The 63,133-nt window shown below is 42.0% G+C and overlaps 3 protein-coding genes across 7 annotated transcripts in view; 1 reads left to right on the top strand and 2 right to left on the bottom strand.

The window, feature by feature from the left end:
- Window positions 1–1,209, bottom strand: part of SAT1 (spermidine/spermine N1-acetyltransferase 1) — a 2,701-nt gene extending 1,492 nt beyond the window's left edge. The window contains exons 1-3 of the mRNA XM_058045256.1: window positions 952–1,209; window positions 786–837; window positions 618–701 (exon numbers count right to left, since the gene is read on the bottom strand). Of these exons, the coding sequence (XP_057901239.1) occupies window positions 618–701; window positions 786–837; window positions 952–1,017 (202 nt within the window). The 5' untranslated portion in view covers window positions 1,018–1,209. The remainder of the gene's footprint in view (window positions 1–617; window positions 702–785; window positions 838–951) is intronic.
- A 5,228-nt stretch (window positions 1,210–6,437) lies between these two features.
- ACOT9 (acyl-CoA thioesterase 9) lies at window positions 6,438–29,726 on the top strand. Of its 5 annotated transcripts, none has more exons than XM_058045383.1 (16): window positions 6,438–6,878; window positions 8,247–8,338; window positions 9,886–9,912; window positions 12,781–12,826; window positions 16,414–16,584; window positions 16,677–16,714; window positions 18,756–18,839; window positions 19,415–19,518; window positions 20,307–20,380; window positions 22,405–22,472; window positions 23,424–23,535; window positions 24,583–24,673; window positions 25,449–25,534; window positions 26,309–26,396; window positions 26,584–26,734; window positions 26,992–29,726. In XM_058045383.1, the coding sequence occupies exons 1-16, from the start codon at window positions 6,865–6,867 to the stop codon at window positions 27,048–27,050; spliced, it is 1,305 nt and encodes a 434-aa protein (XP_057901366.1). In that variant the 5' UTR covers window positions 6,438–6,864; the 3' UTR covers window positions 27,051–29,726. The 5 variants fall into 5 exon arrangements, with proteins under 5 accessions (XP_057901366.1, XP_057901369.1, XP_057901367.1 ...); XM_058045384.1 differs by lacking the exon at window positions 6,438–6,878 and adding an exon at window positions 7,165–7,289; XM_058045385.1 differs by lacking the exon at window positions 6,438–6,878 and adding an exon at window positions 7,818–7,837.
- Window positions 29,727–33,335: 3,609 nt separating this feature from the next.
- Window positions 33,336–41,381, bottom strand: PRDX4 (peroxiredoxin 4). Its single transcript, XM_058018774.1, has 7 exons — window positions 41,090–41,381; window positions 39,222–39,339; window positions 38,148–38,264; window positions 37,481–37,603; window positions 36,739–36,869; window positions 35,007–35,041; window positions 33,336–33,459 (listed from the first exon to the last, which is right to left on the bottom strand). Exons 1-7 carry the CDS (start codon window positions 41,379–41,381, stop codon window positions 33,409–33,411), a joined length of 867 nt encoding a protein of 288 aa, XP_057874757.1. The 3' UTR covers window positions 33,336–33,408.
- Window positions 41,382–63,133: the final 21,752 nt, after the last annotated feature.

The following is a 63,133-nucleotide window of genomic DNA, read 5'->3' as shown; positions in this document are numbered from 1 at the left end:
TTCAATTGTAACCCTGTGGCTCAAGAGAGAAGAGAAACCAACTCTTCCAACAAGAGCTCACTTGAACATAAACCCTGAGTATTTTAACTAGATCTGCCAGAACACTCTGCACATACTCTAAGAGAAGCGTGCAAACAGGTTTCTGCCATCTACTGTGTCTTTGGTAAAGGTTTGGGAGTAGCACTTGTCCCTGTAGGCCTTACCTCATATTATGATCATCTACTTTATTGTGTAACGGATCTTTTAGTTACCTCCCCGCCCATCCATGTACACAGAAGGGCCATGTACATGGCGAAGCTAGAGACTGTAACCTGAAGATTGGGGACAAATTAAAGAAAAAAATGTGATTTAACAGAATTACATAAAGGTAAGTCAGGGTCAAACAAGAAAAGCCATTTAATAATTGGAGTCAAGCACATTATGTTATACCTGATCTCCCATGCTTCCAGGATTAGCAACCACTTCAGCAGAGTATCACTATACATTATTGAATTTTATCAGTTAACCTAGTCCTCCTACCCCAGTCCACTGGTGGAACCTCATCTACAATCATTAATATTAAGCAAATGATGCTTCTGTGTATTTAGCGTCCAAAAATAAGTATCAGGAAGCCTCACCTTCAGACGACCACTGGTCTTTAGGCACTTCTGCAACCAGACAGTGGTAGAAAGGGTGCTCGCCAAAACCATCCTCAAGCAGCTCTAGAAAAGCAGAATACACGCGCACCTGAGCCATAGGCACTGTCACTCGGCCGCCAGCCGGGTGAGCTCCTGCACTCTCCCTACCTTTCTCAGTTAGCACCACCTGGTCCTCCATGTCCTCATACTTCGCCAGTTCCTGGAAGAGAAGGACGATGTGAGCGGCCTCTCCCCACCCCCGTCCCTTGCGCAACAGCTTGTTTTGTTTTGCTGCGGCCCCGGGCAGCGCTGCCCCCCCGCATCCCGCCCGCACCTTGATCAGTCGCAGCAGCTCGGGACAGTCCTCGGGACGCGCGGCGCGGATGCTGAACGAGGCCATTTTCGGCGACGCTTCCCCCTGCGGCCCCCTCGGCTGACGAGTCCCCGGTGTGTGAACAGGAGGAGCAGCTGTTTCTTCATTCGTGTCCCGGGCGCGGCGGCCACCTGCGGTCAGTCAGGCTGCGAGCATGTCCCGGCGGCGTTCGGCTGCTGGCGGTCCCGGTTCGCTACCGCTGCTTCCCCGGCTCGGAGAGTGCGAGCCTGAGCTTCAGCCGCCGCATTTAAAGACGTCCTCGCCCCGCCTTCCCCGCCACCGCCAATAGGAGCGGCCGCGGTGCTCGCCCTCAGCCAATGGCCGCGCCCCTCCCCGGAATGCTGCCCGGGCGTGCCAGCAACAGCCGCGGCCGTCTCGTGACTCGCCCTCCCCCCTCCCTCCTCCGCGCGCGGCGCCCCCTGGCGGGGCTGGGCGGCGCTGCAGGGCGAGACCCCGGCGGCTCTGCCTGGGCGGCGGGAGCGGCTCTCGGGGACCCCCGGCACCGCCGGCCCTGCTTCTCCCGGCACCGGCTGCCGCGGGACCCCGAGAACCGAGCCCGACAGTGCCCTCAGCGCGGGGCTCGCCCTGCGCGGGCGCCGTGCAAGGGCCGTGGCGCCGCCCTGGCCGCAGAGCGTGGGGCGGGTTGGGGTCAGTTCGTGCGGCGCTGAGGGCAGAGAGGGAGAAGGGCCTCGGTGCTGGCGGGAGACGCGGGGCAGCGATCCGCATCCAGCCGGGGCGCGGGGGAGCGTGTCTAGCGCCCAGGTACGCCCCCGGGCATACGGAGCGGCCTTACGGAGAAAGGTTCAAAGCACTGAAGTTTAACCTTGGCACTGGGACCAAGGCTGGCACCGTGACCCGCCTGACGGGAGGGGAGGGTTGTGCTGGGAAAAGCACAAAGGAGTGGGTTTAAAGCAGGGGATCTGCCAGGAGTCTGCCGTAAGGGAGGCTCCTACGCCATCCCAATGGAGGTATGGATGTCACTGAGGAGAGAGGTGGGCGTGATGAGGAAAATTCCATCTGATAACATGACTTTGGAGTATGAAAGGATGGAGGAATTCTCCTCAGCCCTGTGCTACCTCTGGATATTACCTAGAGATACTGCTGGATGCTGAGGAATGAGCTGGGTCATGATCTCAATGACCGTGGGGTCCACGGACCTCCAGCTGCACCACCCAGAGAAGTGCAGCTCTTTGCCATATGTGTGGTTTTGTTTTCACCCTCTTCTATTAGCTGTGCCACTGTCATGTACATTCTTAGATATTGTAAAGGAGCTCTTTATCTTTAATTTAGCTAAATTTGACTGGTTTTAAGAGTGGTTTGGGATATGGGAAGACACTAAGTCATGCTGCTGGCTCTCACAACACACCCCCATTTTTTCATATATCCAACAAGCTACAAGGTTGGCCCTCACTTAGACAGAGGGACCAGCATGGAACATGATACTGCAAGAGGGTTTTATAAAGAAGTGTGTATAAAGTGTGTGTTTGGGTGGCTGCTGTTAGCACACAGTGGAAAGTGCCTGAAGGCCTGGGAGAGTAATTTAGCATTTATGCAAACACCCTAACTGGCTCACTTTACCCTCTACTGGAGCAAGAACAGAGATGCCCAAAGAACAGAAGTGTTTCCATATCACTAAGCAATCACCAGTGGCTAGTTAAAATTTATTTCATGGGTTAAAAGTTAAAATTTATTTCATGGTTTGTGAGTCTGGAAATCCCTCAAGACAGGGTGTTTAGTAGAGAGACTGAATCTGAATAAACTACCAAAGAACATACTCAGCCTAACAACATGCCTTTAATGAATACAGATATTTTCATTCCCTAGAAATGATTAAACTGGGATCAGAAATGGGAAATATTGTCTTTGTGAGAGACAACAGCCTTTGTGTTGTCTCAACTCTCTTTGTTTTGCATTTCACAATGAGGAAGTCACACTATCAGGAAACCTACTGCTGTGTAAGAAAACAAAGTGCCTGGTTTCTTTCTTCTCAAGTCAGAAAAGTCACATGATTTAGAAGTTAAAGTCTCAGCAAAAAAGACCCAAACATTTTCTCCCTTGGCTGTTTTTGAAAGTCCTGCTTTAATTTGCTCAGAAATATGCTGATATTGTGTTGCTCAAGATAATACAGTTCATTTGATTTAGCTTTCAAATCCACAAGGCAGAAGGAAAAAATATTTTAAAAAATTCATGATGTGTCAAAAAGTTTCATTAAACAATAGGAAATGCATAGAATTTAGTGAAAAAAAAAATAAAATAGCTAATTAAGATATCTAGATCTCAGAGACTATGGTACAATTATTTAGTTATGTATTATTAGGGGAATTTTCCCAGAATAAGTAAGTTTAATAAGAATGGTAAGAATATTTCACAAAAAGGTTCCAAAGGAACTCAGTTTGTGAATTAATCAGACTGATTGGGCATGTGTTTTACAACTTCTTCCTTTTGTCTCTAGTCTGTTTATCTTTGAGCAGGTTTCATGTCATCTTGACATAGCTGAGGCCAATGATGAAATCTTTACTGACCTGCACAGGGCTTGGATTTTATCCTTCAGGGATCACAGCCTGCTATCTGCCCTTCTCTCCAAGGAATAAGTAGTGGCAAGTCTCCTGAAAAGGATCAACATTTTTTAAAAATTGTGCAAATATGTGTGCTGGCAGGTGGCTAGCAAATGTGTTTAAGGTAAACCAATGTTGAAATAATCTGTTAAAATGAAATATGGTCTGAAATCTGGATTAGCTCTTCTGTACCAGGCAGCTGCTTCTTCCATGCAGAACCTGCTGACTGTGAATCCATCTGCATTTCCAAGAGGGTTGGACTTCGGTGTTTGAGATGATAAAATAGTTAGAACTATCTGAAATGTGCATAATTCCTATTATTCTTACTGTATCTTTTCCCTAAATATTGCTCATAAGAGAAACAGAAAAACTTGTGCAAAATAGCAAGCAGCACTTTCTTTTTTAGCATGCAACAGGAACTGTTATAAACAGCTGCTAATAAAAGCACATGGAGCATTGTGTGGTGACTGAGGCAAGTTCTCCCACATCCTGCCCAGAGATGGAGGCCTTCTCTAGTCTGAAGATACGGGAAACAGCCAAGCCAGTTCCCCCAGATCCTTTCACAGCAATGCAACTGAACAATTTATTCAGAGAGCTATGGGAGTCCATCTGCACTTGTATCAAAAGCATGTTTTTATTTGCATCTAAATTTTCTAATGTTCTCTTTCCTTGGAGGATGGACAGAAAGGCTCAAAGTGGCACCAGCTTTCTTTCTTTACTGCTCAACTAATCAAACTCTCTTCCCCTGTTTTAATTTTTGATTTCCTCCTTTGCTAGGAAGATTCCTTGCATTCCTGTATGGATGCCTCTCTCATGCCTCAGAGGTTCTCTGTTTGTAATAAATAAGAGGAGAAGGAGAAAAACTCCTTGTTCCACATTAAAATGTAGTGAGTTAATGATTTTTGATTGTGCTAATAAATATTTCCAAGTATTTCAATCCAAGTTGTATGTCCTGTCAAATCTCTGGAGCAACATACAGAAAATGCAATTAATATTCAGTATTGACCTGTATTTTTTCACAATTTTGGACATTTGGGATTCTCTTATAATTTTCCACTGGTTGTTTTTTTCCTAATCCTTAGACCTTGTGTTGATATTTATGAGTTCACAATTACTTCTGATGTTTTATTCAAGCCATTTAAAGTTTATCAGCACTAAGCTGTACATGGAAAAAAAAAATCTGTCAGAATAGTACAAATAATAAATACTGCATGAGCAATGCTCAGAATTCAGGGCAAATGCAAAATTAAAAGTTTCATGTGATAAAGCTACATGAATTTTCATATGCTGGCAAAAAAAGAGCCATAATTTTTCTTCATTATCTTTGAAAACATATTTTAGATCATTAGAACCCTATTCCTGTAGGCTAATACATTTTATCTGCCATTTGTAATTATGGAGTTGAATGAATTTGGGATTTAGACATAACTAATTATCTGCCTGAATCCAAAAATCATCTATGTTGTGTACAAATGATTTGGGGTATAAAAAGTTATAGAAATAAATGTTGGGAAAGAATCCAGCCAGGCCTCAGTTTTGGATAGAGTAGAAGTATTGTATCTGGATACAGCAGAAGTCCCTTTGGCTCTGATCCTGCAGTGTACTTAAATCGGGGGGAAATATCTCAGGCCTTAAAAAGAAACCTATGAAATCTATTTTTCCCCTAATAACTAAGAGGGGTTTGCACGATGAGGACGTGTTTTTATTATGTATCACAGTCACAGTTTTGTCTTTGGCACAGTCTTCTGCACTGCCTAGAGGTGATTCTTCCATGGCACCTTGATTTTTGACCTTTCAGCATGCATACATACCAGGCTTCCACATTTTTTTTTCCCACGACCAGAGGAGTGAGAAGCTTTGCAACAGCGCCCTCAGCTTTTTCACGGAATCACAGAATGGTTTCAGTCGGAAGGGACTTTAAAGACCATCTAGTTTTCAGGTGTTACCCTTACATGTAATGAATTAAAGTACTTTGTTAATGTACTTTTTTGTACATGTGTTTGCCAGAGCATGTTTTCTCATTTCCTCCTCCAATCTCGCTGCTCATTTGCTAAGTCTTCAGCAAGGTGTGCTTAGCAACTTCATTGCTAACTTGCACCTGCTGTAAACACTGTTCTGCTGGCAAGCTGAAATGGCCAGTGAGAGCCACAAATATTGTGGTTGGTGTGGAAGCCACAGGGCTGCAGGGACACGTGTATAGATCCCAGTCCTGGGGAGGTGCAGCCAGGATTGTGGAACTGCTCTGGTCCTTATGAGCTCTGGGGTGTCATGGGCTGCCCCTCTCACACACTCCAGTGCAGGCCCTGTGTCATCGCTGCTCTCAGTTTCTCCAGCTCCTAGAAATAAAAAAAAAAAAAAAAAAAAAAAATTCTGATTAATTGAACTTGTTCATTATTTGCCTATGCAAAGCACACAGCTTATTTAACACAGCTCTATTTTCACAAAATCAATTAGGTTGGAAAAGACCTGAGATTATCGAGTTCAACCTGTGACCGCACACAAACCTGTCAACCAGATCAGGGCACTGAGTGCCACACCCAGTTTTTTTCTTAGATATTTCTAGGGACGGTTACTCCAGCAACCTCCCTGGGCAGTCCATTCCAAAGTCTAAACACCCTTTCCGTGAAGAAATTGCTCTGCCTAATGTCCAACCTAAATCTCCCCTGGCGCAGCTGGGAGACTGTAAGTCATAGTCATAGTAAGACTGTGTCCTCTCGTCCTGTCGCTGGTTGCCTGGGAAAAGAGGCTGACCCCCACCTGGCTACTCCCTCCTTTCAGGAATTGTACAGGGTGATAATGTCACTCTTCAAGATTTTAAACCTCTCCCCGTTAGGAAATTCCGAGGTTCTCAGTTACCCTCCCTAGCAGTGCCACCAAGTGACGGGCCGGGGCAGGAGGCCGTGTTCCCCACGGCTGTGCGACGGCTCGGGGCGCGCCTCAGGCTCCGGGCACAGCGCCCAGCTCAGCGCCGCCAGCCCGCCTTCCTCACGGCACAGTGGAAAAACGGAGCATTAAAAACAAAAAATAACGATGTTTATTAAGAGCGAGTCCCGGCAGGGCCCGCCCGCTCTGCCGGGCCCGCCCGACGACTAACGGCGTCCTGCCCCAACCTCCGCCCCGGGGAGCGGCCGCGCTGCCACGGGGACACGGGGCAGGCCGGGGCCGGGCGGTGCCACCCGGGGATCCCGGCGGAGCGAGAGCTTCCAGCTGCGGGCGGCCCTCAGCCCGTTCCGTGCGCGGCGAGCCGCGAGTGGCCGGTGCGGCAGGACCGTGTGGCTGCGGAAGGCGCGGCCCCGCGGTGACAGCCCCGTGGAGCACCATGCTGCCCACCCAGTAAGGCGCGTCCTGCGGCGCGGGTGGGGAATGGCGGCCGGGAGAGATGGTGCTCCCGGAGGGCCCGGGCCGGGGCCTGGGCAGGGAGGCCGTGCCCGACCCTCGCTCCGCGGCCGGGCCACGCTCCGCCATGAGGGGCTCGGGGCGCGGCCAGGGCGGGGCACCCCGAAGCTTGAACAGCGCCGCGGGCAGCGCGGGCTCGGGTACGGCGCCTGGGCCGGGCTGGGGCAGCGGCCGTGAGGGGCCCTGCGGGCTGCGGCTGTGCCGGGAGGCGTTTGCCGGCCCTGCCGTGACACACCGAGCCCAGGGGCTGCACCACCACAGAGGCGTTTCACATCGCCATCCACGTCATTCCTGTGCATACGGGACTCCGCTGCCTTCAGAGTTTTTTTGTTTTCTTTTCTTTTTCTGGTGTGTGTGTATTTGTGTTCCTGTTTACTCTTTTAAGTCCTCCATGAGTATCTGCAGACAGTGAAGGTTGTGTGTACATGATGCACATGTGTAGATATGCATGAAGGGGAGAGAGAGAGGTGTGTGTAAATGGCCTTGCTTTTCTGTTGCTGCCTGAGGACCTGTTACTTTTCCTTTTTTGAGGTGGAACCTCAGTCCCAAAGGAAGAAAGTTAAAGGACCAGCAATCCATATTCCTTGTTAGGACGCTGCTGTGAACTATCACAACATCACAACGGGGTTTGCACACACCCGCTGTGTGTTTTTGTTAGCACAGTTATGCTTGCCTAGAGGAGTAGTGCTGGCTAGTTAGCTTGTAGAACACTTTGTGAATTGTGGGTGGATTACATTCTCTGAAGGGTTTCACGGTTGTTTCTTCTTCCTTAATTGCTAAGAGGTTTATATCCAGCGCTTTAGGCTTTTTTGAGTTGCTGCAGCACTAAGCCATGGAGAAGAAAACCAGGCTTAGCTGAATGGGACGGCTTGTGAGACCTTGTGAAATCCTTTTTGGTATGTTCCTCCTTCCACTGCTATGCACACCAGCCATGTGCAGGAGAAGTGTATGCTTGGGTTGTGGATGATTTCCTAGAGGCACAATGGACCTCATCTGCATTAAGATGCTACAGGGTAGAAGCTGGTGTTGAGTCTAAGCTGGTTGTCTTGGGCATCTGAATCATCAGTGAAGAGAACAATTACTGCCAGGGAAGCATTCTTCTTTCTTGTTTTTAGATAACAAAATATGTCAGTTGGAATTTCAACTGTCTTGGAACTGTTGCACCAATAGTATCTAGTTTTGAAAATCAAGCTGAAAATAAGGACTGCTGCTTCTGAAGTCACCAGAATAATTCCAAAATTAAATCCCAAATTATTTTCATGGGATTATTTTTAATGACACTAAATTCTTCTGCTCTGCCTATAGGCTGTGCATCATGAGGAAGCTTCCTTCTGTTCTGGCTAGGATGCTCACTTCTGGGACCAGTGCCTCCCCAGGGCTTCCTGACATGTCTGAAGGTAAGGCAGATGGCTGTGCTCTGGAAGATTTAATGATGTTACTGAGGAGTTTATTTTTCCAGGTGGTGTCCCTGCATGTGTTAGTATGGTTTGGTTAATGAATGTGCCCTTGTCTGTTAGCTCATGGTAGAGGTGTTCAGGAAGCAGCAGACAATCACTGGGTGTTTGGAGGTGGATGGCACAAATATCCATAATCATTGAAACTTCAGATTTACAGGCTCCTCTGGTTCTTCAGCCTTGGCAGAGCTTGGTTCTTTTCTGGCAGCATAACTGCAGCTCAGCTTGGGTCTTGTAGAGAGCCTGATAGTGCAGATAGGTACAATGACACTGGAAAGAATGGCCAAAAAATGGGGAATTGAGTGGAAATAATGCCTTAGAGAACTTTTAATCTGTCAATGCTGTCAATTTCACAAACTTGTAGAAATCTTTTAATCGGATCAGCAGCATTGCCTCGTGAAATTGCTCTTGTCAATAGAGCTTTGTGTTGAAAGGTTGTTTCTGTGCTCTAATAGTGATAAACCATAATGCTCCCATTTCAGAAGCTTTTAAAAAGGTTTTCTTGCATTCCAATCCCTTGTGCTTTGAAAAGGGCAGGAGGAAAAAGGCTGGAGCCACTTACAAGTAATTCCTTCATGGAGTTCTGCTTCTTTCTGAGATCTTTTTTCCTTTGTTTTCTAAACAGAAGACACCAACAGTTACTGGTTATCCAATAAAAGAGAAAATGAGGGTTATTTGTTGTTAGAGAACTTATTTTCATTGTTGGTAATAAATGTCAATTTAGGAGGTTAAAGGAGTGATGCAAGGGTACATGATGTTGCATACTTGCAGCTTGTCCTGAGTCTTTATTTGAAGATTTGGAAATGATGCCATCTAGAAGGCCAGTAAAAACAGTGAAACAGTGGTTTTTATCTGGTACTCCAAGGGGTGTTAATATTTTGTGGACTACAATAACTAAACATTTGAGATTCAGTTACAAAATTGTTCAGATTCAAAGTTTTGCTGATATGTAAGCTAGTCTACTGTTATGTAAACTATACCTTCAATTTGGTATCCATGCTTTCACAAAACACCAAATACTTTTTCTTACTAGTTTTTCACATGCTTCCTTTTCATAATTCTGGGTTCCCATTGTGAATGCCCTCACTTCTTCCATGGCTCTCCCAAAGGCTACACAAAGCAAGACTTTGGAATTTTCCTCTGAAAAAAGTCTAATCCCATGTCCTGAAAAATGCTACAGATAGTCTTTCCAAAGTTAACACTGTTTGTCAGCAGTACATGGTAGCCCTGAGTTTGAAGAACTCTTTGGGGTTACACTGCAAGCAGATGCCACACAGAGTCAGTGGACAGGGAACTGCAAGGCTGGCTTGAAAGGAAAGGACAAACTGACTGTAAATCAGGCAAGGATAGATTGCCTGCAGTTACTAAAGTTAAGGAACATCTGCCTAAACAGAACAGAAGCAGGTAGAATAATCAGGTAACTCCTTAGTAGATGTAAATTGCATTGTTTATTTTCATTGTTAATCTAACCTGTGTTTTGTGCTCCACAGGACAGTCACCCATTCATGTGAATAATGGTGTGTTGTGGTAATTTGTACAAATTAAACTATTTGCTATAACACTAAACTTACTCAGCTACTGTCTTTCCTTACTTTAGCATTGATGAAAAATGAGGTGCTGTTATTCTTCCCTGTTGCCTTGCTTAAAGCCCCTTTGCCTTTGGTGAATGGTCCTGGTCTTAATTGTGGCAGTGTTGCACTAAATCTCTGTCAGCACACTCTGTCTGCAGGGCTGGATAAAACATTTCTAAGAGGCTTGTGGGATACAAAATCTCTCACGGCAGCAGCCCCTGCAGTACTTGGCTTCATTTTAGACATTGGAATCTACATCCAGATTGAACCTCAGTGCAGAGCAAGCTCTGTACCAAAGCTGGTGTCCTTCCTGAACCTGGATGCAGCTGGGGAGGCATCAGCACAAGGGGCATGGATCTCCCTGCTAGAGATGAATGCAGTGTCTTGTCCAGCTGCCCTCCTCATGTCCTTTTCCACAGCACAGTGCAAATAAACCCAGGCCCTGCTGCTGTGGCATTGGTGACCCAGTGATACCAGTTTAGGAGGTACTGTGCAATATGCTATGTGGGCATGATGGAGAGGTCCCATTTGCTGTGACTGTTTTACACACTTGAGACATTTGCCAGATAAAAAAAGAAATAGCTTATATATTTTTGTACTTAATTTTTTTGCTTAAATTTCTAATATCTGGAAGAGCAGGATAATCTTCCCAGGAGGGAAAAAAGGAAAAAGTTGAAACCCGTGCACTTATGAACCATAAAATGGACTAGATTTGGCTTGACAACATTTAGAAATGCTTTACATTTTATGCTAAGATAAAAATTTTAATGTGTTCTCAGCTTGGAAAATATTTATTTTTATACCTAAACCTGAAATCAGATGTATTAAATGGGACTAACAGCTTATATTAATTTTTGCAGGTTTGGACCCGAGATTTTTTTTCAGAGGTTTTTGCCTCTTTAGAGATGAAAAAGAAGATGAATTTAGTTTAAACAAAGAGAAAGTGCTGTTTATTCCCTTTCCATCCCAGCACACTGTTGAAAAATTGAGGTTTTGTGTTCTAGAAGCTGTAGCAGTGTTTCTGCTAACACTGTATTGATCAAATGCATGCTATGGCAGCTTCACAGGTGGAGTATGAGTAACAAGAAAGTGATACCTATTCTGTAAGCAAGCCTGCTGCTGCTTAAGGAAAAAGGAATCAGACCTTCCCTATTTCCAAAAGAAATCAACTCTCAAGATTTTCAATCAGGTTCTTTCCTTGAAATTTTCTTTTGTTCTTAGAATTAGTAGTAGAAGTCTTCTGATTTCAAAATATGTTTTTAGCCTAATTTTCTAAAGAAATGAGGTCTAAGCTATCTATTTTTTTGTCTTTGTCTGCCTATCTTCTTGTCTTCCTCATCTTCCAGAACCTTTTGTTGATGTCAGCCAAAATAGATGAGCCAGCAGTCTCAAAGAGAAACATATTTCCCACAAATTTTGTTAAAATTAGCTTCCAAATGAGAGATTTGTTAGGGTGCCAGAGCCGGTGCTGGGGTCAGGCATGGATGCTGGTGTTTGCTGGCTGTTGGTGAGTCACTGCATCCATGTGCTGGCTGCAGGCATTGCCTTGCCTGCCTCTGGCTCAGGCTGGTGCTTCTGTGGCAGGCAGGCAGAGCAGAAACAGGCTGGGAGTGCAGGGCCTGGGGCTGAGGCTGCTGCAGGGAAGGGAGCTCGGGGGTACAGCAGTAGTGGTGGTGTGGGGGGACTTGGGCAGAAGCTGAAGTGACTGAGCAGGAGGGGAGCAGAGCTGAGTGGATCTGGCTGAGAGAGTGGAATGTGATTTAAATCCTAGGAATTCAGCTGGGCTCCTCCAGGGTTTGTAGGCCAGCTGGCTGATCACTGTGAATACTCTGATCAGGCATTTAGTTTGAAAAAATGCCAAGCCTGATAAAGAATCAGCTTGTGACTCACCAGCAGCCTCTTTCAATTTCACCATGAAATTCTGGATATTTTTTGGTTGCTCTTCCTTGGTGTGTCCCTAACATTTGAACCTCCTGGTATAAAAGATCTTTGTATATAAGCAAGGGATCTCTTCTATACAATTCTCATCTTCTCTTCTGAGCTTGGGAATTGTTGCTGCTTGTTTCCAGATGTTTTCAAATAGCCAACATTCACCAGCCATGGAGTAGTTTGGTAAATTTGATGGGACCTTAGCACACTTAATCTCATCAGAGAAAGAGTAGAGAAGATGTTTATGTACATTATTCTTGACATTTAGGAAAAACTTGTGCAGAACTACTGTTAATTCTGAGAGTGCAAACAGGGCCAGAATAAGTTGTACAGGCCTGTCTTCAGTGTTTTAACGCTGTGTTCTTTCAGACTGCTAAAAATTTGGGCTATGAAACCTTGCTGGCAAGAACCAGTCTGCTGATATTGTCTGCCTTCGTGGGTGGGATTTTTTAATTGGTATTCTCCTCATTCCATTTCCCAGCTGCACTGTTCCCTTTTATGTTCTTTTATGACTTTCTGATTTGTGTTATCTCCACAGTTTGTGTTTAGGCTTAATATTTTCACATCAAAATTCCCCAATCTAATCTTGATCCACGCTGTCTTTCAGCTGTTAATGAGCACTGGAGGTGACTGATTGCACTAACAAACACTCTTTGTTGCCTGTATGCAATAAGCTATGGCATCATGTTACTCAGCCCACTCCTGTGATATGCCTACTACCAGCAGCAGTGAATTTGGCCAAACTTTCATTTCTGGGCTGCTATTTGCATGAATTTGCTTAATTTTCCTCTTCTGGGATGAGGATTGTGCCTTTAACACCAGGCAACCTTATGTTTATCACTTGCAGCACTAAGCTTGATTTGCTTTGATTTCTTTTTTTTCCAGTGCGGAGCAAATTGAGGGATATAGTGGGAGCATCTACCAACTGGAGGTACAGTGTGCATTCCATGTATTTTACTTCATCTGTGGCACCAAGGTGGAGCTCAGGGTTGTGGTAGTGGAAGTTAGCCATAGTTAGCTTGTTGTCAGGGGAAGTAAAATGTAATTGAAACAAAGCTTCTGAATTGATACTTTGTGGATCACAAATTTCTAAGATTTCTCTGGTAGAAACAAAATATCTGATCTTGGTGCTTACAAGATTGTCCTACTAGCTTTGAGTCCAGTGGGAGTTAGGAGCTGTGGAGTCTGGCTGTCGATGCTGTGTTGCTGGCACCTCCTGAGTTATCTCTAGGTGGATTGCCTGCCTGGTGAATTTCTCCTGCACTGGATTCAGAGGTAGCTGAGCTTGTTCACTGTGTACCAGTACCAGGCTGCATTCTGAATGGCACCTGTGTCTCTTTGGAAAATTGTCAGCTTGGGATCTGGGTCTCTTTAATCAGGAGCATCTTGAGCATTTCCTTTGTCTGCTCTAATTTAATTTTTGATTAATTTACATATACTTTAAATAATTGCTGGTTTGGCTATATTCAAGTTACTTTCCTCCTCCTCCATTACATTGAAAAAGCCAGAATTGACAGAAACCCTCTGCTGTTACAGTCTGGAAAGGTCAGTTTAGCAGTCTGGAGGAATTACACATTGCAGTTTGGTTGGTCCCATGTGTTATGTTAATTTTGGCTGTGTTTGCTGAGCTCTTTTTTCCCACTTTGTGCAGTGACAGGGAAATGAAGAAAGGTGTGCCTGGGTGAAGTGTCTGATGTGTCCAGGCCTTCTGACTCAGTTTATCTAAACACAGCTTCAGTCATTCTAATAAAAATGCCTGAATCTGGGAACCTGATTTTTGCTTAGTAAGAGTAGTATCTAAGCATGAGGGGGCTTGAACTTTTCATCAAGTCAGCTAGAAAGGACCCTAGAAATTGTTTATGAAAAAGCCTTTCCCACATCCCTGAATGGCTGAGGAGGAATGATGCCATATGGAAATGCCATTTGAAAATCAAGATTTTAGAGGGTTCTGGTCAAGTCTGATCTTCCCTCTGTTTTTTTCCCCCACTGCTCCCATCCTGGAGGGAGAGCAGACTGAGGCCAGGATCACCACAGCAGTGTTTTTCTTAGACAGGTACTTCTCTCATACTGTACAAAATACAGCAGAAATGGTTTGCAGATTAATGAATCCTTTAGCTGCCATGAAGAAGTAAAGCCAGGGAGAGCACAGATGGGAGTGCTTGAGAGTGACAGGTTAAATACAGAGAGGTTTGGTGGACATGGATTGTGTAGCCTGAGAGAGCCCACTTTAAAAATAGAGTGACAAAGAGTTGATACATGTGGGGACTGAACAGCTGAGAATTTAACTGAGTTAGGCCACAGAATGACTAAAGGGGCAAATCTGAGGAACAGCTTGATAGGGATTCTGAAAAGGGAGCTGGGGAAGGACTGATGTACACGTATCTGGAATGCTGGGAGAGAGCATGTTGAAGGAACATATTTAACCATTGATTTTGCTAAAAGGAGACTTTGGTTTGTGATTTTTCTTGTAAACGCCAGTGGCATTATCTAGTTATTATGAAAAAGAAGCATCTTACTTATGTGTTTATTCTGTTTTTGTACTTGTAGTTAAAACTATTAGTCTGTCCATTGTTAAATGTAGTCTAGATGGAATTGTGGCTATTTCAGAAATATATAAACATTCCTCAGAATGTTTAGGGGAGGTGCTAGTTAATATTTAGATGAATTATTGTTACTGTATGAGTAGTACTGCAGTGTGTAACAGTATTTGTTGAAAAATGTTACTGCTTTGAGCCTAATACTTCTGCATATTGAAGAACACATTCTCAGGTGGAAATCAAGAATTCTGCTGCTGACCTCAGAGGACCCAGGATGGAGCTGGTGAAAACAGAATATAGTTAAATTTTAATTGTTAGGTTTCTTTATGTTTGTAGACAAATTTCTGATTTACTTTCTGATTAATTTTTTTAAGCCTTTCACTGAAAGAACTTGGAAAAAGCTTTCTGAAAAAGCATTAAGATGCATCATCTTGGACCTTGCATCTTTCTTTAGTCACCCACTAATATTCCATTTCTGTTTAGTGGCATAACTTTAAACATTAACCCTCTGCAGGAGGCTGTTATCTTTCTGTTTCCTGTAAACTGCATGGTAATCATGTTTCCCAGATGAAGTAAACCACATCTCATGTTTAAAACAAACAAACAAATGAAACTAACTGAAGTTTTCTGCTTGACTTTTACTCTCTTTGATCATGGATTATTTGCATTTCCCTGAAGCTTATTAATCAGAAAAGAGGTAATATGAATATGTTGAAGCTTGACTTTCTGAAGTAATACTCAGTCAAGTAACCCTTCACATTAAGTGGCTAATACCCAGAATTCATCCAAAGTCAAAACATAAGACAAAATTTCTTTTTGGTGAAAAGGTTTTCCGTTGTTTTCTTTATTTCTTCTTCTTCTTTTTTTTTTTTTTTCAAATTAGTTTTATTGAACACAATGTCACTGAAATCTCAGCAATGCAGCAAGCACAACTTGAAGGAATGGCACGCATCCAGAAATTTACTATTAAGTTTGGTTGCTTAGTGTTTTATGCATTCTCTTGCTCTATGAAATGGATCCATATTTTTGCTTACTGCTTGGCTTTATGCAACCAGAACTGTTGCATGTTTAACCCTTAGGTTTTTAATAGATGGGTATTGATTCTAGGGATGTTGTGAAATACTTGCTTTATTCAATCAGGTTGCACTTTTAAGGGAAGGGAGCTTTGGAACAGGTAAGAGAGCATGTTGGGCAAGACTGTTACATCTTGTGGATACCTGTGCAAGGAATCAGTGTGGTGGAAAGAAGTGACAGTAAGCTGGCCCCTTCTCCACTGGGAGAGTTGCAGCCCCTCTGACTTGGTGGTGCTGGAAAAGCAACTCTGAAGGAATTGTTCACCTTTTCCGTGTTGTTTTTTTCTGTAACTTTCTGTAATTTTAAATGTTTGTGTAGCAAGAGAGAAAGAAAAGTAGGTTAGTTTTCTTTGTCTTGTAGCTTGCTCTTAGAACTGATGCTGCAAAGGATCACTTTTTAGAACTGAATTCACCTATGAATGATGGCAAGTCTTAGCAGATTAGTTCACTTGTCATTAGTGCTAGCCAGCACTGTGCATCTACCTTACTTCTTGGGAGAGATTGTAAATTGATGGTCAGTCCTTTAAAATTGGCAGTGTGGAAGATGTGTGGTACTGTAGCTCTGGAACACATGAATATTCACAAAACCTCATAGGTTAAATTATGTGTGATCTGTTCTTTTCAAGGAGAATGATTTTGGTAGCATTCAGAATTAGATGCATTTTGTTCATCTCATTAGTGTGAAGTGTGCACTTGCCACTTGTACACAAACTATTTAAAAGATTTCTGTGGTAGTCTTGCTTAACATCTCTCATTTTGTGCATTTCACTTTCTTTTCAAGGCACGCTCACTGTGTCTTGCTATATCTACTATTGGGGTTTAACTTTGATCATCATTGATGTGACATCTTTTAGTTAAGGTTTCAGTTCTCTTGTTGTAATTCAGAGTAAAGGTTTTTTTCTTACCAGGGATCATGTGCAAGCCATGCAAGAAAGAAAAGCTCTCCATACTTTACTGGCAAAACGGCAGGAAGATCTCCCTCCTAGGAGAATGAAGGATAGCTACCTGGAAGTTATTCTGCCTCTAGGAAGTCAGCCTGAAATAAGAGAAAAATACCTGAATGTATACAACAGTGTAAGGTAACAAAGCAACCATGTTACACCTACAGGAAACTGTTAACTTATGTTTGCCATGTGTGTAATTATTTAATTGTCCACCTTCTATATTGCAGGTTTGGAAGGATACTTGAAGATCTTGACAGTTTAGGAGGTATGTACCTATGCCCTGGAAAAGGCTGCACAAAGTGAGTTTGATTACTGCTGAGCACGTTGGTGTGACACAGTAGGGCCTTGGAGGGAAACTCATAATTCTGCCATCTCAGAAGGAAGGAAAAAAAGAAGACACTGGTACTGAAAGAGAAGGAAGGATGATAAAAAATAGATGGATGCAAAAATTGTTTGGCTTCCTGCCTCTGTCAGATTTTTAAAGGACCAGCTACAAAAATAATTTACTGAAAAGTGGTCCTAAATGATGAATTTGCATTTTCAGTGTGAACTCAGAGAAAATCTGCAGAGTGCATATTGAAAATGAAAACTTATGATTTTTTTTTAATTCTAAAAAAATTTCTACCAAAATTGCCACAAACACCAACAATTAATGAGATGCAAATATCTTTATATTCCTTTTTAGAAGAAGAGAGTATAATCTGGAAAGCATGTAATGTATCCATTGAGAACAAATTAAAAAACAATTGGTGTATGTTCTGGGGTTCTGCAAATTGTTGTTAAGGGCAAAACCAACTCAGTTATTTAATGAGTTAGGAGAAAAAAAAAGAATGCTTTTTATTTATTTGTGGTCTTGAAAAGTTCACCATCTTTTTCTTTTGTGTAGTAAGTGTGGGGTTGTTAATAGAACTGGGAGATACTTTTTCTTAAAACATCACCATGTGACTTCCTCCTTCATCCTAGTTCCATAGCTGTTTGGGAACTTTTTGATGGAGGTTTTTGACAAATAATTAAGTACTTATTAAGGGGAAGTTTTGAATAGAACATCTTTTTTTCTGTTCCTTCTGAGAGTCCAGATGGACAAAATTGAGGAAGGCAGAGAAAGAAATGAATGAATAAATGCATGTATATTGAAGACAGACAAAATAGATGCATGACTGATATTTCTTTCTGGGAGGAGGTGGAAGATACTGTTTTAATATCTGCCCTGAGTTAGAAAAGGAGACTTCAAACTGTTGGTTACCTTGCATTGTTAGATGAGATGAGCCTGTTTTTCATTCTGTGCCTTGTTTAAATTCCCCAGAAATCTGTGAAGATCTAATTTTTTCCCTGGGACAGCACAGAATGTCTTTACTTTGTTTACAGTAATACTGGGCTTCAGTCAGTTCCACTGGGGATGTATTGTTTTGGGTTCATCAAGATTCTGTCCCAATTAAACAGTATTCAGGGTGGTCATATTGATACAATAAGTTGATAGGCTTAACAGGTTTTAGAATTGTGACTTCAGTAAACACAGGGAAAAAAATCTTAGATTACTGGGAAGGATGGAGACCTTCCAGATCACAGATCACAGAATATTCTGGTTGGAAGGGCCCCACAAGGATCATTAAGTCCAACCCTGAAGTGTATGGTCCATATGGGGATTCCTTCTCTCTTATCTCACTAAGTACACAACAGATACTTTTGATAATGAAGATCTGTATTGAGTGAAAATGACATAAACACTAGGAAAAAACCATATTTGCAGCCTTGAATTACTCCAAGGAGTCTGTTTACTTGGATGTGCTCTTATGAGCAAAGCTAATTAGTTTAAATAGTGGTTTGGCTAGTAGTAATTGCAGTGTGATAAATACCTCTGACTATGGTTTTGTGCCTGTAAGGCACAGTTTATTTAATCTCCACCTCTTTGAAGGAATCAGTATTTAAAAAGTCCTCAGATAGCATGTATCCTTGGACAGCCTTCATGAAATCAAAATAGAAGCTAAGAGAGTCTGAGACAGGGAGCTGCAGAGGTAGAGCAAAGAGATTGTGTGGGATTGGAAGTCAAGTGATGAGCTGGTTTAAAATGCTTAGTTAAATTTATCTTTGTAGTAAGTAAATATGCATAAAACTGAGATAGCTGCTGCTGTTTTCTTTATAGCAATCCCATCTGTTACATATATGAAGATGTGGAAGTTCTGCTCTCCTATAGTAGGATACTTTAGTTTGTGTTTTCCAGGTACCTCTTATGCTTTGCAAAGATGACTTTGGTCTGCTCCACTTAAGTTTTTGCTAAAGAGCTGGCTCCATTTTTGATCTCTTCACAGTTCTTATCTGCTACACTCACACCAAGCAGGAAATGCAGCAAAGGTCTCCTTTGTCCATAGTTACAGCTCTGGTGGATAAAATCAGTAAGTGGCAATTTAGTAAATACAATAGTTTCATCTGCTTGTCTTACTCTTTCATCAGCTACTGCCTTCTCATGGTTGTTATTGAGAATATCTTTTTCACTCCTGTTTAGTTCACTTCATCTTGTTTTAGCTTTGAAGTTTTCTGGCTTTTGTTGACAAGAGGTGGGAAGAGGATTCTGTAGATGCTTTTCAGCATTTCATGTCATTTCCCTTCAAAATGCAACTTACATGGTTCCTGAGGTTTTGTCTTTAGTTTTATTTTGGTGTGCAGATTCTTAGCTTCATTATTGAACAGTGTTTGTTCTGGTGAGCTGGACCTTGCTTGTGTTGCCTGTTCTGCTGAACACTCCCTTGGGTCTGCTGTCCACCTCTGCCTACTCCTGTTCTGGCTTCTAAAGTCTGCAGAGGCAGAAACTGCAGACAAGTAGTGTGGACCCTTGCAACAACTGTCTTTTCTGGGCTGTCTTTGTGTGTGCTGCCACTTTCAGATCACATAAAGGTCCTAGGAAACCTGGCCTGTCTAGTATTAATTGTGAGTGATCTGTCTCCAGTAACCCCTAATGTTTGTCTTGTAGATTTGTGCCAGAAGATTATACGTCCAGACTGTGACATCAAATTCACAGGCAATGTTTCTTGGGTTGGGAAGACCTCCATGGAAGTGAGGATGCACATGCTGCAGGTTGGTTCCTGTCACTTCTCTCCATCTTACAATGGGCATGAGGTGCTCCAGGGGGAATTTACAGGAGTATAAAGTGACAGGACAAGGGGGGATGGCTTCAGGCTGAGAGAATGGGTTTAGATGAGAGAGTGGGAAGAAATTATTTACTGTGAGGACAGTGAGGTACTGGAACATGTTGCCAAGAGAAGTAGAGATGCCCCACACTGTAAGTGTTCAAGGCTGGGTTGAATGGGACTTTGAGCCACCTGATCTTGGAAGGTGTCCCTGCCCATGGCAGGGGGATTGGAACAGGATGTCTTTAAGGTTCCTTCAAACCCAAATAATTCTGTGATTCTATGATAATTCTGGTAAACAGGTACATTTTTAAAATTCAGTTGTTGTCCTTAAGTCTCTGATGTAGAAGCTAATGTTACACCTTTTTGTTCTGAGCTCCTTACAGTGCTGGCATTAGTGGCAATTAGTGGTATATATAAAAAAAAGCTATGGCATTTCTCAGAGTAAAGGTTAAGTGGGTACTTTTACAATGGCTGAGTTGATTTCCTCCCCTCCCTGCTCAAAGTTTTTAATAAGCATTCCCTGGTAAATGTTTACATTGCAGAATTCCTGAAATTAAAGTTTTAATTTTTCCTTTTCTTTGAGCAATTGTGAGAGGTGTTGGAAGGAATGACAGAATGTGAAAGCAAGCAGAATTAACAGTATGATTGAATAGTTTATGTCAACTAAATAGCTTGCTAAGCACATTTCCAATTGTATACAGTTCAGTAATGTATTTTCCCTGTCTTTTTTAGCAACATGATGGGGATTACAGCCCTGTGTTAGATGCAACCTTTGTCATGGTGGCCCGGGACCCAGAGAACAAACGGTAACTTGTAGGATGGGAAAACTTTCCTGACTTGTGCTGAAAATGGCAAACATGGCTGCTTGCTCTGTATGTGTAGAAGCCTTATAATGTAGGTGGTAAATAAACCACACAGTTGATGCTTTCTGCTGGCAGGTGTTAACTTTCCTGTGACAAACTTCAGACTTTAGCAGTCATGATACCTGGAATTGCTGGTAGTCTTGGGATCTGACCCTTTTTTTTAAACCAGATTTTTCTGTGTTTAAGTGACTGGTCTGAATGAACACAGAGGTGAATGCTAGAAACCCACCTGCATTCTAGTAGTTGTTTGAATTAATGATTGAGTTTCAGTGGTTAAATAGTCTTTGAGTGATTAATACCATTAATTCCCCAATAGATACTTGATAGGTGACATCAGAACAATTCAGTTTAAAACTTGCTTGTGTAACTAAAATGAAACTGGTAAGTATTCCAACAAAACATTAAAAAACCTCAGACATTTATTTTGGTTTTTTTTCTGGTTTTACTTTATAATTCCTTAGCTATTAGAATAAAAGGCTTCTCAGTTGCCCTTTAGGTTTATGACTCCAGTATCAGAAAAATTGGCTGTAATTCTTACCTCTTTCTTATATAGTATGCCCAAGTAATAAACATTTCTCTTTTTCTAATTAGCTTAAATAATTGCTTGTATTTAACAAAGATGTCTTTAATGAAGGGGTTTTACTTGATATAATTATGTGGTCCTGATAACATTAGAAGTAGTTTCTAGGGGTTTTTCCTTCAGATTTGAAGAAAAAATATATATAGTGAATATACTATACATTAAGAAAACAAATGATATTGTGGTTCCCATTTTAAAGGCTAATTTTTCAAAATAATGACATCAAACCTGATGTAATTACGCAGTAGCAGATTGACTGAGGACAAGCCTACATGGACTTGTGCAGATAGATGCAAAGTTCCTTGGCAGTTGTACAAGCTAGCTGGCCACAGGCCAGCTGTGTTGTGGAAGCATTCTGTCCATATAAGGAGGGTGTTTATGTGAGGTCAAAACCCTTCAGAGAGGTACAGGATATGTCAGTTTGGCTGTAGCCCCACAGAAACAGTGTTGTGTGGCTTTGGGAAACTTTATCTCAGCAGCTTGGGGCTTGGCCAGGAGAGCTGATGTAGATGTGTGCTGAGCTGATGGGAAATGAGCTCTGTGATGGAGAAGGAGCTGGTGGATGTCCAAAATCCAGAGGTTTAGCAAACCAGGAAAGATCAGTTTGTTTTAAGAAAAAAGCACCTCTCTGCCTCTTGTTGCCAGCCTAAGTAAAGGCTGGGGGTAGAGGTGAATTGTTCAGCAGGTCTCTGTGTGTGTGTGTGCATTTGTATACATGTTGAAAGTTAAAATATAACAATTAGAAACTGTGGGGAAGAACAGTTCTTGAAAATAAGTGTTTGTCTCTACTTGTGCAAAAAATTAAATGTTATATAATTAGGTTAAAATGAACTTATTTTTGCAGTAGAATAAACATAGAAATGTTGTGCTCAAGGTATGCCATAACCTTTGATAAGTGATCCACGTGGTAAACAGCTTTTGGCTATTGATAAGGCTGTCAAGGGAGCATGTAGATTATAAAAACATTTGCTGGCTACAGCACTGGTCTTCTTCTATTCCAGGAGGATATACCAGTCATTGGTTTAGACTATGCTAAATCATCAGGTTTCATTTGCTGAGTTTCTGAACAGCTTTATACTTGAACAATTTTCATTATAATTTATAATGAATTTATAATGAGTACAATATTAGCTTCTTAAGAAGCATAGATGTGTCACTTTCTCTTTCCTGATTGCACTAGGTAGTGGTTGGATCATTTAATTGCCTCTTCAGAGTTAAAGCTAATGGCATATTGTGTTGGCAGCCATATTTATTTTTGTCATATAACCTGAAGTATGTAATTACATCTTGTACTGTGTACGTAAGCAGAAATGGAAGACTGTTACAATGTATTTATGGGACAAATTCTTGTAAAATTTGTAACTTAAAAAAAACTTCCTGTCCATAGGCCAGCATTTGTTAATCCACTCATTCCTGAGAGCCCTGAGGAGGAAGAAATCTTCAAGCAAGGGGAATGTATGTCATATTTCCTGGTAGTATGCACATCTGCCTCAGTTTCAACTTAATAGCTGGGAGGAAGCAAAGTTCAGGAGTTCTGCTACTTAGAAATATTCCCAATTTGTTTAAAATCAGATTTTGGTTCTGTCTCATTTTGTCAGTAGAGTAAGAGAGTTGAAAAGCCTGCTACCACATGCTTGGAAACTCTTTGGCTAAACTGACAGACACTCCTGATGTGCTCTGCACACCCTCTTGTACTTCTCCCTTGGCAAGATGCTCCCCCTGCTTTGGATCTGAGTGCAGCACAGGGGCTCCTAATACTCTGGCCAGCTGATTATCCCATGGTGGGACTGCAGGACATCACAGCTCCTCACCTGTCTGAGTCCTCATGTTCCTTTTGGAAAGAAACTCAGGGAAAAAAAAAGGGAGAGCAGGGGAAGGAGCATGTAGCTCCATCCTCATTTGTTTCAAGGTGGGGTTTTAAGTGGAGAATTAGAAAAACACTGAAGACTGAATAAACTGGACAGAAAATCTTTTAAGCTGAAATTTCAATCACTGCAGCCTATGGTAATGAATTCTGTCATAAACTTTCATTTTGTACCATTGGCAAAACCTGAAGCTGATTGTTCTGTAGGGTTTCTTGAGAAATATGTTCTGTACTTTGAGGGCAGTACTCAAGTTACCTGTTGGAACAGTGTGTGGGTGTCATAAAATATGTGTAGAAGTTCTTCATCACATTGGTGGGTACTAGTGAACTTCTGCTTTATTTTTATTTCACTGCAGTCAAAATTCTCTTTGGAGCCAAATTTCTCTTTGGATCTATGGCACCATGAAGTTACAGCTTTTAACTTATGGGGGAAAAGGAAAAATAAATGGAAAGATGGTTGATTTCAGGTTAAAATCTTCAGAGCCATTATTTGTTTTTCTCTTTGACCTTTAATACTATGGTTTTTGTTTTTAAATATTCAGTGAACAAGTTGAAGAGGATTGAATTCAGCACTGCTTCCTTACTGAAAATGGCTCCCACTGCAGAAGAAAGAAACATTGTGCATGAAATATTCCTTAACACACTGGACACAAGGCAAGAAGGGGAGGGTGAAAGAGAACTGACATCTTGTGAAAGACAAAATTGCCTTTTGAGTGGGCATTCATAACAGAGTAGAGTGGGATAAATGCACATTTAAATTCTGTGGCAGTTTATTTGAAATGCAGGTACAAACTTTAATATGACATCTACAGCTCTAAGACCAGTCTTCTGTTGTTCTAAACAAGCTGTTAGGAATAATTTTGAGGAAAAATGTTAATAATGTTTAAGCAGATAAGAGAATTGAATGGTTTTGCACTCATGATTTGCACAATCAATTCTCTGCCATGATATCTAATTAAAAAAACTGTGAGGGCAGGAACTGGTCACCTTTTAACCAAATAACCTTGTAATGTGTTTTAACAGTGCCTGACAACATTATTTGAGGGAGCTGTTAGCATGCTTTTCTTATACTTGAGATTGGTATGAAGTCATCTGATGCCAACAGTGAGAGAACAATGTTTATTACATTAGTGCAGTGTTGTATTTACAATAATTTATCATTTCTTTAACTTACTAGCCTATAGAATGGTTATTTTAGAGCTGTTTACCAAAGGCAGACCTGCTTTCTCTTAAAATTAGTGGTTGTACTTCTGTCTGGGTTTAAAAACTTCAATTACTGTCTGTGTGTTTGATGTTGAATTATTCCATTAGCTCACTGTGTGCTTTTATTTCCTATTATGACTTAAAAAACAGAGCAAGGCTTTTCTGACAAAGAGTGCACTTTGTGGTTGTGATTCATCTTTTCTTTCATGTACCTTTCTCAAGCCTCTTCATTCACATAAACTTGCACAGTAGCAGAAGTTTTTGAAAGATCAGGAGCATAAGTTTGTTACAGTAACAAATCAAAGGACAGCTTTCAATAAGGCTTCAAGGTCAGCTGGAGCAGTGTTTAATGATACCATTCCTGTTTTGGGTTTATTTAGGTGTTCTATATTTTTGTGGTTTTTTTTTAGTATGTGTCTGCATTTGCTGTTTCTGCTTTTTTGGCATGCTGAATTCTGCTAATTCTGTGGGCTGTAAAGTTTATTGTCTCTTCCAAAGGACAGTGAGTTTCCAGAGTCGTAAACTACCACCCAGTTCAGTGTGGATGGAAGATGCAAAGCTAAAAGGCCTGGAGATTTGCCATCCTGAGGTATTTTGGAAAGTATTAATGCATTACAGAAAGTTACTTAAGAAGTAACTTTGAGAGAGAATTTTTACAGGGACACAGTGAAAGAACAAGGAGCAATGGCTTTAAACTGAAAGAGAGAGGTTCAGAATAGGTACTAGGAAGAAATTTTTACTGTGATTGTGGTAAGGCTCTGGAACAGGTTGCCCAGAGAATTTGTGGATGCCCCATCTCTGGAAATGTTCAGAGCCAGACTGGGTGAGGCTCTGAGCAACCTGGTCTAGTGCAAGGTGTCCCTGCTTATGGCAAGGAGGTTGGAACTAGATGTCTTTAAGGTCCCTTCCAACCCAAACCATTCTACGACTATGAATTTTTGCCTAAAATTAATAAAACCATTATTTTGTTTGGTTTCTGTGGTCCTTGGAATTTAGAGCCTAGTTTCTTGGTCCAGTTTTTTGTTGTTTGTTTGGATTACCACTGCAAAATGGACGATTTTTAAATGACATTGTTTTCTTACCAGACTGTTCATTCTGTGTAAAGAAATTCCTTTGCAAAGTGTTTGCAAAAAGTTTGGGCTTTGGTTGCTGGTACAATTTTGAATTGTTATCCTATGCTGCCACATTAGTCAGATGAGCTCCTAATAAGTAAAGTTTCCTTGGGCATTTTGAATTTTGCATACATATTTCAGCAGTGCTTTTTATATATTCAGGTGTTGGGACTTCTGTTAAATAGTGTGAACTGAAGTGCAGACCTCAACACAAGGCTTTGAAAAGCATTTGGTATTTGTTGCTTTGTGCAGGAACGGAACATCTTCAATAGGATCTTTGGGGGTTTTCTCATGAGAAAAGCATATGAACTGGGATGGGCAACTGCTTGCAGCTATGGGTGAGTTGTGGACCTGCAATATTTATATAATCCAGAGCATTTTGCTCATACACAGAGGTTGGGAACCCAAGCTAACCAACCTAATGACAGTCTGAGCTGGAAAAACTTAGGTGTCTGGTGGAATCGTGCACTATTAGTGTGCAGTGCTGCTTTACTTGGAGCATCTATCATATTTACAAAGAGATTGGCATCTTTCTTCTTGGAGCTTGGGTTTTAAGCATTACTTATCAAGATAAAAAATACATCAATTTTCTGTTTTCTTTTATCTTACCAAGCTATTGAGATAGACTTTATAACCATATAACATATTTATTCTATTAAATAAATATTACATCTTTGCATTCAGTAGACAAGAGGAGTGGGTTCTAAACTTCTTCTGTTAACTGCTTGAGCTTAGGAAGTGTGACTGAAGTCATCACCCAGCAAAGGTCTATATAAGTTTAATGGGGTATGCAAAGCCTGATATCAATTTAAGTGGTTTGTGTCAGGGCTTGAAAAACTTAAGCCTGAGCAATGATGGCTTGAAGATTGTCCAGCAAGTGTAAGTCATAAGATACAATAATGGTGCAATAATGTATCTTTAGAAAGTGTGGACTTCATTGGTGTGAGAGATTTCCTCCAGTGATGACATAACTCCTTACACTTCCTGTAACCTCTCCTAAGAAGAGATTTATTCTCCAGTAACCTTCATTAAAATGCTGACAAGTAGATACTTTAAATTTTTGCAAACATCCCTTTTATTCTAGAGAAGAAATTTCTCTTTTGTTTCCTCAGGGGTTCCAGACCCTTTATTGTATCTGTTGATGATATCATGTTTCAGAAGCCAGTAGAAGTTGGATCCTTATTACTGCTTTCTGGACAGGTAGGAGTTTATTTCCTTTTGAAAAGGAGCAGACCTTGTCTTTGCTGTCACCAGTGTTACTCACTGATAATACACAATGTGTTATGAGAGTGTGTGACTTTTCTTGTTAAATGATGTAATGAAATCTGTTACAGTTTTCAGCACTGGTGATAAATTACAATCTCTAACTCTTGTTTTAACTGTGTAGGTCTGTTACACAGAAAAAAACTACATCCAAATTCGAGTACACAGTGAAGTTTACAATGCAAATACCAAGGAGCACCATACTACCAATACTTTCCATTTTACATTTATATCAGAAAATGAGGTCCCACAAGTTGTACCTAAGACATATGGAGGCAAGTATCCCATTAATATGTTGTCATCATAATGTTGTAGAAAAATGACTTTGTTTCTCTTGGAACACTGGTTATTTTAATAGATGAACTAGTGGCATTTAAATAATTCAACAGGATTTCATGGCAAACCACATAGGTTTTATGCTTTGATGACAGTGTGGATTACTTCTTCCTTTTGCCAGTCTGTTTAGTTGTAGTTGCCCAGTATTGATACTAATGTACTAATGTGCTTCTCTCTGTTCTCCCCTTTATTTCAGAGTCCATGTTGTATTTAGATGGGAAGCGCCACTTCACTGCAGTCATGAAAGAAATCTGACAGGCACTGGGTGCTGCAGCAGCAGCCTGCTGCCTTGGCAAGAGCTGACACTAGAGGTGCCTAATGGACAGGTGCTTGTAATACTCAAAGAAAAACCCAGCAACCACCCAAAACCAAACCAACCAAACCCCAACTCCACACCAAAACCTGCTTTTTCAGTAGTCTTCATGTATTTGCATATATTTGGACTTTTTATTCTTTACTACTAGAATTTGTTGAAATATTTTACATGCAAATGCTAGGAAAAGAGGCTGAAAAGATGCAGTCTTAGGCTTTGGATAGACTCTCTTTGTTTACTTTGAGAGATCTCATTGCAATCTTGGCTGTCTTGTCACCATCTGCTGCCTTTCCCTTAGTAGCTCTCCTTTGTGTTTCCCTGATTAAGGATAGGAGTTCTGTCAGAAAAAGGTGTGCAATAAGTAGATACATACAGGTGAAGCAATTTGACCTCCATTCTTGTGTAAATTAGGTTAAGGGTCATAATTCCTTTTTGAGCAAGGACACATGCATCCAAGCAGCAACAGAGGGGCAGAAATCAGTAGTGTGTGCACAATGGAAGGCAGGTGTTTCCCATCACTGGGGATTTTACAAGTTATTGCAGCTTCTGTTTGGATGGTTTTCATGTTCCCTTGGGAGGAAACTGATTTTTGCAATGAAATGAGGTGGCTAGATGGTATTTTTGGCACTCTGTTTGTGTTCTTGCCAGCCTCTTCTAATTTTTTGTTTGTTTGTTTGTTCTAATATATAACTGTGAGTTCCTTAGTGAATTATTTCTCATGGCTTGGAGACTAGAGGTCTGACTGGTGGGACTGGGAAATGGCATTGTAGAACAGAACATTTTTGTTTGTTAAGGACCGGGAACAAAAAAGATAAAATGCTGCCCAAATGGTAATGGTGATGTTTGGTGCTGCAGTTAGGGCTCCTGAGAGCCTGTGTTGAGCAGCTCCCAGGTCAGCTGCTGAATGATGAGATCTTTATCCCACTGGAGGGTGGGATAGAGGACAGTCTCCTCCTCAGCTGGATTATTTATCTGTTCCCTTGGACTGAAGTGCAGTATGAATATTGCACAGCTCTAAAAGTTGTTCAGTTTACCTGTGAAGGACAGAGAACTTCCCCAATACAGAGGGGACACCATGGTGGTCATAACTATGGCAAATACATACCAGGAACAGAGTACTTGGTACTGAAGTGTTTCTGATGTAATGGAGAAAGTTTTAATAACATTTAATATTTTCTGGCAAATAAAGCCCATGTTCTTGAAATAAGGAAGCTGAGTGGATGGGAGATGTCAGCTTTTAGCAATGAGTATGTCACAAGCATGAAACTGGTTTTCTGTACTTTCTCATCAAGATTGATATCCTAACTGATCAGGACACCCAAAGAGGAGTTGGGCTCAGGGGTTAAACAGAAATGTGATGTCTTACAGTACACAAGAATGGATTCTGGCTTCCCTGTGAGGTTTAAAATCTTTTGAAGAGGATGCAGCAAAGAGTAATTATGTCAGTCAGCCCAGATGCATGAACCACATTGATAAAATTAACTATCACGTTGAGCTTTTCTTTCTGAGTAAGAAAGCCTGAGACAGTCACAATTAGGAGCATTTCCTTTGGTGCTAGGATGGCATGAAGTTCATGACCCCTAGCAGCTCTTTGCTATTCCTGTGAGGAATTGTAATTGAACATTGTAATAATCAGCATGTTACACATCAGCCTTTCCTTCTTAAGATTCAGCTGCTGCATTGGGTGAGTTAGATGGTTTTCCAGAGTAGGTATAGGGGTGTGGCCTGATCCAAAACAGATTCCTGCATTGCTCTGATGGTAAACTCTTGCTTCCTTCCATAGAGTTTCTCTCTTCAGCCACACTTCAGTGCTGACTCAGCTCTATGACATTAAAATCTTTCATGGTTATGATGCTGTCAGATAAATTGTATTTGCTGGGTTTTTCCTTTTTAAAACTGACTCTATTAGACTGACCGCATAAATGAAGAACTGAAATTGTATCTCACGTTCTTCCCCCTTGTTGCAGGGATCAATGTCTACTGTTAAAAAATAGATCCTTTCATTTCCTGCCTTCCTATTTATTTCAGAACTATGTTCTACTTCTGAGTACCTGCAGGTTTTTATCACTGACCCAGTGATCCTACCTGGATCACTTTTTTATAACACACATAAGTTAAGGGGATACCAAATTCATCCTCCACTGACTTTTCAGCTGCATTTAAAGATAAATTTATCATAATTTCTAAATTCAGCCTTTGGGAAGGGGTTGGAGAGAAGGAGAGGTAATAGAGTGTGGAAGAAGGTGTGACATCAGAACCTCTGGATGCAGTGAAGAAAATGAATGCCACAAATGAAGATGTGTAGAAGAGTTGATGTGTTCTCAAAGTTCATGATAACTTAATCACATACCACAATGACAGTAGTTTCAGAATGTATATGAAGCCATGCAGAAAATGTGTGTGTGTGTGTATATGCACATATGTAAAAGAGAAATGCTTTCTGTTTATTGCTATATATATGTACTCATGTATTTTTTACCTTGAGATGGTGACTCCAAGCTGTCACCCTCTCTGGTATCTTTGTTCAAGGGTATGCTTGCTGCTTTGTGCCTTTGTGTGTATGGGAGAAAAATGTTCTCTGATCTCACATTTGGAATTAAAATATTTCAACATAGTAATTCATGTTGGGTTTATGTTGCAACTTTTATCCAGCCTGTAGGTGACTAACCATTACCACAGAATCCTAAAGGAATTGCTAGAAAATATTTTTATTTATAGTAAGCTTAACTATATAATTAATTGACTATGGCTCTGTAGCAGGAAGCAAATGTCTGTGCCCATTGTTTCTTGGAATACAGTGAGGAGGAGCAGGATTGCCTCCCCTTACCCTTTCACTTAGTAGTGATATAAAAGGAGATTTCTGTGGGATTGGCTGAATTCAGGGCCCGAAGGAATGCCTTGTTTCAAATGTTTTTATTTTTCTGTAGTTAAAAAAGTACTAAAATCACTCAAACTTCATGTAACAGCTGCTGGTAGCCCTTTTTCAAATAGGGACCATTCCTGTCAGATTTTGTAGCCATTGTACAGCACTCTGGAAAAAGTTTGCAGGAGCTGGTGCAATGTGGGCCACAGAGCAACAGTTTTAGTTCAGAAACCTGCTCTAAACTCACTGCAGGCTCAATTAGTTTTACTTCATGTCCAGTCCAGCCTTTGGTGACACTGGTTTGGTCGCTGATCCTGCTCTGAATACATTCCTAACTAGGCATGGGAGAGATCATTTCCACACGGGCTAGGCACAAGCCAACAGGAAAGTAAAAGGGCAAATGCTCTGCTTTCATGAAAGAGAAACTGGGGACTCCTTTTGTGGAAGATGTAGTTGGATGACCAGAGCTGCTCAGAAGATACACTGGAGCACTTCTCTGCCAGCAGAGATCCTCAGCCCTGCAGGGCTCCTGTCCATGAGGCTGGAGGCACTGCTGGGCATTGGCAGGTTGGAAAATACCTGTAAGATAAACACTGAGTCCCACTGTAAACCTAATACCAGTACAGGCTCCCCGCAATGTGGAGGTTATTTTTTGGATATACTTGAGTTTGCAGAGGGAGAGGTTTCTGTGGGCAAGGGATGGGCATAACCCAGGAAAGTTGCAGAGGGCTACATCAGCAAATAACATCAAAAATCTGTACCGTTATTATTATCTGAATTGATGCTTCTTCAATACTTCTGGAAGTGATATCCAGGTCTAACTAGATCCACCCTGCTTGGAGAGGTGGCTTTCATCTGCAGACCTCACCACCATACATAGCTTAACAGCTGAGGGGGCAGTAGAAGGGTGTGGGATGTTTGCCCAAAATAGGCAGAGGAAGTTGAAGACTGTCTCTCATTATTAGTCATTACTTGCCTTGCAGGAACATTTTTGCTTTTTCTGTAAAAGACAAGCTCACAATGGCATCTGCATTTTATGCACTTCCAAGAGAGGCCCCTGAATATATCCTGGGGTTTGGGAAAGCAGAGATGTATGAAATTTCAGTTTTGCACTGTTTGAAACATCACTTGGAGTACTGGAAGTACAAATGACAGAGTGCTCTGTCATTTGTTAATTTCAAATATGTACAGTCATATGGCAACTCAAATCTTTGCTTAAGGACTACTTCCCTATTTCCCTAATACGTTTTATCCCCATTGAACTGCATTAAAAAAACCAAAAAACAACCCTATGCCATCCCTTACCACATGTTTTAACTGTAAATGTGCATTTATAAAAACCTTGAAAGTTTACTCAGCTACACTGCTGTGACTTAAACTTGCAATGGTCAAAGCATGCAGATGGCCCCAGTTTTCTTCAGTCACTAAGTGTTCTCAGCACAACTTTCTGTTCTTGACTCAGGCTGTGTACAGCTTTTGACATGTGCTGGTGCTGACTGCTGCAGAGATACACCCTGTGGCTGTGTTGCTGTAACTCTGCTCACTGGGCTCTGCAAGGAGCCATGAGCTGGGTGGAGCATGTTCAACTCGTGGCTGATAACTCATCTCTGTCTTTATCAGTGTCACTGGCTGGCTCAGTGCCAGAGGTTCCTGCAGCTGGGACAGCATTAGGTGTGACTGAGCCAGCTGGCTGGAGAGGGGCAAGGCCTCTCAGCACCAGGGCACCAGCTCTAAAGGGGGCACAAGCACTGTGTTCATTTTGTGCCTTGGGCTGCTGCTGAATATTCATGGGATAGGTGGGCCTGCATTTCTCATGCTGCAGTGGCTTGGAGTTATTTGAACATTCTGTATGGTGTTCTTGGTGCTTCAGGGTTGACGTAAACAGAATCCAGAGTAAAATTCAATGTGATTTACATCCTAACATCCTAGTCATGTGAGAAAGCACCTCTCTCTACATGCTGCCCTCTGGTCTTTGCTGTCACAGGATGAAGCAGCACAGCAGGAGCCTTTGGGGTTTGGCATGGATCCCTTTCTGCCTCTGTTACCCTCTGGATGGGAGGGACTCCCTTCCCCAGACCTCACAGGAACAGGGAGGCTGAGGCTCAGGGAAGCTCTGCTTGCCCTGGCTGTGGGTTCCCTCTGCCCATGGCATTGCATGGCTGTTATTTGTATCAGAGCTGAAGTGAAGCAGCTGCTCCTGCTCTGTGTCTGCAGTGACCAACTGAGAGAGCTGCTCAGTACTCACCCAAGTCCACAAAATCCTGTAACTTCACAGGGCAAATGCAAACCTGGCCTGGTTCTGCAGAACTGCAGTGAAGAGTCTGTGTATAGGGCAGGAATTGTATGGTCTGGTGAGGGAAGGGAAGTGAGTTCTCAGGCAGGTGGGATCCAACCAAGAGTAATAAAGTAGTGGTGCAGATTGGAGATGGAAGGTGCCTGTTGACTTTTCAAGGATGACCCTGGTGCAAAGGGTCACACATTTCTGTTGCTGTTTTTCCAGTTGCACAGAATTTAGAATACTGTGTCAAAAACAGGAAGAAGTGGGAAGAAGCAAGATGACATCCTCAGGAAAGGGTTCTCAAGTGCACACAAGTATGTCTTACATGGAGATGTTCTTTTCACTTGAAAGAAGAAATTCTTGTTCATCAGCCACAAGAGTTTCTGATGATCACACATCAGTACTTATCTCAGGGAAGACTACAACTGTGTCCTTAAAACTAGGAGCCACTCACTTCCCCTTGGCACAGGACACTATCCCCCACATCCATCTGTTAACAGTACAGGGACAGGGCCAAAACTCAGAAAATGTGAAACAGAATCAATCTTATCAGCAAATACACTACAAAATTTAAGCATAGAAAAATTTACTGGTTCAGCCCTTGAATCACATGAACTGGTAGAGGTGTGGTTTTTTCAGTGCAGATGTACTGATTTATATAGTGTAGGGTATGTTCTTAGTAGCTGAAAAATGTTTTCAAGCTTTACATAGACTGGAAATTTAATTCAGCAACTGTAACTTATTCCTGGCTTTTAAGTTAGCAGCTATTGCCACTGGACTACAGACTAATGTACCATAACCAAGTGGCTCTTTTCTAGCTGTAGAATGTGACCAAACACACAAGATTTTTGCAGAAATTAAATAATCCATTAATAGCAAAAGTAATAAATCTAAGCCCAAGATGCAAAGTGGATTTGGGCAAGACTGAGAATTTAAATAAAACCTAAAGAGAAAACATGTATTTCATAAAAGAATATTCTCTGATAACTAATGAGATACCTGTGCTTCACACAGGTTAGACTTCTGTTTAAACAATGAGCCCTTTAATGTTTTACTGCTGTTACATATTCATCAAACTCACAAAAGTACCAAAATTAATGAAATTTTATTGGCAAAAATCAAGTTGAATATGACCTATTGAATTCAACAGAAGTGAGCCTCAGTTTAGTTTATCAAAATACTTCAGTTTTCCAGCTGGATCTGGAATTATCTGTGCAAGAAAGAAAATGAAAATGTTAGTCAAAAACCAAAGCCATGAAAACATAGCAAACTGTAAAGCCAGAAAAGCACAGTATTTCACAGTAAGGTGCTACTGCCAACTCACTTGCAACACTGAAGAGTAATTTTTCAGTTGATTTGGTACTAGATTACTTTTCATCTCTAAAGGTACCTAGCAGCATTAGCAGAGAGATTCAACCAACTGAGGCATGAGAGAGTGCAGCCTACCAAAGGAAGAATTTTGACAGCTTGCCCCAAAAGCAAGATATTTTGGTAAATTAGTATCTGTAATCTAGAGGCTCAGAATTTACTTACAGTTCTTCCCTTGGCCACCACACTCTCATGGCTTCCTCTGGTTTGATCTAATTAAATCAAACACATTTAGAAGGCATGACTACATCTTTGAGAAAGGCTTTTTCAACTACTCTGCTATTGTCTGCATCTTTTGCACAGAGGAGGTGGAGAATGCTTAAATACTGCTTTACATTACTAAATTGGCAGTGTTGGAGCTGTTAGCATCAGCATTGTCAGACTGTTTGTTAGAAAATATATCCATGTCATGTTATGTGGGTGATCCTAGTTATGGAGGGTAGAACTTTTCTGTGCCAAAATACAAATGCTGGGCCAGCCCACCCTCTTTCATTTTACAGTCTTAAATATCCAGCTTCCCTCATGATACTCCTTTGCTAGCTTGAAAAAATTGACTCCCAGCCTCAAGTCATCCTAGGAAACTTTCCTATCCAGCAAAGAAACATGTTTTAACATCAAGTAATCAAGTACAACGCTCACTAACTCTGCTTAGAGGCTGCTGGGACCTGGTTTTTGTTGAGCCAGCTCTTTAACAACAGTGCTCTGTCATCACCAGATGGTTCAGAAGGAAGCCACATGCTCAAGTAAGCGCCAGTGATCTCATCTGAGTGAGGCAGCTCAGACCTCTGATGAAAGTTTCATTATTCTGCTGAGGCTTGCTCTGGGCCAGGAAACACAAACAAGTTCAGTGAGTGTTTATGTGAACTCTGGCTCCTCTGCCTCCAGTCCCATGGAGCCCAGGAGTAGCAAAGAAGGGAGGGGAATTGCACAGCAAAGCACTGCTCCCTGCTGGAGTGCTGACAGTGGCACTGGCTCTGGCACACACCACAGCAGCCTGGGAACTTCTTTTTTTAGGTAGTGTCCAGGATGTGCAGTAAGAACCACCAAGAATTTATATGGACAAATAACCAAGAAGATACAACAAACTCAAGAGTTTTGAACTTTCCCTCATCAGGTGTTAAGAGGAAAAAGTTCTTGATCACAAACTCACTGCTGGTCCAGTGAATTTTGTTCACACACCAGGAGTTTGAAACAACTGGGAGATGTCTAGTGTGAGGGAAACAATCCCCTAATGAAATCAATAGTAATCCAAATGGTGTAAGTTTAATAATGTGATATTACTCATACCTTCTCACTGGAAGTTGCTGAGATTTTGGATTTGGCTCTAGTAGAAATGATAACTGAGTGCTTGTTAGTACTACATGCATGTTAATATAAACAGTGACTTACTGTTTCACTGCCAGGTTTCCAACCAGCAGGGCAAACTGAAAAAAAAAAAAGACAAAGTTAGCTCAAGAATTTTTACACACACAGACTTTTGTGTCCTTAATATTCTCTTTCTGACCTTAAAGTAAAACACCATGAAGTGTCACATGTCAATATCTGAAACTATTAAATGTGCAGTTTTCTTTACACATGGGATGGTGACTGAGCAGTTTACACCTGACACCACCCACCACTCAGTTACCTGAAAACTGCAGATCTCTGGATGGATGCCTGTGCCTTAGTTTAATTCTTGTGTCCTTCTACACAAGTACAGGCAATGCAGTATCTGAGAATGAACACCTATTCTAGTAAAACAGAAGTTTTGCAACAAAATTCAGGTGACTACATAGAGACCTACATTTCTTTCTTTAAAATCAAAACTAGGAGCATTTTTTAGCAAAGAGATGAGTTCAGAGATTTCACAAGACACAATTTTATTTCTAACCTTGCTTAGGAGCAAAGGGATTGCAGCATGTGCTTACCAGTGTGGCTGGGAGCCCTAGGATCACCTGAACAGCTGCATATTCTGGAGTAAAGCTCTCATCTATTCAGAGCTCTCTCTCTGAGGCTTCAGCCCAAGCAGTTATGTCATATTACACTGCTTTAAGACAGGCTGGCAGATAAAATGCCCCACATGCTAGTAGGAATTGTGGAGAACTGTTATGCTGTGCAAAGAAACCAATGAGGTGTCTACAGAGGCTGTCCTCAACTCCTCAATACATGTAAAAGCTGGGAAAAAAAGTGGTATTTTGGAAACACTGCAAACCAACATTCTGTAAGCTGGCTTTGCACTAAATGTGGGGAAATTTTCTTAGTCAGATGTGCATAGCCTAAGTATCAACATCTATTTTTTCAAGTCTGTACAGCACAGCAGAATAATGACTTGTACTTTCATAAAAAAGTACTTTCAAATGCTTGGAGACATTGAGTTGAACTGGAAGTTAAATTGCTAAATGTGTATTCATATCTAAACAAATCTTCAAATAAGTTATGTCAAGAAATGTCAAAAAGTTCACCCTGTGCTTGAACTGGAGGAATAAGAATTCTTGATACAAAGTAATCACAGAATCACAGAATTTCTAGGTTGGAAGAGACCTTTAAGATCATCGAGTCCAACCCATGTTCTAACACCTCAACTAGATCATGGCACCAAGTGCCTCATGATGATCTGGAGATAGTAAAATTTCTTTGTTGGGGAAAGATGATCACACAGCACTTACACACAAAGTAATGGTGCTATAATTTCCACAGTATCACCATGTATCTTGACATGAAACACTCTCAATTAGTTATCACATTCTCAATTAGTTGTTGGTATCTGAACGGCACAGGAAAAGGATGGCCTGCATCTCCATTATTTTAGTATGCAAAAATGTACTGAAATATTTGGCCTCATTCTTCACAGCCTCATATTTTGTACAAATTTATGCTTGTGACACATGGTGCCTCATGCCAAAATTCAGAGTAGAGGAATGCTTTATGCTCTCATTCTCATGGATGTGAAGCAAAATGTAAATTACTATTCTAGAAACAACCTAAGGACTTGGGACCACAGAATCCAGCAGGGCAATCAAACCACTTCAGTGTCTGTATGAGGCCAGTCCTTAATGCTACTGAGCATCTTTCCTCCAAAAAGCTAATACAGCTTCCAGGCTGAGTAAAGCAATCTTCAATATGGCAATAGTTAAAAGAGCACCTTCTCCATGTTTGTCTGTGTACTGGAATGCTTGCACTAAACGAAGTGTTTCATCCACTGATCTCCCAACAGGAAGGTCATTCATTGTGATCTGTCGAAGGATTCTCTTATTGTCAATAATGAAAAGGCCTCTGTGGGTAAAAACATTGTGTGTTAGGAAACAGAATTAATAATAGTGGTGTTTTCATGCAGTGTTTTATGTCTGCTGGATGGAAGGGGAATTTGATCTTTGCAAACACCATGTAATACCACCAGTAACCTACTATTCTTTACCTGAGTATCAGAGGACTTAAGCTGAGCTCCAGTTAAAACAAAAAAAAAACCAAACTTCTTTGCAGAACTGACACAGAACTAAGCTCTGACAGGCCCTGCCAGGGCGTACTGCAGATGCTAGGGCATCTCAAAAGGAACTATTCAGTTTTGGGCAAATGTATCTCTTCAGGTAACCTTAGTCTTGACTCCACCTGCACTTGGGAGGTCCCTGAGCAACTGCAGTTCTGGGGAATCCTGCACATTTCCCCTGCCCTAGGTAGATACTGATGCCTGCTGTTAAACAGGATATTAACCTTGACCCCTCTTCTGACTCATGGCTACATTTTTTGTGTTCTTCAATATTTGTTACTCGCCATGGATCCCCAAGTAAAAGCTGCTCTAAAAGAAAAATTTCAAATGCTTCTTTAAATATAAAGCAGGAAGTATTACCCCAGCAAAAACCCAACCAAACTGCAACCCAGTGAAATACCTGAGTGTATGTCCTTGATCTTCCAGATACACTCCATAATCCTTTGAAATCTGGTGTGTCAGGTCAGAAAGAAGGGGAATCTTCATTGGTCCAAGTCCTCCTTGTTTACGAGGAGTATTAATCCTTTGAAGGAAAGGAAATAGAGATGTATTTCTCATATTTATATTCCCTACACAATCAGGAATCACAAACTACATCAGTATGGACAGAAGGATTTAGTGCAAGTGACATTTTTTCTGTTCTGCACACAAAGGGGAAGAACAGTATTTGTGGGTTGAACAAAATGTTCAGTACATCTTCTGCAGTTTTGGCCACATCTGTTAATGATGACCTTTTTCTTATCAGTTGCATTTGCTTTATGCCAACATGCTCATGAACTGGGACAAATGAAGCATTTACTGACAGTTTCCTTAATACTTTCTTTTTGTATTAGTAGTATTTTTTGGACTGAGACACAACATATTGCAATACACATTAAACAAGCTTGAAAAATAAAGGTACTTTCACACACTAGGATTAAAACTTACTTCAAATATTTGTGTCAACAGCATCTCACTTTCACACATTATGATTTACCTCCACAGGCTAAAAATCTGAGGAGTACTGTTCTTTTGCTAAGTTGGAACTATGAATAATGTTTAGTGAAAGGCAAGGGAAAGATACATACCAGGCTAAGTGAGTGAATTTTGAGTCCACAGAACATGCTACTACTTCAGTATTTATTGCTCTGAATTCTTCAATTCGGTCACTGAAGGCAATTATCTCAGTTGGACAGACAAATGTACTAGAAGATTGAAGACAAGATAAAGTTAGAATTTTATGAGAAAGCCAGTAAATTCTCAGCCTAACTTAAAATTGTGTATTTATCATAAATTATTTCAGCTTTTGCTTATGTTTATTGCTCTTTCGAGTATTTAACCAAATTGCTGCCTGACAAATCCTCTACCCTCAGACTCCAGCTTTGTTACAAATGGATTATTTCTGAAGACTATAAATCTATGGTTGTTTTACAATCTGGATTCAGAGCTTGTACAGTTACTTTCTTTTAGACTTTACAAATGTGGCTGAATTTAAGCACTATAAGCCAATTTTTTCAGAGGATCATACTGTAATTAGTTGTTACTGTGCAAATCTACAACTTTTAACCAATTTGTCTTCAACTTTTTCTATTACAGAAGAACTAAAGTAGCAAAGCTAATGATGATATACTATTAAAAGTAGTCATGCATCTCTGTCCTTTTATCTTCATTTTGTGGAAAAGAATGGGACTGTCCTTTAAAAAGCAGAGATGTTTTCACTCAGTCAGTGAAGTTACTGCATTCTAAATAAAGGAGGTTAATGCCAAGTGCTCATAGGAAGTTATGGGATGAGCTTAAAGGGAAAGTGCCACCTCTTGGATACATTATGTACACTCTAGAAAGGATGCTCTCTTCTACTTGCAGCTCTGATTTACAGCATGAAACAGAACATAGACTCTGCCTAACTGGGTAACTACAAAGTTGTTTGTTTTATGTGGATACACAAATTAGTGGACACAGTTACTAGGACAAAGACTGTTGCATTTTTACCAATGAAATGAGAAAACAAATGCAAAGAATATATCTTCTTCTGTCACTCCTTTCTTCTCTCCTAAATTCTTACCAAACAAAAAATACAAGACCTCAAAAAAAAGAGAAGAATTAATGAATTATGAATCTAGTGTAGCTGCACTCAGTGGTATGCTTGTAGTGCTCTTACTTACAAGTCAAGAGGATAGAAGAAGAAGACAAGATATTTTCCTTCATAATCTGTTAGCTTCAGCTCTTTAAACTCTCCATTAATGACTGCTGTTCCCTCCCAGTAAGGTGCTGGCTTGGAGACTGAAATGCAAAGAATGTTGAATTAGAAGTCAGAATATAACACCTGTGTTCAAACCAAGCTGCCCAAGGACAGCTGTTCTTCCTTTTGCTTGAAAAACAACCTGCAGCACAGTTCCAAGATGAAACTGCTTTCTAAACAGGGGGGTACAGAATGATGAAGAAATGAAGGCTTTAGTACACACACAAAGTAAATAATTTGACCAACTTGTGCTCACACATGAGCCCTGTTGATCACTGATAATCAAGGCCACACAAACCTTATCTGGGCTGACTGAACAAACCCTGTGTGCACTGCCAGCTCAGGGCACCTGCTAGACTGAAGGGGAAAGCTCTTTAATACTGCAGGTACTCTCATTGTTCTGCTAAAAATACATGTTGGGAACCACAAGCACAAGATAGTTCAAACTCACCACTTTGCTACTTTTTAACCATGGAAACCTGTCTGGAATTCTGGCCCACAAAAAATACATGCCATAACATGGTTAAAGACAAATGCCTAAAAATGTAGCATATGTTTATTAAATTACAAACTCCTAAGCAAATTTTAACTTGAAGATAGCTGTGTCTAAAAAAAAATCCAGTTGAAAAGCATGAAATATATTTACTATTCCTATCAGATGGGAGTAACCTTGAATTTAAAATATTAAAAATTAATCTGCCAGGTTCTATTTTCATTTCACATTTTCACTGTGAATTCTGAGACAAAGGATAGGGTATGCTGGATTACAAGGTGGTCTGAATACACTTGCCATGTCAAGGACATTGACATACAGCTCCAGCAAATTAGGGAAAAGCTTCAGAGAAAAATATATGGAATCCTAAATATTGTCTGGATGATGCCTGAATTGTTTGGTGGTTCTCCTTTCTTAGGCTGACCCCCAGCTGCAGAATATGGTTAGCAAGGATGTATAACAACGACCTTCAGATTAGGAGGGAGAAGGAAAAGATATTAAACAAAATATTGCATATCTTGACCCCTTTCTAAATTAGGGTAGCTGTTTTTGCAGTTATAAACATCAGTCTGTAATAACTTACATTGCAAAGGGAGAACAACCCAAACAGTATCGGTTACAAATATCTTGGCTGCTTTTCCTTTTTTTTTTTTTTTTGGGAGCATCTGCTTGCAAATGTTTAAAACAGAACATATGCCCTAGTTCAGTAATGGGAAAGGATTTCAAATTGCAGATAATATCTGTGTGGTCTCTCTGTACTCTGTGTCCTGCAGGACGGGACTTTGAGCAGTGTCCCTGAACATCTCCCAGCGATGCCATTTGCGGTGTTTGTCCCCACGCCTGTCACCAAAAGCACGGAAAGCGCATCAGAGCACAGGCACAAAGGCAGCGCCGAAGGCAGCGCGTTACGAGGGGCGCCCGTTCATTGTTTCAGATCGCAGTGTGAGCACAGAACATTCCTGTGGATCCCCCGAAGCGCTCCCCTCAACTCGTTCGCCATTTCTGGAACCGCGGACTTCGCTGGACGCCCCTGAGACGGCGGCGCTGACCACGATGGGGATGCAGCTCTGGAAGGAGCCGCTCCGCGCTCCCCGTTCTCCATTCTCCCCTCTCCCCTGCCCGCCGAGGCCGCCCGGAGGCCGCAGCCAGGGCGGGCTGGGGACGGGAAGGGCCCGGGAGCCCCCGCGCTCCGCCTGACGTGGCGCTGCCGCCGCCGCCCCGCAGCCCCGAGCGCACTGCGGGCACATCCCCGCCCCAGCCCCGGCGCTCCCCGCAGCCCCGCCGCGCCCGGCACCTACTCTTGGCCTGGCTGAGGTGCAGCGAGTGGTCGGAGACGGGCAGCCGGGCCGCCTCCCCCGGGTACACCTGCCCGCCCGCGTAGTAATGGCACTGCTCGTCCCCGCGCTGCCGCGCCGGCCGCGGCTCCTCCGCCTCCGCCTCGCCTCCCAGCGCCGCCGCCAGCAGGAGCAGCAGCAGCGCGGGGCACCGGGCCCCGGCCCCGCCGCCCGCCTCCATGGCCCGCCGAGCCACTGCACGTCCCCGCGGCGCGGCGAGGGGCGGCGGCGGCGGGGAGGAGCTTGGCCCGCACATGGCCACACTCCCGCCGCATGGCCGGGCCGGGGCTCAGGGAGGGGGCCCGCGGGGCTGGGGCTGTGCCGGCCCGGAGCTCTGCACAGCTACCCGGGGCACAGCACCGCCACCCCGGGGCAGATCACGGCCACCCCGGGTTCGGCACGGGAACTCCATCCCGGCACAGGAACCCCATCCTGCCACGGGAGCCCCATCCCAGCAGAGCCGCCCCGGGCCCTGCCCAGCCCTGGGGCGGGCGCTGAGCGCGGGCAGATCCGGCGGGGCTGCGGGCTCATCCTCCCGCCGCGGGGGAAACGGGGAACGATGTACGTGTGTAGAGAAACGGGAAAGAACGCGTGTGTGTGCTGAGAGAACGGGCACGTATCCGAGTGATTGCAGAAGGAAACTGATTGTGAGAGGTTCCCCATCTGCTATCATCGCTTATCTGTGGCAGCGCGGGTTCTGTGGGCAAGGCACCACTCGCGGTCATAGCCATCTGTGCCGAATGCAGATTGTGCATTCTGGCCGCATGAATTCAGGAAATGCAGAAAAGGGTACTGCCTCAGGCCCAAACCCTTGAATTGGTGCCAGCTGGGCAGCAACTCGTGAATGGGCACCGTGTAGTGCACGTGGTGACTGTGTAAGAGTGTGGCTAGGCAGAAATGAAATAATAAGTGCCTTAATTCACGGAAGAGACCTTTAAAGATAATCTATTCTAATGCCCCTCCAATGGCAGGGTCATTTTCAGCTAGATCAGGTTGCTCAGAGTCCTGTCCAGCCTGACCTTGAATGTTTCCAGGGTTGGGACATCCACCTCTGGTCAACCTGTGCCAGTGTTTTTTAATTCGAAACCATTATTCCTTATCCTATCACAACAGGCCCTGCTAAAAAGTCTGTCCCCGTTTTTCTTATAAGCCTGCTTTAGGTACTGGAAGGCTGCTCTGAGGTCTCCCTGGAGCCTTCTCCAGGCTGAGCAACCTCAAGGTTTGCAGAAGAGATGCTCCAGCACTGTGATCATCTCTGTGACCCAGATGCCTTGGTTAAAGTTTGCCTTGTGAGAGGTCATTTTTCCCAGTGCTGAGTGAACTGTGGTTCATATCACAAAACAATTACATATGTCACAGATAAGCATAGATAGACTGTAATTCCACAGTGCGTTTAATAACAAGGTTTTGAAAACAGTAAGTAGTCTTTGACAAGCAGTTGGTAAGACTTAGAGCTGGAGTTGTCCCTTATTGAAAGTGTTGACCTTTTGTGCTTGGAGCAGTGTGGATGCCATCCATCCTCTGGGACAACTGGTGGTCCAGGATCAGCTCTCCAGACTGACAATGTCAGGAATGTCTGCATTGCAGCCTGTCTCTGCAGAGCATTTGTGAGAAATGCTTCGGGATGCTGTGGTACCTGTGCCACAATGGACAGTACAATTTCTCTTTACTTGTTTTTTCCCCTCAAATGATACAGAACAGGCTTGTAAAGAGCAGAGGCAAAAGAATATGCTGAGGGCCATTTTCAAAGAATAGAGGCTCTGTAAAAGAAGAAAAGAATTAGCAAGGCACCTGTGATTATACATTGTGTCTTGAAAATATCCTAATATTTTTCTGGTTTCCTGTAACAGATTTCACTCTTTAGAAAGAATCTTCACAAAATTAAATTCACAGGTTGGTAGAAACAAGATCTTGCAGTCATGCTTGGACTTCTTAACCTATGATGTTAGTGTTCCTTTCTCCCAAAGCTTGGACTTCTCTCCAGAAAGGTCTCCTTTTCTTCCCATCTCTTCTGGTATTTGCCTTTAAGTTCCAGTCTAGGTTCTACAAGTTAGGGTCATGCCACTCATATCCTTACTGCCAGAGTAATAATCTTCCTTGGGCCCACCAGAATGAAGGGATTGAAGATTACTGAGGGTCAGCAGTGTAAGGCTCTGGGACAGCCCTCTTATGAGTACAGGAGCAAAACACCTCCATATTTACCAGGCTTGATCAGCATGTATGGAATTATAAGAAAATTGTATTAAATGTCTGCCTAAAGGGGAAATGGACTTGTTGGCACACGAGATCCCCTTGTCCTGTTTCTTTCACAGGGAGTTGGTGGTGGCCATTCTCTGTTTATTCCTCCCCAAGTGTTGAAAGCAGGATAAAACCTGTTATTTTCAGTGCTGCTGTTTGAGTTTGACACCCTCCCCTATCAAGGTCATGTCATTAAAAAGAGCATGAAGAAAATCTGTTTGCTCATGTTAAGCACTCTGGCTGTGGTGGAAAAAAGCACTTAAACAATCTTTGTATTCCCACTGATCTCAGAATCACACAAGCTTTACATTTAAGCTTGCTAAAATGTGTTGATAGATTACTGTCTTACATGGTCTAACTCTAGTAGCACTGAATTTAATATCAAGAGTTCACAGAGAAAGTTATTTTGGTTGGCCCTGCTCTTTTCTTTGTGCTGGTGTTTTGAGCTGTAGGAAATGGCACTGATTTGAAAGGTAGAGACACTCAGGTTGAAAAAAAAAAAAGCATTTGCAAGGTATGCACTTTGCATAGTGTTAACATCCTTCAGTTGAAAGATATTCCCATGTATCTGTAAATGAGAGAGAAAATCAGTAAAATCAATGCAGTAAAAATAGAAAAAAAGCAGGCCTCTGATGAATTGAGAAAATGCTGAAGGAAAAAAAAGGGTTTTATCTGCAGAATGTGATGTTAGTTTAATAGCACTAATTTGAGTTTCATATGTGATTAAGTGTATATAGGCATGGAATGGAGTTCAAAAGAGCAATAAGAAAGACTTTATGGCTGATGATGTACTCTCAAGACTTCTGCAAGTGATTAAAAAATGAAAAAATTCATAAATGGAATCCATGATGAAATCCAAATCCATATCACTCTTCAGAGTCTAAATGAAGAAGATGGGCAGCATTCTTTCTTTTCCCAGTGATTAAATACTTGACTGAATTCTGATTGTTGTGTTTGAATTGGTGATATTAAGTGATGCTGTTAAAATGTGATAAGAGAAACACTGCTACCTTCGCCCTGTTACACAGCTCTGCTGAAGCTGGGAGGGCTCAGCAGGTGTAAAGGGAAATCTCCTCAATCCTTCCTTTCCCCCACTGCACTCAGGCACTGTTCCTCCTGTCATGCCCTGTCCAGGCCCATGAGGAAGGTTCAGCTTTGGCAAAGAGCAGGATGGTGGCAGGATGTCATTGCCATGGTGGCACTGAAGCTATGTAAGCAGGGAGTGATTTAGGGTACTGAAGCAGTTTAGAAGTGGTTGTGGAGGTTTTGTGTGGTAATAAAATACCTCACTGCAATTTAAATGACCAAACATAAAATATCTTGGAAAAATTAGTGTAATATATTGTAGCAAGATACCCATCACCATTTCCTGGAACAGATGGAGCAGATGTTCAATATTGTGCTGGTGAAACTAGCAGTTGGTTTTATCCTCCTCATGGTTTACAGGGACATGTTAACAAATATATGGCATTGCTCATCATGCATGACAAAAAATCTATAGCATAGGAAACTTTGGAGAGAGGAGGGTAGAAAACATCTGTTTTGTAAGAGGTATTGGAACAGAGTGATCATAATTAAAATGAACAATTAGAGATGACTTCTTCTCTTTGGCTCTTGCTAAGGCCTGACTGCTGGGGTCAGCTGTGTGTGCTGGCTGCAAAGGGGCCTTGAAGAAAATGTGTATCAAGCTGAGAAGTGTTGGGTGATGCCATTTACTTTAACAGGAGCTGCATCCTGCTGGCTTCTGACTGCTGTTTGTGTTGTCAGCTACTAGAAGCAGAATAACTGAGTAAACATAAACATATACTTTGTAAAATCTGCCTCTTTGTACTATAGAAGCATCATGGATGTGTTTATTCCTGCAGCCTACCTTGGGGGAATGCATTAGTGTTTAGAGATCAATTTATGTTTTTTTCCTCTGCAAACACACCTGCCATAGAAAAGTTCTGCTTCATTTCTTTCTCCTCCAGTCAGCTCTGCTTCCCGTGTCAAAACCCTGCAGGGCTGTGGGATAGGAGCAGGGCAGAGCAGGTTACTGATGTGTTTGACTGAGCCTGGTGACAAAGGGTGGTTGGTGCTGCTGGTCCCTGGGTGAGGGGGGAGTATGGTTCCTAAAGCACTTCTGTTCCAAGCTTCCTTCTGCCTCTCTAAGTGCTGACAGAATCTGCAAGTTTGTGAATAAAAACAAACATTGTGAAACCACCTTCTTGAGTTGACAAATCATGTAGTCCCTGTGGGACCCTCGTCAGTTTTCCTTTGGCTGTCACCTGGGGGTGGGCTGCAAGTGTGTTTATGCTCTATCTCATTTCTTCTTCCTTTAACAAGTCTGTGTTCGAAGAAATGCCCAAAACATCTCTGTGCACTAGCACAATTTTTGGCCAGCTGTACTGATGAGGACAGGGAAAGTCAGTGCTGACAGCACCTGTTAGACATCTGCTGTGCTCTGCAAGTCAGTGAGCTGTGAAGGACACTTGAGGAATTGCTCTGGAAAGCCAGTGCTGGATGTCTGGAGCTGCTGCTGTGCCCTGAGGCCATCACAGCCAGGAGCTTGCTAGCCAGAGTCACCTGCTGGATTTGTTTGTGGTGCCTTCACCCTCAGAGCAGTGGCCCCACTGTGTCAAGGGCAGTGATCTCCACCAGAGACATTCACAGGCTCCTGCCCTCGGGGTCCCAGCCTTGGTTCTGCCTTCTCACATTTGAACTGAGCCTAGAGCACTCTGCTCCAAGCCTTGAGCTCAGTCAGCCTTTGGGAAAAGGTGGAAAATTTGTCACCCTTCTGTTCAGACAAAGCAAAGCTGTGTGTTGTCCTCACAAGTGTCTGAACCACAGCCTCATGGATGGAGAGAAGCCCTGTGGCAACCTGATTTCCTGTTCTCTTAAACCAGAATGGGGACACATGTTGCTGATGTTTATTGGTGGCACCTGGGGGATGCCTCTTCCGTGGGTAGCCACTAAAGCCTTGTTCAAGCTGGTAGGTGTGCTACATGCCTTGCATTTGGGCAGTGAAGGAAAACTGAATATTTAGCTATTGTCAAAAAGTTGACCCTACTGTCTGAAGCACGGGTGATCCCTTGATCTGTGTAGGAGAGAGGGCTGCATTCCCAGCATGGTGGGATAACATGGACATCAAGAACTCCCAACTCCTCTTGTTGTGCTGGCCTGCCTGTGCCTTTTCACTTTTATCTTGCAAAGCTTTTTCCATTAGCTATTTTACAGCAGTGTTCCATACCTAAATTTGCTATTCTCTTCTATTTGTTACTTATGAAAGAGAAAAATGGCTTGCAATGAGAGATGTTTATGCACTTTGGTGTGTCAGTTGCTTTTACATTGCTCACTAGATGGCAGTACAATGCTTGCTATACCGATGGAAGGAACTGAAGTCATCTATTCTCCAAGAGTCCGAAATTCCCTAAAATCTGGGATCTGGTATTTTCTTCTTTAAGATACAAGGTCCACAGGTGTAGGAAATGCAAATTGAAATCTATACTCAGTCCTCACAAACAACCCTAGTTCCTGTGAACTTTTTACAATTTACATAATTTTTCAGTAAAAAGTTTTATGTTTTTTTTCAGTAAAAACCTTATATAATTTTTCAGTAAAAAGTTTATGAAATAAACTCTGAGAGTGAAGATGCTGGTGATGCTACTGAAATCTCTTAAATAGGAAGAAAAAATAAAAAAAACCCCATAAAAGTTCTGATGAAAGAGGTGAAGATGTGTAAGAGAAAGTGAGTTTTAAACTGCTCACTATGGAATACTGAAATCAATACTTGATTTTTGTTTCTGTTTTCTTTTTTGCTAGCTATGCACAGTTTATGGGAGATTGGGAAGCGGTCCAAGAAACTATCATCTCTACTTTAATTGAAGTGGAGTGCACAGGCCCTGGTTCTTCTCTGCTCTTTCAGAAATCTCTGTGCTCCATTTAGAATTGCTGTAAATAAATGAAGGCTTTACCTTTTTTTATGGTAACATCCTCACCTATCACAGTTCAATTCTGCAAATATTTCAGAGGTTCAGCTATTTCAGCTTGCCTACTTGGTCTAATGCAAGGACCTAAAGATTTCCTTACAAAGCAAAATGTCTTGGTAATTGGAAGTGAAATGGACCCAATATTTGTGTTCCTTGGACCATAGGTATATGACTTAAGTCTCCTTCAGATAAATCCAATAGTCTAATTTAGCATATAAGCTGTGTAGTAAACTGTAAATTACTTTGCATCAATACTAAAATAACTCCTGTTAGACTCAAAGCTCTTTCTCTGCTTTGATTTGCCAACTTTCCAAGTAGCCTTGTCAAGCCATGCCTCTGTGCAAGAGTAAATATTTGATCAACCACAACTAAACTTGAAATGTAGTGCTGTTGTTTTCCCAGGATTATAGGAAAAAAAGCCGGTGGTACATAGATATGAGGTTTATTTATTATTGCATGTTTACTTATTTTTAAGAAATGCATCATTCTTAGAAGCTTGGAGAAGTTTGTAAATTTACAAATTCTTAAGTGCAAGCATAGGGATTTCAAGATGTTATAGGTACTATAGGTAGTACACTTGAAGTATATTATATATTTGTATGTTTATATCCTACAACCACATTCACCATTACAGAATCAAAATAGAGACAAAAATGTGTGACAGTGTTCACAGGGGTCCCAGGATGAGGGAAGACACAAGGATCTGACTCCATGTTTCAGAAGGCTTGATTTATTATTTTATGATATATATTACATCAAAACTATACTAAAAGAATAGAAGAAAGGATTTCATCAGAAGGCTAGCTAAGAATAGAAAAAGAAATAATTATAACAGAGGCTTGTGGCTCGGACTCTCTGTCCGAGCCAGCTGACTGTGATTGGCCATTAATTAGAAACAACCACATGAGACCAATCACAGATGCACTTCTTGCATTCCACAGCAGCAGATAACCATTGTTTACATTTTGTTCCTGAGGCCTCTCAGCTTCTCAGGAGGAAAGATCCTAAGGAAAGGATTTTTCATAAAAGATGTCTGTGACAAAAATATTTAGAAAATACTGATACTTGCTACATTTGGGTGCAGCTGCTTTTCTTTTTTCGGATGCTCTTGAAGCCTAAAATAAAGCACAGTGTGCAACTTGCACACTTAAATCATAAAAGGAGAATGAGAACCAGTACATTCTGACTGTTTTCCTCAGTATGGAGTCTAAAGTGATGAAAAGGGGAATGGGTGTAATCTGAAAATAAAATAACACTTCTGCATGAGCACAATTAATGCTCCCTGTGCCGCTCCAGGCATGACCCAAAGCCTGGCCCTGGACACAGGGATGGGTTTATCTGAACCACTCTACAACTGCTGCTGTCTTGTCAAAATTTGTGTCATTCACTGTGTGGGAGGTGCTGCCAAATAATTCCCCCTATTTTAAAAAAGATTTAAAAACTTTTTAAGATTTTGAAGTGGTAAATGTTGCTGAGATACATAAAATGATGTGTTGACCGTCTGCACAAATAGCTGCTGCAAGCAGCAAATAGCTGTTGCAAGGGATTATTCCTCAAGCCTACGCTTTGAAATAGTTGCTGTGAGCAACTATTGAGTGAATAAAGCTGCCAGTTAAGAAAGCTGATAACACAGAATAGTTCATGGAGCAGAGTTCCTCTCTTGGACCTGGGTGTTGATTTCTGAGATAAGTTTTCTGCCAGATAGTATTTTTAATGGAAATGAAACAAGCAGCATTAAAAGAAAAAACCAACCAAAGAAGTCAGATTCTGTATCTCCTGATCATCCTGTAGGAAAGCACTCTTCAAGGCTGTTTGCAACATTTGCTGCCATTTCTTAGAGGCCTGACATGATGCTTTTTGTCCTGGTGAGGAGCCACATTACCAACAGACTGAAGCCTCCTAGTGTTTAGCAAGAAATAATTCATTTAAAAAATGCCTCATTAAAAATACCTGACATAATCTCTTTGTTAATTTGATTTTTGTTATCCATTTGTTCAGTTTGCTTACTAGAAAGCCATCTAGAAGCTGTTGTGGCAAGTTGGCATTGATATAGAAAGGCTTGGCTGGGCCATGAGCTGTGTCCTCTGCCCTTCCCCAGGCAGCAGCAGCACACCGTGAGAGTCACCTCTTGCTGTGCCTGCTGCCTGGAGGTACTTGAGTCACACAGCATCCACTGTTTGTATTTACCCAATTGTTTGTTAAGGGTCAGGAGTTCATTATTATCCCACTGAAGCCACTTTGTGCTTTGGTGCATTCCCATCTCGCTGCTCCTGGGTGCTCCTGATAAAGGAGGAGAGCTGCTGCAGGGCTGTTGTTGTGGAGGGAGGGACAGACTGTCACCAGTATGTCCTGCCTCCCAGAGGGCTTTCTTTGAAAAATTGCAAATAAAGAGCAGGCAGAAGGCTCCAGTTGACAGAATGTATGGCCTGGTCAGTAAATGTACTAAATCCTTTTGCACCCACTCAAAGAAAACAGAAGTCTTTTTGGAGCTACAGGGGCTGTCTGTTTTTCAGAAGCTGTGAAGGTTTTGCTTTTTGCCTGAACATTTGTGGTGTGAAGCCTGCTGTTGGTGGCAGCAGTGCTTCCACAATGGAAGAGCATGAGCTCTGCTGGGCAGCAGTGATTCTCCCCAGCACACCAGCCAAAATGTTCCCTCTTTCCTCACTCCCCACAGTGAGCCAGATAACAGCCCCAAGCCTGGAAGGAAGAAATGGGGAGTCCTATGCCTTGAGCTTTTGTGCAGTGTTGCTAAACCCAGATGCTGAGAGGTTGGAAGATGGAAAGCAGTAGCAGTAAGAGGCTTGGAGATCTTTGGACCTGTCTGGTTCCTGGTGTGCATGTGGGATTCACATGTCTGGGTTTCCATGGAGGCCTTGTTTTAAATGAAAGATGAGCTTGCCTGTACTTGTGAGACATTTAAAGAAAAGATTTTGGGGAAACTAGCAAATACTGTGGTGTTCCTGAACAACTGTGCCCAGCCTTTGGGTGGCTGAAAGCAGAGTGAGGAGGAGCCTTTTGCCATGGGTCAGGTTTGGTTGTGGTTCTTACATGAGGTTTGTGTAAGGGCAGAGTGTGGGGTCTGAACAGCTGCCCTGCTGTTCCTGCAGGCTTCTCCTGGCTGAGGGACAGGGCAGCAGCTCCTTCCAGCCTGCCCTCCCCAGCAGAAAACCTGCTGAGAGAGGCAGCAGGGTCAGGGCTGTTTTCAGAGCCTGGTTGGTTACAGGCATCACCAGGAGGAGTCTGGCATTACCCTGCTCCCACTCAGCCCAGAGGATGCTGCTGCCCTCATTAAATATCCCAAAACTGCTGGACCAGGCTTGGATTTGGGGGAACATCATCTCTGAAAGTTTGACTCAGGCACCTGAGGAAATTAGCGTGGAATAAAGACTTGGGAAAGCTGAACTGAATCTGAGCATCAGCAATGCATCAAGAGACACAAATATTGCTAAAATATATGAAATGAAAGTTAGTGGAAAAAATTAAACGTTCAGTGAAGCAAGCAGAGCTGGAAGCATTGCTATGGTTGTTAGGTTTTAATTAGTTGGAAACTGTTCATTCCGGCTCAGTTTCTGTGCAGTGAATGTCCCAATGTGGTTGGGTTTGGGACCTATGGTTTCTGAATTTTCCTTTCTTTATGAGTCCTGAAATATTCATTGTGCATGTGTCCTTCTGGCTTCTGGGGTGCTGTGGAGAGAGATATTTTGTACACAAATGTTGCAGTAAATTATACCATTTACTGCCTAGTGGTGCTTACTGTAGCCCCAGGGTTTAAGTGGTCCAGCTCAAAAGACATTTCCTGTGAAAGGAAACATTTGAAGGTGTTTCACAGCAGGAAAGTAGTGCCACCTTGGCTGTTTCACCTTTCAGTGTTAAAAAGACTGAGAAACTCAGGGCCTGTGTTTTTAAAATGGTCCATGAGCTCACATGGCCTCTGTATGCACACAGACACCTAAGTGTGTCAGTGAAAAAACTCAAGTATTTTTCTTCCACTGAAAACCCTCACCTCCTCAGTTGAGAATACTCCATTGCTATTAACATACTTCATAATATCTGTTTTCAGGGACAGGAACATTTTTAATCCCTGGCCTCGCTTCACGTAAGTGAATACAGATCTACCTGATAACTAGAGCATTGGTACCTGGAATTTAAAAGGCATATTTTGGGCATCACTGTGTGTGTCTGTTTTCCAATTCCTTATTTGGAAATCTTTATCTTTGCTATCTTAGCTGATGCCTTCTGGAAACAATTTTCCCTTAACACCACTTCATAAATTTCAGCATACACTAGACTGAAGGTCCTGGGCCATTTCTCACATTTTGTAATGAATTTTCTGATTGAATTCTTTTAGAGATAGCACCTCATACATGCAAAGCAGTGCTTAAGATCCTGGTGGATTTTTTACTGATTTTACATATACATCTCTAAGAACTTGTGATATATTCTGAAAAGCTAAGTTGCCACTGAAATGTGCACGCTTATATTTTCCAAGGCATTAAATGAAAAATGTGAAAAGGGATAAGAATAGGATAAGAATAAGCCTATTAACATAAAACCAGGTAAAATTAGAAACCAAGTGTGTTTGCATAGTTAAATTTTATTTGGAATAACCACAACAATTTGAAATAACTACCAGATATGTTGTCAAATAGCTGAATGCTATTAGGGAAACTCTGTCACTTACATTAATTTAATTAATGCCTTAGGCTTTACATGAGTAGCCATAACATTAAGATGATTAATCTCTGATTGTAAAAGGAAGCACCAGCATAGTTCTGTGGCTTCAAAATTTTCCTCACTGGGCAACCCACATGAATTTTAATTTGGAGTTTGGTTAAACCTTCTTAAAAAATAACTCTGTCATGTCATGTTCTTCAGGGATGGCTGAACGTGGAGAGAAAGGCAGGGGCCTCTCCCTGTGACAGCAGATCCCAGATCACAGATTCTGTGAGCTCCAGAAGGGCTCAGTTCACAAGGAAGGTGCAGCCTGGCTGCAGGAGAGGTCTGGCTGCTGAGGGAAGGGTTCTTGTGTGGGGGTGTTCTGGGCACTAAAGGTGTGGAGTTAATTCACAGAACTGAGCAGCTGCAGGAAAAAGCAGGAATGTGAGTGCAGAAAGAGTCACAGTGAGAGGGTTCTGCTGCTGTGAAGCAGCACGAGTGGCTGTGTTGAGGGCACTAAAGGGGAATCCCTGGAGAAGAAGCAGTGCTTGGCATCCTTCAGAAGGGCAGGCAGGGCCTTGTTTGCATGGTTAGGGCTGGAGATGACCAGAAGTCATTGCAACCGCTGCACACTCAGACTCAGCCAACTTTCAGCAGCAGAGCAGGAACCCCTGCACCTCTGCCCCACACATCTACTGCACCACAGAAAGGGAAAATAGCAATTTGTCACCTCTGTTTAAAAAGGACTTTGGAAACATGTCAACGTGGCTTTTGTCAAGAGAAATCGTGTCTGAGAGAAATCCACTGCTCTTTGTCTGAAGCACTGACATGAGTGTGGATTAGGGTGATTTGCTTGGTACAGCGTGCTCAGATTTTCCTAAAGCTTTTGATAAGCTCCTCAGTTGAAAGATCCTAAAGAAGCAAAACAGTAGCAAGATGAAAGGAAAGTTCCCTGCTGGAAATGATGTGAGGAGTAGGAATAAACAGGCAGGTATTTCAGTGGGAGATAACAAGTGGAATACCACAGGGATCTGCACTGAGTTCTGTGATGTCTGGTATATTCATAAGTGGTCTGGAAAATGTCCTAAATAGTGCTGGATGCTTCTTTGATGGAGTTATTCAGGGTAGGAGAAATAAAAATCTACTTTAAAAAACCTGGTGAGTGGCATTGCAGTAAAATGGCAGCCTGCATTTGGTGCCAGTAACCACAAGATAACACACATGGGAAAAAATAAACCTGACTGTACAGTGCTGAAATGGGCTTTAAACTACCTATTGTGACTCAGGGAACAGAGCTCAAATTAGCTGTCAGTAATTCTAAGAAACGTTGGCTGAGGGCAGAGCAAGGCTCAAAAGCAAATGGATTGTCAGAAATTGCTAGGGAAGACACAGCAAACAAAATAATTATTTTGCTGTCTATTCACCTCTTGATTACTGTGTGCTGTTCTGGTCTCCACGTCTAAGAAAAGGCATGCCCATGTTGAAAGGGGACAGAGAAACCTGACAAGTGTTTTCACAAAGAAAGAGCAGCTCCTGAATTGAGATTGATTAGATAGACTCTTTAGCTGGGGAAAGGGAAGGTGGAAAGGCATGCGATAGCGGCGTTTAAAATCATGAGTGGCACCGAGAAAATAAGCAGCAAATGATTGTTTGCGTTTCTCCCAGAACAAGAACAAGGGACATCAGATGGAATTACTGGGTAGTGGCTTAAGCAAACAACAGCAAACCTGGTCCTTGTGGTGTGTGATTAAACTGGACCCAGTCTTACAGTATCTGCTGGGTGTCAGGAGGTTAGATGGGCTCAAAACCAATGAGGCAAACTAACAGGGAAAGAAAGTCAGGGACTAATAGGCAAGGAGATGAAGTCTGTGGCTGAGGAGCTGCCTGTGTGGCAGGCTCTGCATGTGGGGAGGAAAGAGTGGAGAAAATGACTGCATGGTTACCCCTTCTAAAATGGTTTGCCTTGGTATCTGCTGCTGGTTCCTGTTAGAGGTGGAATACTGGGCTAAGTGGACCTTTGATCTGATCCAGTAGAATTCTTCTGCATAATGTCTCTGTTTAATGGTTTTTTTTTTTTTGTTTTACACATAAAATAGCTCAGAGACCTACATCACCCCAAGCTTTGATCCCTGCTTAAATAATTTAGACCCAGCCTGGATGTCCACTTGGAGTCTTGAAAGAAAATGTGTTTGGAAGGTGTCATGGATGCAGCCACCTGAGAAGGTGAGAGCCCTGGGGACTACAGTAATGAACCAGAGGCACCTGTGCTCTGGTATGGAATTTGGTTCCTTGTGGGATAAGTAAATAAAATGAATACCAGTTCTGCACTGGGTTTTCCTTCATCCTCTTATTCAATGATTTCTAGTTGTCTGAAGAGTACCTTTTGCATTGTACAGTGTATTGTTCTGCCTTCTGAGCTTGCGCATAACATGAATGTGCAGGAGAAGCCAACATATTGTCCTTAGTTACATTAAAGAATGCCCCTTTAAATCAGTGACAAAATTACTCTGTAGCAAGAAGTGTGACCATGAGAACTGCATTTTGATACCAGGAGAATGTCGAACTAGAGTTAAATTGAATGTCTGTTTCTTCAAGGAGGGTAAATTTAATCAGCTGCTCAAAATCAAATTAAGGGGGAAATCAGTTTGGAAAAACACAAGAATTACAATATAGCTAATGACCTGAGGTAATACTGGCAAGAAATTTGCTTTCACATTATAAAATGAAAAATTGTTTCTCTAGGAGGGAAGTGCTTGTAGCTGGTGATTGCCTGCGGTGGTTCAGAGCCCGGTGTTTCCTTGCGAGAACAATTAAACTGTGCCGCCCTTCCACCATTCACTTCCCCTCCATTATGGCAGGAACACCAGCAGTTATTATACTGTGATCAAGCCTGTCAGGGTTTCTATCATTGCATTATTTTCTAACTTGGATGTGAAGCTGGAAATGTTTTCCCAGCCCAGCCTGAAGCAGCCTCCTGCAGCTGGTGGTCTATGAGGGATCCTCAAGTGTCACATCTCTTTCAGGAACACAGGCTCTCCTACAGGATCAGTCCTTGCAGGAGCCATCTCTACAGCTGGGAATAGAAAGTGAATTCTGCATTTGACTGCATCTTGCTGCAGAGAGGGATTTGGATTTTAATGTACAGATTATTTTGATTAACATGGGTGAGTAGAGGGGCTTTATTCAGTGTGGTTGAAAGGGGCAATGCCTTCCCCTGCTGATTTATTTCCAATATAAAGGGAAGACACTGAAGGAGCTGTGGCTCAAAGGTACTGCTGCTGTTCTCATCCCTGAAGGTGATCCCTTCTGGCATAAATTTGTCTCTCTTATTGAGAGAGAATTTGGAGATGGTGGCCAGAAGCTGCAGCCATGACTCAGTAAGAAGGGGAAAAGTGCTGCTCTGATATTGCCCAGAATTGCATTTAACTTGAACCAGCACAGTGCCTTGTTCTTCTGTGACCTTTAGCCATCAGGAGTTATTAGCTAATTGAATTCAGAAGGTAACTCCCTAACTGTTTTCAAACTAAATTAACTTGCTTCAAGGGACCAAGTTGTGTTTGTATTTCCACAGAGATAATGAGTTTAGGCTTCAACTGAAACCTTGCCAGATAATGAGGGAAAAATAAATCAATGACCTCACTCTTATCTGGTCTTAACAGGCAGGCTTTCCTTTGCTAAAAGTGACCCTGAAATGGTCTGGATTGATTCACACAAATACTGAACCCTGCATCCTGCTAAGCAGAGCTGTCCTGGGGAACACTTTGCTCCACGAGGAGATCTAATCTGAGCATCAGCAAAGCTGCAAGGATTTGAATCACAGCTTTTCTTAGAGTCAAAATGAACGCTTCTGAGAAATTCAAATGAGCAGTAAGGTGAAGAGCTAAGAAAGAATTTAGCTTCAATGCTAATTAGAAGAAAAAAACCACATTCTCACACTTGTGCCTGGGACTGAACAGTCTTCATAGGCATATACTTCTCTGATTCTCCATAGACACGTGCTTCTCTGATTATTTAATTAGCTGGTATTATTAAATAAGAAATGCTTTACAGATGTTAAAGGGAGATTGTTGCCTGCTGAGAACTGGTGCAGCTGTATTGGTGGAGATCCTTCCTTTGGTGCCTTGATTAATGGAAGAAGTACACAGCTCAGAAATGTTCTTCTCCAAAAGTACCTCCTTACTCTCTATATGGACCGCTCAAGTGAAGGCTTAAATCTTCAGGTAATAAATGTGATTAATAATAGTTTTAGAGAATATATGAGGCAATCTGTTCAAATATGCAGAGGTAAGAGACAGGAGATTTTAATTACTTGTGAAAAATCTGTAAAACCTACTCTTAAAGTCCAAAAAAGAAAATTGAAATTTTATGGTAGCACTAGCAGCAGTAGTAGAAAAGACCATTCTGATCTAATAAGAGCTGTGATGTTTTAGGGAGAGATGGTTGCTTTTATCCAGTTTGCTGATACAGGTTGTATAGTGCACCAATTCTTCTGTTGTTGAACGTCAAGGAAAAAGTGCCCGAGGCAAAACCCCTTGGAGATGTGCAAACCCTGACTGGACACAGCCCTGAGAAAATGTCTTTTTTTGACTCTGCTCTGAGCACAGGTCAGGACTGGATGATCTGCCTTCCAAACTCACCCAATCTATGACTTTGTGAACCTAGAATACATTTTTAATAAGCGGCTGCTGGTGCACCTGGTGCAGAGAGCAGAGCCCAGGGGCCCTGCAGGGGAACAAGGCTCCTGAAAGGGTTTCTCTCTCATGAACCAAACCCAGCTCCTTGTGTTGCTTTGCTTTTTGTCCTTTTGCAAAACCAAAGTCCCATGCAACTTTCAGACAACTTGCCTCATGGGAGGTGTCTGCGTTTCCAGATTTATCAACCTGCAAACTGTGAGAGGTTGGGCTTTGGACATGAGTTCCACTCAGAGCAGTCTTCATTTGTGACTGGCTTGGGTGTGCGTGCTTCAGTGCTGCATCCAAAAGGATAAATGAACTTATTAGGGAGGTGGTTTGATCTGGGAATAAAGTTAATTCATTCTAAAAGCATCATAGGATAAAGCAAAATGAAAACTCCCATAAAATAAATGGGAGTTTTATTGAAATAAATATGAAAAATATATAATGAAATAAATATGAATAATATAATATGAAATAAATTATTTCATATATGGAAATAAAATGTCAGAAGCTGAAATAATTCCATGTAATGCATTTTATTTTTCAAGTATTTGCAGTGGTAATGTTTCTTTTAAATGGTCACATTTGGAAAATCTTTTGATTAAAGAAATTAAATGAAAATATCCTCTGCCTTATTTAAAATATTTCAGTCTTTTTATATGTTGTTTCTGTGATTATTAAGATTAAAAGAATATAAGATAAAAAAGTAGATGTTTGAGAAGTTGCTTTAGGTCATTGTCTTCAAGTAATTGCCATAGCTCCTTAGTGACAACTTGAAGATTGAAGATTATTATATAGTCAGAGTGCTGTAGGGATGAGAATTAAGCCTTGAACTTTAGGAAAATTGTAGGATATTTTCTGCCAAGAAAAGTGAAGGCCTGAGCCCTTGCACTTGGTGGAAATCCAGAGACCACACAGAATGTTGCGTGCTAAAATACCTATACAAAAAGTACCCCCATATTAACAGTGAAGAAGCTGGCTGCTAATTGATTGAAATGTGATTAAATAGATAATTTTATCAAAGAGTCAAAACTGATTTCTTCAGCTGGATACATCTTCGCATGGAAGCAGAATATTCAGCTAATACATGAACCACAGCTTTGATTAGAAAGCTTTCACCCTAGTTTTGAGTTATTTTGTGGTAACCAAATCCTTTCTTTTCCTTTCTTGTCTGCTGTGCAGGGCAGCCCACTTGACAACCAGGGCTCCATCAATTTTATCAGTGGGTTCCTACAATCAGCAATTACAAATGGCAATTCCCCAGTCCCAGGGCAGTTACAGATACATGACAGATTCATGTTATTTCTGGAGCGTTTCCTTCCTGCTTGAAGCTTACATGGGCTCACAGATGTGCACACTTAGACTCCAAACACAAATCTGGTCCCCTTCTCTTTTCAGGTCCTGAAACTAAAATAGATTGGACCATCCCCAGTGGTAAAACTGAGTGTCAAAACACATGAAGAAGGAAAGTTTGTGTGGTTCTGTGGTTTTGATCTTTTTGTTTGGGTCCTCTGCAGACCTCAAGCTTTCCCCAAACTTGGGATTTTCATAACCACTTGCTTTCTGTCCCTTGTGTGCAATCTGGTTTCTAAAAAGGTGGGAGTTTGTTCACCAGCCTTTCCCCCACAGGCAGCATTAATGAGCTCTTTCTCTTCCACCCACATGCTATTTTCAGGAAATGTGTAGGAACTTAATGACTGTAAGACTTCTGGCTTGTCTTATTAGATCTAAATTGTCCAATGGGTTCACAAAAGGTTAGGGAAGAGACACAACAAAAGACAAACAGTCCTGGATGCAGACATGAAGAGCCTTGTTTCCTTAAGAAATGTCAGCATTTTGGCTTTCACTCAGAGGAACATCTGGAAGGAAACAGTGCTTTTCTGCTCAGGTGGTTCTTCAGCCCTGGGGCTTTCAGGACAGGGCAGTGGCTGAAGGAGCCTGGCTGATTGTCTCTCCCGTGCTTTATCAGTCTGAGCATCCCTGTCCCCGCTGACCCACAGCAGGGCTTCTTGGCTTTCCTCTCACATGAGCAATCTTTGCATTTCCTGGCCTTGGTCTTGGTTTTAAGGTCTCAGTGTATCCCCTCTGAGCTGAGGGAGGTCATCATAACTTGACAATGTGGAAAACTGTTCTACTAATTCAGTCCTTTAACAAATTATTCAGTTTTGCTTTCCTCAGCAGCTTGCTTGCCATGATCCTTCTTCCTCCATTTTCCCTCTCCCAAGTTTCAAAAGCCTGGATAGATGAAACAATTTTGAAAGAGCTGGTGTCCAAACAGGTGAGAAAGACTTCCAAAACTGCCATGGGCATCAACCTTCTTCTCTTGGAAGCTTTAAACCGGGCCACTCATTATTCTTCTTCCAGCTACTAAGTTTCCAAGTGCAGGTTTTCTGTGGCAACAGCAATTCCCTGCCTGCAGTCACACCCCAGCACTACAAGCACTTTCTGCTTCTCTAGATGGGTTCTGGATGCTCTTTCAGTCACAGCAGGGTCTTATCTCTGGTGCCTGGTGAGTCCTTTCCAGGTACCCTCAACACTTATATACTCACTCATCTCCCTCTTGTTCTGACCCCAGGGCCTTGCCCAGCTGCTGGGGCTGACAAGAGGAAAAGCTCTGGGACACTTCCCACCAATGTCAGAGCAGTCTTGTGTCCCAACAGGGATTCTCCTTTTATGTAACCATATGCATAAAACAACAGCAGCTTGAAATTTTATCATAGGATATAGAGGATGTGTGTTTTGGAAAGAGCTGTGCTCATGCACATTGTTACTACAGTGCAGGAAGACTCAGACCTTGGGCTCCAAGTTTTCATTTTGCTTAAAAATAATTGAAATGAAACATAATAACTGAATAACTGAAATGAAACAGTCCATTCTGCTTAAAATATTTTCCCTCTCTCTCTCCCTCTCTCTCTCTCTCTCTTTTTTTTTTTTTTTTTTTTTTTTTTTTTTTTTTTTTTTTGTGGGGAAACTTAAAAAGTATATTTTAAATTCTAAACAGGGAAGGATCTTTCTTTTTAGAATTACCTGAAGATGTGATTTTAGGTCTATTTTTGATGGATGGCAATTCCTACTAGTTCTGTGTGCTGTGTAAAGCAGAGTCAGTCAGCCTGGAGGCAGCAGGTGGTTCCAGATACTTTCAGTGATACTGTTGAAAGAAAAGCAGAGATGGACTTACATGTTGTTAAAGTTTGGGTGGTTTAGTGTACTATCAAAAAGACATCACAACAGCTACCTACAACTTACTGAACATGGAAAACACCAATTTAATGTGGAGTTGGTATGCATAATTATGTTCAAATTCTGCTGTAATAATGTTGTCCATATTTGCAATACTGTAAATGTGAAAATGAATTTCTGTCTGAAAGAGTGCCAGTGTGAAGCAGCATATAATTTTGTTTTTGTTTGTGCTGTACTCTGCATAATTACTGTAATTATGCATATTAGGCTGTTCTGTGTAATGGCACCAGAAGGTAGATAATTTTGCCAATGGAGCAGCTTATATACATTTTGTACCAACTACAGAAGTGCTTTGAAGATCACTTAATACTGCTGATTTGCCCATAATAGGTCAGAAATTATTGCTGCTGCTTCCAGAATGCCTATCTGGAAGAGATGTCTTCCATAAAAATGAGGTGCTACTAAAAAACCCAGAACTTTGTGTCTGAGAAAACAGAGAAAAGAAAAAGTATAAAAATCTTTAATTAGCTGTTAGGGCCTCTGTCAGCATGATATGAGAGGAAGATGCAGCACAGATTATACTCTGCACAAGAAATTGCAAATAAAGAGCCACAGAATCATAGAATGGCTTGGGTTGGAATTGACCTGCTAAATGCCATTCACTTATTTTTCAATGAGAACAACAAACAGAACAAACTTAGATCAAGATACTTAATAAAGGGCTAACATGAAAACTTAATTTAAAAATGATTCTAAGCAGAAGCACATTGATGATAGAGAAAACAAAAGGGGGAGGGAATGGAGGTGTGAAAAGTGGGGTCAGGCAGGGTGAGGTAGGCACAGAGTGAGAGGCTACCTGGGTAAACTCAGAGTTTCAAAGGAAAGGTGGTGTTTAGGAGATTGTTCCTTCAAATGTTGAGGAAAAATGCATAAATATAATCTTTTTTGTTGTGTGGGGTAGTTGTTAGTAATGGCATTGGGGTAACTGGAGGCCTCAGGCGTTCTCCAGGAGCCTTTGTGTGCAGCAGTGGGGCTGCAGTGCTCTGGGCAGATCTGCCTCTGGCTGGCACTCACTCAGGGTGGCCAAGCTTCTCTCAGCATGGAAAACCCTGGCATGGGGGGTCCTGGGGAGCCGGCCCTGTCCCTCTGTTGGAGGAGGGGGTTTCTGGGTGGTGCTCTGCAGCTGCTGTGGCCTGGCAGAGCCTGGCACAAGGATTTGTGCACTGCTCCCTTGCTCTCTGTGAGCAGCACCCTGTTGGTAATAGCTGTTTTCAGTTGTTGCTGCTGTCCCTCAGAGTGATGGATATTGCACAAGCCTTTTTTCCTTCTGCCAAAAGAATCATGGGTGGATAGGTAATGACTCATTTTTCAGAAAAGTTTGGGAACTAGTCACTGAAAACAGAAGTGGAATTGTCTGGGGACATGAGCAGGGCACAGAGTCTAAAGCTGTCATGATTTTCTTTTGTGTTATGCTCTGCATACTCATCAAATTAGGGCTTTGTTCTGAGGGAAGGGATGCCTGGGTGACCCTGCTGGTCAGATGCATTAGAAGTGTCCTCAGCCCTGGTGAAGCAGGAATGCTGCTGCTGGATAAGAGCAGATTCTCTGAGAGGATCTTTATGGCTCCCCAGGCTGAATGGATTCACTCTGAAGTAAAAGCCACATGAAAACCTTCAATGTCATTTTTAGCTCTCCTTCAGAAGGCATAGTTTGGCAGCACTGATTTAAGACAGCAGGCTGTGTGGGGTGCACTGTTATTTATCTAGTATTGATCTGGCCATCATAACCTGTGCTCTCCTGAGATGTAATGCTTGTGGCTCCCTTGTTTGCTAAAACTGACCTGCCACTTGCCATTCTTTTGAAAGGCAGCACCACACCTTGCCTTGGGCTTGAGCTGGCACATTCACCCTGCAGCATCTTCTTTTTTCACCCAAATCAGAGTAGCCCTCATCCAGCTCTGGAAGGGGCTGGCTGTGGCTGCATCCTCTCCTTGGTCTTTGTTTGAGGGGACTCTGCACTCACATGTCATGTGAGATTCTGGGATTTGACATAGTGCTAGAAATCAGAAAGTAATAGCAATTTGACCATGGCGGTTCTGACAAAAAGCCATTTATTCCTCTCTGAAATTTGTCTGAATTAATTTCCACTCATAAAAGCAGCCACAGATAAATGTATTTTTCCCTGAGTGATTTGAAATGATGATTGTTGCTTTATTGACTGATGTGCATTTCAGTCAATCCACCCTTCTTTTGTTGACAACTTTGTAGAATATTTCAGGTAATAAAAAGCTGTTTTCTCTTTGTTGGTCACCTCAAATGTATTTGTGCTCTTCAGATAAAATTGTTATTGCCTTGGTTAGTGTCTAAAAGAAAAAAATGGTTATGGAAGTTGCAGAGCCTTGTTTATCAGCACACAGTCTCAAAGAAGGGTGCTGTCATAATATAAAACTCAAGTCCAACTTTCTCCTTAATAAGGAAGGTGAGAAAATCCAGTCAAATGACAGAAAAAAAGAATTAATCTTAAAATTCAGAATTAAATCAGATAGTGATATTTGACTGTAGACTGGTCAGCTGAGTGAGCCCTGCAGTTTGTTATTGGGAAGGAAGCTGTAGTTCTCAATGACCTGAAGTCACTGACATGGCTGGAGAAGGTTTTGCTCTAATGTGCACAAGGTCTAAACAAATTTTTCAGCCACTGTCATCCTTATTTCCCGAGGAAGTTTTCTAGCTGAAGTTCTCTGTACTGCTTTTTTTTTCTGCTGGCACAATTTGTAGGCTTTAACTAGTGCTCTGCTACCAACACCCTTGTTGTGAGAACATCTTGGACTTGTTTTTTAATCTGTGCTTTCATCCCTGAGATAATTTTTATCTTTCATATAGAAGGGTATAGCAGAGTGGAGGCCACTCACTCCATGCTGCACTTCCCTGGGTGATGCAAGTAGCTCCCCTACAAGGTCAAGCAATCCAAGGGTACTTGAGGAGTTTGGACAGTTTCACTGTTTTTCAGGAGATGTCAAATGAAAGTCTGTCTTGTTTTGATGCATGAGACTTTAGCAGTACTGCTTGCCTAAACTAAATTCTCCAGCATAAAATCAATCAGATATTCAAACTTGTGTAGTGGAAAGTCTAAATGTCATTCATTTACTTGCAGGGACATGACAGTCTTCATTGATTTCCTAAAACCAGTGAGTTGTTTGCATTCCTTGGAATATCAAAAAGAAAAAAAGAAAGAGGGAAACTTATGTCACCTCATTCTTTTTCTGAATTCTGGAGATCAGATTTTGGCCAGTA

Source organism: Melospiza georgiana, chromosome 2, assembly GCF_028018845.1.
Source record: "Melospiza georgiana isolate bMelGeo1 chromosome 2, bMelGeo1.pri, whole genome shotgun sequence".
NCBI lineage: Eukaryota > Metazoa > Chordata > Aves > Passeriformes > Passerellidae > Melospiza > Melospiza georgiana.
Note: the sequence above shows the minus strand (reverse complement) of the source record. Positions and strands in the feature narration are given on the sequence as shown.

Bases quoted from the DNA above. Each gene is read 5' to 3' on its own strand.
- ACOT9 (XM_058045383.1), top strand. The intron at 20,381-22,404 runs GTAACTTGTAGG...TCCTGTCCATAG, and splicing joins CGGGACCCAGAGAACAAACG to GCCAGCATTTGTTAATCCAC. The intron at 25,535-26,308 runs GTGAGTTGTGGA...TTGTTTCCTCAG, and splicing joins GCAACTGCTTGCAGCTATGG to GGGTTCCAGACCCTTTATTG.
- PRDX4 (XM_058018774.1), bottom strand. From the start codon at position 41,381: ATGTGCGGGCCAAGCTCCTCCCCGCCGCCGCCGCCCCTCGCCGCGCCG. The intron at 35,042-36,738 runs GTGCTCTTTTAA...TTTTTTTTTCAG, and splicing joins CACAGACAAACATGGAGAAG to TTTGCCCTGCTGGTTGGAAA. The intron at 33,460-35,006 runs GTAAGTCACTGT...TTTCTTGCACAG, and splicing joins GGAAACCTGGCAGTGAAACA to ATAATTCCAGATCCAGCTGG.